The sequence below is a fragment of the Populus trichocarpa genome, chromosome 2 (assembly GCF_000002775.5).
Source record: "Populus trichocarpa isolate Nisqually-1 chromosome 2, P.trichocarpa_v4.1, whole genome shotgun sequence".
Lineage (NCBI taxonomy): Eukaryota > Viridiplantae > Streptophyta > Magnoliopsida > Malpighiales > Salicaceae > Populus > Populus trichocarpa.
The window spans coordinates 23,760,881-23,814,766 of record NC_037286.2 but is presented as its reverse complement, the minus strand read 5'-3'; the positions used below and the strand labels follow the sequence as shown (position 1 = coordinate 23,814,766).

Genomic DNA, 53,886 nt, shown 5'->3' with positions numbered 1-53,886 from the left:
AGAACAGCAATTAATCCAAAACCAACACCGGACTTAGCAAATCATAAACACCAAAAAATAATGAGAACAGAAAAAAATTATTTCAAATCTTCATAAATTTTGAAATCAAATCAATTTTTAGATTTTTTTAATATACTAATATAAAAAATAAATTTAAGTATGATTTCAATAAAAATCTTAATAATGATAAATTGATTTTTTTTGTTTTTAATTAATATTTTTTTTATTTTTAGATTGTTTTAATATACTAATATAAAAAATAATTTTTAAAAAAATATTATATTGATAAATTTTCAAATAAAAAATACTTTAAAAACAACTATTATAACAATATAGGTTATTAACTCTTAATTTCCCAACTTCATCATCAAATAAAGTTTATTTAAGCTTGGAAACATAGTTGATTTTCAACTAAATAAATTGTGTGATTTACAAATCTTGGAGCCTATAAACTGTAAACACAGGTATTGATTTTTAAATTTGAAAATAAAATAATTTATGTAAAACAAGAAATTTTCGAATCTTTTTATTTGATTTATAAATACAAGTCAGAACAAATATACAAGAATACTGGATGAATATGCTAGCAGAAAATGTAGCAAATTGTATAAAAACTAGCTAGAGGTTCATGGTCCTTGGGAGATATTTTATTGATGTGGGCGAGATGACCCTATTTTATCATTATTAAAAATTAACATTAATAGTTAACAAAAAAAAAAAAAACTAAAACTAAAAGAGAATAGAATTTTATTATACCCTTCCTTATAAAATATTATTCATTTCAATAATGTTTTTTTCTCTAAATTATATTTGTTTTGTTTTTTCAATTTCAATTACATCTTTCAATATTAAATTTATTGAGAATTAGACTTTATAATTTTTTTATTCACTTTTTATAAGGTTATTCCAATCTCACAACTTAGATTACGAGTTTAACTAATTACCATGATTGCCTCAAGTTTTTTTTCTCATTTTTTTATTGATTTTTTTCTCGAATTCATCATTTAACATTAAGTTGATTAGAAATTAGATTTTATGATTTATTTTGGTTTACTTTCTATTAGGTTATCCACATCTTATAACTCGGATCGCGAGTTTTTTTGTATCATTTTTTAATCGATTTTTCAATTACAAATTAAACTACATACTCTAACATTAGGTTTATCGGGAATTGAACTTCATAATTTATTTTAATTTTCTTTCTATTGAGTTATCTAGTATCACAACGCAGGTCACAAGTTTGACAGGTTAACCCGAGTTGATTCAAATTCAAAAAATTATCCTTCTTAAATTGATTTTTTTTTCAATTTCATTCTTCAACATTGAGTTTTTGGATATTAGAATTCATAATTTCTTCTTATTTACTTTCTACATGATTAACATGGTCTCACGACCCGACAAGTAGATTAGCAAGTTAACTTGAGTTGACCCGAATCGATTCAATATGTTGTCGTTTTGACATTTATAAAAAAAATCGTAATGATTATTTATTTTGAGTCAAACTAGGTTTTTACCAATTATCCTCTTTTAAATATGTCAAGTTAACTGGGTTACATCAAATCAACCTGCATATGTTTTTTTTTCTAATAGAAGAAATATTAACAAAAACTATACATTTTTTTTATGTTAGAAAATTAATTTGATCCGTCATGGAGCACGAGCCAATGATCTAGTATTAATTTCACTGTAACTCAACAGCAGCACGATTAAACCTTGCCTCTTTTTTTTGGCCCTTTCGATGAAAGTTGAATATCTTTTGGCCTTTTTTCCAGTGCTTGCAACGCTAGTTGTAAAAATCAAATCAGCCTGATAAGATAACCCAGTACCTAAACCTGCTAGGGTTAGAGAAAAAAAAAACGAAGGAATTGTCTTGGCCTGACCTGATCAAAAACCCGAATTGACCTGTCACCCTATAAAACTCGGTCATTGATTTTTTTTTAATTAGAATGATGTTTTATTTTTTATTTTTATAAAAATTTTTTTTGAGTTAATATAGATTGATTATCCTTACCTGTAACTCGAGTCTTATTCTAGGTTGATCTATGTCAAGTTTAAAACTATGCTTGCAATCATTTTAATCATGTTCTAAAAAAAACTAATGGATCACTGATGTATTTAATCCCTTCACTCTTAATTTAATCATATCCTATCCTTTTTACAATATTAACATAAACTAATAGAGGAGGGCAATTAACTACTCCCCTTCTCGCAAAACATTATTAACTTGAATAATGTTTTTTTAATTAAGATTTAGTTTTTTTAATTATTTAATATTAGATTTGCGTATCTCGGTCGTATAACTTAAATTACGAATTTGGAGAGTTAACTCAGGTTTTTTATGTCATTTTTATAGTTGATATTTTTCTTAATTTTATCTCTCAACATTTAGTTGATTTGAAATTAGACTCCATAATTTTTTTTTTCATTTTGCTTTCTATAAGGGTTTTTGGTCTCATTACTTTAGTCATGAGTTTGGCTGGTTAACACAGATTGACTTGGGTGGTTTTTTTTATCTTTTTTTAATTTCATCGTTCAATATTGAATTTGTTTATCCTGGACTCATAAGCCGAGCTGTGATTTTGGCTTCTTTTTTTAGTTGATTTGTTTTTTCAATCTCATCCTTTAATATTTGATTGATTTGAAATTAGACTTTATAATTTTCTTGGTTTACTTTCTACAAGGTTATCTCAATCTCATTACTTGAGTCAATGGTTAACCTAGGTTGACTATGATCATTTTTAAAATTGATTTTTTTTTTAATTTTATCATTCCATGTTAAATTGATTGAGAATCAGACTTCATAATTTGTTTTGATTTGCTTTTTACGAGGTTATTTCAATCACATGACACAAGTTGCGGTTTTGACAGATTAACTCAGGTTGACTCATTTTTTTTTGTCTTCTTTTTATTGATTTTTTTTTCAATCTTGTCCTTCAATATTGGATTGATTGAAAATTGATTTTCATAGTTTATTTTGGTTTGTTTTCTATAAGGTTATCTCAATCTCATAATTCGGGTCATGAATTTGACACGTTAATTTGAGTTGATCCATTATATTTTCATTTCAATATTTTTAAAAAGATATCATTTTTATTTTTTTAATCAAACTATATTTTTAATAGTTACTCGGGTTATCTTTGGATCTGTCAAGTTGACCAGGTCAACCCCTATATAAGTTAGATACATTTTTTTATTAGAAAACATAATATTTTTTACATTAAAAAATTAATCAGATTCTTAAGGAAAATGATGTTTTTTTATTCTATATCATTTACAACTCATTGTTATTATGCTTCTCTCCGATCACACGATTTTTCATGAAAAGGTCAAATAGAAGGATGGTATTAATAGAAAAAAATGGGTTTCGTTCTTTAATTTGGAATAAATATTATACGATCACATTCTCATTAATATTTTATAATGACAATTCTTTTCATAGTCTTGAGAGAGCAAGGCGATGACATTAGCATAAAAATAATAAAGGAATCAATGCCATACAAAATTTAGAGTAGATAATCCAATTAATGGATACTCTCTTTAGGTTTGAAAACTAATTAACTAGTCAATAACGGATAGAGAGGAAGACTTTTTATCGCTTTAATATTTTATATGAAATAAAATGAAAAAGATGGGCGCTTGTAGATAAAAATATTGAATTAATCATCTTTTCAATAACTATGATTTTAAAGTTATTAAGTAGTTTAAGTGTGTAAAAATTATTTATATAATTCTTCAAATTAAAGGTATTGATTATTTTATTTTTTTGATTAAGACTCGCTTATAGGGTGAGTTATTCTTACACTCAAGATTTATTTTTAAATATAAAAAAGTTATTTAGATAGCATATAATCATGTGGTATTGTTGTTAAACTTACTCTAATTAGAGTTTGAAATTAAATTATATGAGTGTTATCTGATATAATTTAGTTGACTTGACAAGTCTTAAAATAATTAATAAAAAAACATAATTTGACTTTAAAAAAAATTCAAGATAATTTTTTTTATATGTGTATATACATATTAAAACGATGACACATTTGATAGACCCGAGCTTGACGGTCTAACCCGTCAAACCCAGAATCCGAGTAATGGACTCTACTTAGTTTATAAACTTTATTTTTTAAAATTAATTTTTTACTTAATTATACAATAATAAAAATAGACAAATACAAATCTTGTCAAGTATTATACAGTTTGTTTGAAATTAAAATAATCTAATAAAAATCAATCTGGAATAATTTACGAAAATAAATTCAGAATCAAGCAGACATGAAGGATGGATTTGTAAAAAAAAAACAGAGAGAAAAAGTAAAAAATAAAAAAATAAAAAAAACCGGTTACGTATAAACAGTGAGGAAAGTACGCTACACTCCAAGTTTTTTTTAGCATGGAAAGTACAATCAAGGTAATATCCTTCCCTGTCGCCGTCGCCGTCGCCGTCGCCGTCGCTCCTCGAGCTGGCCTATATAATTATTTTTTAAAACTACAGCACTCACTTACAATTTACTCATTAAACGACAAGTAAAGTTGAGTATTGACTAAAAGTATTGATACCTTATCCCCTCACCTAAAGCTTTTGTTATTTAGTGCTCGGATCTTATCCTTTCTCTCCACTTGGCTATTAAGAATTTGGCTGCCATCATCGCTTCCATGATTTTCCTAAGCCCAATAATAGACCGCCACCCAATCACAAACCGCCTCTCGAGAAAAGACTCGACCCTTTATCTACTAACACTTATCAAAAACCTCAAGCCCTCGCTGCCTTATCTATTTACCGTCACTTTCTTTTTTTAATTCTCTCTCTCTCTCTCTAGGGTTTTTTTACGCTCTGTGAATGGACTATAGCCTCTACACCACCAGCAACAAGACCCTCTCTCTACGATTTTTACCGTCAGCGGTAAAATCCCGAAAGTTACCCTCAATTTCGTCCCCCAGTTGGACGTTCAAGTCATCGACTGCTTTCCTTAACCGGAAAGTAGAGCGAAAACCGACAAGGGGTGTTGCGGTTATTGTGGTTGCAAGAGCGGGGTCGTCGAGCCACTGCGAGCCGAGCAGTAGTAGCAGCAGCAGCTTGAACACCCCGCTGGAACTGAGGTCTGCGGCTGGGAAGTTTTTGAGCGGCGTGTTTCAGAATCAGAAACAGCTTTTTCATGTTGCTGTGGCTGATGAGTTGAAGTTGTTGGCGGATGACAGAGATAGTGCTTTGAGTCGCATGGTTCGTAGCTCTGGCTCCGATGAAGCTTCTCTTCACAGGTCAGTCATTCATTCCTTGATGCTCAATCTTCCCTTTTTCTCAATAAATAAATAAATAGAACAGTGTTTAGTTGTCATATTCGATGACACGTTGTGTCTTCGATCAGCTCAGACGTCAATCGAAACCTAGATGTTTTTCAAGGTTATACGGCATGTTAGAATTTATTTTTTTAAGGTAGTAATAACTGGAGTTTGTGTTCGGTAGTGACAACACAGTAACATCACAAAACTTTCCCCATCAATAATCCCCAAGCTATTTACTCTCCACATAGGACGAAGGGTTCACTTACAAAATTATTCCATTATTTGTTGACCATTGCAATGATAGCTAGAACATCTCATTGTGTTTTAAACATTAGCTTGATTTGATGATTTCAGTTTTTTAATTTTACTTATTAAATTTCATATATAAGGAATCGGTGGGCTTTCAAATTCATTGAGTTGACAAGTCAGGATTTTTATAAAATAAATAAATGGTATAAGAATAAAATAATTAAATTACAAATTAAATGGATTGAGGGTTGTTTTTTTGCATGAAATTTAAATGGGGCCAGGCTATTAATGTCCGGAGATTTATGATGTGATGTTACTAGTCTGAACAACAGTACCTGTCCTATGAAGATTTTGATTTGTTGCTTTTGGTAAAGGCTTATTTTTCTTCCTATAACAGGGAACAAGGCTGGCTTCTGTCCTAAATTTGTTAAAGGTTTCACATTGAGAATCTGAATTGTGAATTTTTTTACCCTCATGTCAATCAGCAGATTCACGGGTACTTCACTTGTATAAGTCGAAAGAATTTCTTTTTGCCATATGGGATTCATGCATTTAGGCAATCATTGCTGTAAAATTACAAACCAACTAGTCTAGTGGTATTGTTGCATCACTTTTGCTACCTTAAAGATCACGAAACAGATGCATGACTGTCGAATGATCCAGTTGCCTGATAGTCCTGCATCTGGACATTTTGATCGCCATAGTAATAAATGTTCTATATTACCTGATTGAATCAAATGGAGTTACCCAGCTGCCTAATAGTGCTTCCTTACTTTCGAGTGCCAGGAGGATTGCTGAGCTGAAGGAGCATGAGTGTCAAGTTGCCGTTGAAGATGTCATGTATATGTTAGTTCTTTACAAATTTTCTGAGATCAGAGTCCCTTTGGTTCCAAAGCTCTCTAGGTGCATCTACAATGGCAGGCTAGAGATACGACCTTCAAAGGACTGGGAGCTAGAGTCCATCCACAGCTTTGAGGTCTTAGAGATGGTTAGGGAACACGTCTCTACAGTTATTGGCTTGAAAGCAAATTCTAGTGTGGCAGACAGTTGGGCAACAACTGAGGTCCAAAGGTGCCGGCTTGGTAGAGTGTATGCAGCCTCGATTTTATACGGTTATTTCCTCAAGTCTGCCTCCTTAAGGCATCATTTGGAATGGTGTCTGGTTCTGCCCCACCAAGATATTCATCTTGGTCATAGGAGCACCCTTCAGTTTCCAGAATCACTGCCTTCTTATGGATTAACAAATCTTGTTTTTGGTCACATAAGCAACAAGCAATCGACGTCACAGGGAACAAGGTTAAACAGGCCAAAATCAGAACATGAAAAATTGAAGTGCTACATGATGGGGTTTGATTCCGAGACACTGCAGAGATGTGCAAAACTGAAATCTAAGGAGGCTGTGAATTTGATTGAGAAGCACAGCTGTGCACTGTTTGGAGATGAGAAGACCGGCGTGCTTGAGAATGATGAGGTGATCTTGACCTCGTTTTCTAGCTTGAAGAGATTGGTTTTGGAGGCAGTTGCTTTTGGTTGTTTTCTTTGGGACACAGAAGAAGATGTCAACTCTGTATATAAGCTTAAAGACAACTAAAGGAGAGGGAGCAAGTTTCAAGAGAGGATTGGCTACTGGGCGAAACTCTTCTTGTACATACGAGCTTGATTGCTGCATTTGACTCTTGTTTCCAAGTTCCCGCAGTTTATTGTATAGACTACATAGAAATAGAGTTATATAGTATAGAGCTGTTTTGGCTTCTCGTACGCAGTTCCGCTAAGCTAGGTTGACTGGTTTTTTAACTAGCGAGTCAAAGTTTTGACTTCTTGTTGCATGTTCTGTAAGTAGCAGTTGCAGAGATTTGATGCTTGCATGCCATTTCTTTTCTTCTTTGCTTTCTGGTGCAGTGGATATGGATAACTCTTGCTGCAAAATCCTTTTCTGAAATGGAATCGGTTGTAGGATGTTAGCTGCTTAAACATCTAATGATCTCTGCAGTGCGAGTTCTTGGTTGTTACTCTGTTTTGTGTTGAGGTTAAAGCTTTGCTTGTAGTGTGTACTTGTTGCACATGGGAGTGGATTACATAACTGGAAGCTGCGCTCAGACAGAATCCAAAATCCAATGAAGAATCCGGCGCGTTGTCTGCTCCAAAATTTTTATGCTGCTAATGGTTGCAACCTCAGAATTTCATGCTCTGATGAACTCGTGAGCGTGGATTGGAGATTCAGCTCTGCAAGTAACAATGATTATTAACAAATTCTAGATCTCTTTATTATGATTTATTTTACCTAATAGCGCCATAGTTATTAAAACCTGGTCATGCCCCGGCAGCTCCGCTCCATTCAAGAACCCATGGACCTATAGCCTAGTCTAGGGTTTCATTTCGAATCATTTTGAAGATTAATCTAATTAAACTAGGCTAGTTAGCACAGATGCGACATGATCAAATCAACTTTAAGAATTTTTTTTTAATTTTTTTTTAAAATAATATCATTTTAGTTTATCTTTGATACTATGGTTATAATTTGAAAAAAATTGTTTTATAAAAAATACTTTTAGTTGAGGTTAATTTGGTATTTATATATGTTTTGTTAAAACTGTAATTGAAATTGAGATTGAACAAAAAGTAATTTAATGTGTTTGGTTAAGAATGCTTTTTAAATTGAGGTTATAAAATAATTTTACAAAATAAATATTAATATTGATGGTTGTTAATTTAAATATTGTAGATTTAACTAATGTTATTACATCATGAAATAAATAAATAAAAATATATTAATATGTTTTATTGTTCCATTAAACTATCTACAATTTCATCACGTATAAAATATATCCGACAAGAACTACAGTTTTCTTACAACATCAGATATAATATCATCAGGAACAAAATTAGGATTGCGATCAAATTTTGCAAATGATACGTCATCAAGCGATCTCCGTCTAATTTATGTAGTGTCATTGAATAATATTAAACACTAGTTTTTTAAATAAAACACAACTAAAAATAAATAATTTAATTTAATTTTTTTTAATTTACTGGATCGGATCCGGTTTAATATATTTAATTTTAGACTAGACCCGATCCGGCCGGACCAGTGAAGAGTGATTCATTCTCCACGCAAGAGGAGAAGCAGTCTTTTTCTGCTTTCAGCAACACAGCGTTTCAAACGCAAATCATGGTAGCATCCATGAATAATAAATAGTGTTTTTTACTTTACCAAACAATTGTCTTAGTTTTAGATTGACTCGATGAATATATAACCTGATTCTTAGACTGAATGTTGTAAGATCCTAGTACAGGTCAGGTCTATAAAATATTAGCATTAGCATTAATTTCCCAGAATCATCCATTAGAATTGATCCTTGGACTGAATGTCGTAAAATCCCAGGCCAGGCTAGCCTTAGAACGATGAGTATTACTATCAATTGCTTAGAATCATCCATTATCAGTTGCTTAGAATCATCCATTGAGTTTCCAAGAAGTCATTCAGAGTAAAGACAACGACGACTACCCCTTAAAATTAATAACACCACACGTAAAACAAATTATCTACATGGGATTCTGTGGTTTCAACTATATAAACTAATTAATCCCATAGCCAACGTCACCTCAGTTTTGAAAAGTTCCACAGTTTGATTCAATCAAAGATTATTCTACACCATAAATATACCTCTGCAGCATAATACACTTCATAGATGTGTCTTTGCCAACTTCCTTCCCAAGTCTTCTCCCCTGTCTCTCAAAAATAAATAAGACATGGTTTTTTTTCTTGTCAGGTTCATTTTCTTGGCCATCACTGCATTATCAAGCCTCGTTTCTCGCTTAATCTTCTCCGCCACTGCTTACCTTCTTGTGTTGATTATCCAAGGATGCAGATTACCTGGCCAAGCTGTCCAAGGAGGATTACAACTGATCGCCGATGCTATCAGGGCATGCTTTGAGTATGTCTTGCAGTTTATTGTGGGAGAGATAAGTTCTGCAGCCACTGCTGCTCTTGATCTTCTGATAAAAGGCATTTCAGGTTCTGCTGCTCTCACAGGGTCAGCTCTTGGAGGTCTGGTGGAAAAGACAAGAGCTTCTCTTGATGGGGTATTAGAAAATTCATTATCTCAGCTTGCTGAGGATTTCAGACAGATGATTTCAACTATAATGACAGATTTATGGAGCAATTACAAGGATGCAGTGGGATATTTCACAAAAAATGCTTAATTATAACATATAATTTCAAGTTTCTCGCGCTTGTAAAATATTTTTGTATCATATGTGATTGATGATTTTCGATGAGTTAATGTTCTTCCCACTTAATTATTTGCTTATATAATTTTTTTTCCTGCATATTATCCGTTAAAAATCGCATGATTTTTTTTCTTTCTGAATTCTCTTTGCATGCATAGGGTTGAAGCTGATTTTGCTCCACCTTCTTCCAATGCAGAAAACCTAAATTCATCATCCATCTCTATATTTCAATTACTGGATCAAATCGGATCGAGTGAGAAATTTCGAAATTTCTCCATCCTGCCATAGGATACATGATCCAATCCATTTTTGTTTTTTTAAAATCAATTTAAAATAAAATAAAATTTGAGCTTTAAAAATACTTCTTCAATCATGAATTATAAAACTATCAAATAGAAATTAAATTTTAAATATATACATGAAATTATAAAAAAAATCGGAGATAATAGAATAAAAAACCATGTATCATATTGGAAAAAAAAAAATTACTACGTTATAAAAAATATATAAAATAAGTTTGAAAACCGGATCGGATAAAACCCTTATCCACCTTTACATTCTGCTACGATCAAATCGGGATAAAAATATAATCCAATCGAATCGGCTTCCATCGGAGACCTAAAGGATGGAATATTGCATCCCTGCACCTACGATCACCGTCGAAAACATTAGAATTTAGGAGACGATTACACTTTTTTTTGGCTCCCAACGGACGCAGCTCTGATAATTCCAAGAAGGTCACGTCTTAATCTAAAAGCAAAATATACAAGTCATGTATACGCCATTTGCCGAAAGATTGCGCCTTGATCAAGGTTGATCTTGGAGGGGGCTCGTTAATTCCTAAAGCTCGAAAAAGTCAAGTGTGAAGGTTCCTAAGAAAGGAGACACACAGAGGAAACAAGAGAACCGAAGCGTAAAAAATACTTTTCATGGATGACTTCTTACGCGGACAACCCAGTCTTCAATTTATAAATTGGTATTTTCTTTTTCTTTAATTCTTTTTTTATTTTTTAATGGTCAAGGTTACCTTCTAGAAAAGGACCTTTTCTGGTTTTAAAACCTAGTCCGGCTTCCCAAGTCATCCAAAAACTAATTGACCTAGGTCTTGGAGGCCATGCAGTTAACTCAAGGAAATCCAATCGATCCTATTTGGAGTGTGCTAAATATATCATTTAATATATATATCATTTAAAAAAAAATTATCCAAAATGTAATTGTTTGCTACACCCAAGTATTATTTGATATTAAGTAGCTATTTGGGAGTGTGCTAAATATCACTTTTATTTTTATTTAAAAATATATTAAAATAATAATTTTTTTATTTGTAAAAATTTATTTTTTACATAAATACATCAAAATAATTCAAAAATATATTAAATTTTTTTATTTAAACTAAAAAAATATTAAAAAAAAAACATGGTACAACTGTAATCTCAAACACCCCAGATAAGGAGAGAAAAAAAAAGGTATTGTCTTGCACTGACGAGAACAAATTAAAAAACAAAAAAAAAAAGCAAGTTTTGCGGCAAAAGCGTGTGATGTGGCTGCATAATTGTCGTCTTTGAGAGGAGAGCTACGGCAGCAGCACAATAGTGCATGAAGTTTCCAAGAAGTTGTAAAGAAGTCCTTGAAGTATTTGTGGGGATTATTTTGTAGTGATATTTGTGAGTATCTATCTTCGGTGTATTGGGGTTTTGGACTGTGAGGTAATTTATTGAGAGGTTATTTTCTTGGAAGAATTTATTATAGTATTAATATTATATTTGTTGAATCACATTAAATTTTATATGTATTTATTTTGTTTTATTGTTTTGTTTATGTGAGTTTTGCACGATATTTTTTATAGCCAAGTTTTGAAAAAGATTGACTGTATATTTGTACAAAATAATTATGGGTTTTGAGATTGATAAATGTAATCATACTCATAGCTTATAGCAAGTGAAGATTCATGTTATACTTACGCATCAAGGGCTGCAAAAAGGAGTCAGCACTCGTTTAAAAGGTTCAGTTTAGACAAAAAAAAATCCAATTGAATCAATTTTTAAAAAAAGATTTGAACCGAATAGAACTGAATAACCGAACTAAACATTTTATATTTTTAAAAACCAAATAAACCCAATTTAATCCATGAATCTTTTAATTAAGTTATTTTTCATGAGCTTTTAATTTTGTGTGGGTTTTTTCAGTTTAGTTCAGTTCTATTATTTTTTTGGTTTTTAAAATAAAAAAAATCAAAATTATCCAGAAAATTCAAAAACTATCAGGTCCGGTCTTATTTTTTATTATTATTAATAGTACAGTTAAAATGAAGGTGGAGCTCATGTTATATATATATCATGAAAGAATAATTTGAATGGAGAAAACTCTGACTTGAATTTAAGACTAATAATAAATCATAGGAATAAGGAATATTATTATTGTCGCGAGAAGAACGTATCTAATACTGTAGAAAAGTCATGAAAGAGATGCAGATTTTATTGAGATTGGCTCATGAAGATAAGAATTCTTTACAGAATTCATGGATTTTAGACTCTTGCTTATCATTTTCATGGGTGACCATATAAATTGATTTGAAAATTATGAGGCTTACGAAGAAAAATCCACAGCAAAGAAGAATTAGATTCAAAACATTAAAGTTATCATGCTGGTAATGAAGGGAAAATAATAAGTCGAAAATAGCAGAAATGTTTGTGGTGGAGAGAATAGCAGGGCGAAGTGTTTAGAAGCACCCACATGGAAGGTTAATTTTGCCTTAATGGCTTGTAACAAGGAAGATAGCAATGTGGATAATCAGTGTTTATGGTAAGGACTAAAAGAATAATTTACTCTTAACAAAAAGAAAGAAAAATAATCCTCAGTCTTGTTAGCATACGGTAGGAATCAAACAAAAACTCGAGCCAAAAGACTGAAATGGAAAGGTAATTTAACACCTGAAGAGTCTAGATAACACAATAGTATAAAAATATTTTTTATTATTATTCAAATACTTTTAAAAAATATTTTTCTCTTGAAAACACCATAAATTTTTTTATTTTTTTTTTATTTTTAACATTAACATATTAAAATACATTAACACACTTTTAAAACATATTAAAAAACAAACCCTTTAGAACCAGTGGTTTGTGGCCATTTTTTAAAGCTGTTTCGAAAGCTACTTCGAAGCCAAAAACAATAAGCATTTCATCATAAGCTTGTATCACCCAAATTTTTTATAATAACCACCGCAATTAAAAGCTACAGCCTTCCAAAATGATTATTAGTTTACATTTAGTAGGTGTTCCATAAAATATATATATATATATATATATATATATATATATATATATATAAAAGATAAAAATAAATGTGTTTGTTTTTGAGGTAGTTTTTATGATTGTAATTTTAAAAAAAAAATAAGTTTTAAAAAAATATAGTTAGATGTGATTAGTTGAATTTAGATATTTATTTGGTAAAAATTGTAATTGAGGTTTATGTACAGCAAAAATATACATAAAATATTTAGTTGTGATTGCTTTTCGAAAGTGTTTTTTACTTGGAAATGCATCAAAATAATTTTTTTATATTTTTTAAAAATTATTTTTGATATCAACTCATTAAAATATTAAAAATACAAAAAAAAAATTCAAGTAAAGAAAAAAAAATTAAATTAAAAAAAAAAACTTTTAAAACGCAAAAACAAACAAAATTTTACAAAACTCAATTAAAAAAACATATAAAAACTGTTTTACAAAAACTACATTTCAAACTTAATTTTTTAATGGGTCTCATAATATAAAACGCAATTTGATGTATTACCAAACAACTAACTGCATTTTTTACACCGCAAACACAAAAACTTAAGCTAAACAAAGAATTTATTTGCTCGACAGTTTTAAAATGAATTCATTAATCTTCAAAATATTTTTTCCATTTTTATTTTTTTTCCCAGACCAGTAACTAAATGCTATCTTAATCTCTCTCTCACCCAACAAGAGGGGAAAAAAAAAACTTTAATGCTAATGGTTTTGCATCATTGATACTTTCAAAGAGATCGATCGTGTAGGGCAGAATTAGAATTTCAGTAGTGGGGATTTAAAAAAGAAAGAAAAGACACCATCACCATGAAAATGAATAAAAAGTCATGAGAGAATAAGATATTTTTGGAAGGGCCAAATACTTAAATATTAAAATTTTCAATTGTCTGCCCCATTGTGTAAATGTACATTAAAGTGAACTATGAGTCAATTTTGGTCCGGGGAGATTTGATTTTCCCAGGGCCTGTATTTTCTGCCAATGAAATGCTGCAGTTGCTTTGCATCGAGCAAGAATGAAACCTATGTAGTGCTAAATAAACTTTACAAAATCAAATAAAATAAATTACCAGTTATTTGTACGCCCTTCTTATTTGATCCAACCAATCAAGTCAGTCACAGGTAATGACTTTGTTGAAGTGGGGAGGACATGGCCATTAACGGACAATCTAAGAAGTTAGGCTGTAGTGATGTAATTGTGAACCCAGATGATTGTGGAACTCCAACCGATGGATGCTGAATCGAACTACCAAGGAATCACACCGAAAGAAAAAATAGATCAGAAGATCGTGTTATCATGAATATAATCGACCAGTCTAGGCATGAAGATGGCCAACAAAAGACTAGCAATACAGACAACCGAGCAGAACAAACACTAGATAATAGTATCAAAGCAATGCAGACAGATGAGAGTTGGTGGACATCGTTAGATACTTCTCTTTTCAGTGTCACCACAGAAAGGAACTCACCTAAATGATAATGATAGCGATGATTCAACTGGAGGGTGGATTCCATTTTGATCAGGAGATAGCAGCGACCAAAAAACTGGAACACAAATTAAACCGGAACAGATTAGTTGAAAAATTGGAAGGTTAGAGGCAAATATCTCATATAACCAAGCAGCAACATAAAAAACCAATGACTACAGTTCCTAAACATTTGATGGAACTTGCACTTGGCATTGGACAAAATATATATACTTCAACCAGCACGTACTGAGAATATTATCAACATAAATCTAGGGAACCCTGCAGCCTCCAAGCACCATTAAGGTGCTTGATGTAAGTTTCAATCTTCCACCAAGCAGTGTTCGTTTACAGTTTCCACAAAATAGGTTTCCAGGGCAGAAGTTTCAGTGAACTCATTAAACAGACAGAAGATCTCTCCAAGTATGACAGTAATATATCCACCAAGATATTAAACACTTCGGAAATTACCAATATAAGTTTTTCAGGAATTATTTTCCACTAAATAAAAGAGTGCTAAATGATACCTGCAAGGTCCAACCAAACAATTACCTGACTGTTCTTGGCGACCTTTTAAATCAGAGCAAAACACAAAATCCTGCATTACATGTTATACAAAATTTCAGCTGGCAAAGCAACTAGTTCCATGTCATTTATATAATTATACATATGCTAAATAGCCATCTTAAGTTCGTTGTACTAACTCACCTCCCGCATGCCTTGAGGAACATTCCGGACTGCCTCTGCATGAAATAAGTCTCCTAGTTAAACATATACATTAGTTTGTCCCCTACAAAGATACAAAATAACTAAACAATATAATGGTTTGGTCCTCTGGAGAGCTAAGAATTGAATAATTGGGAGGGAGAGGGGGGGTTGAGAAAGAGAAGAGAGAAACACAGAGAAACAAGAATTTCATTAACATTCGAGGCACTGTTTATATTGTTTCTTTATTACATGTATAATACTAGCAACAATATTCCTGTGACATTACACTTGACAACAGCTAAATGGGTCAACTACACCAGTGAAAGGTATACCTTGACTTGTTATATTCACTTTGACCATTTAATACTATGCATAGCAATACCCTTCCCATTAAAGACCCTTGTCTCAGATTTATCTCCAACATTAACCATATTGGAAGACCATGAAAACCATGGACATCATATTAGTAAAGCACTGCACACATGATACCTAAATTATTACTTCCACATGATTTGAGAGGGGAATTTATTCCTGAAACCAAGAAACTGGGGCGAGTGTTTTGCATGAGCCTTGCTAAGCACTTAAAATGACAGCACTAAAGATGTCCATGCTGAATATCTATGTTAACCACACAAGTCAGGTCTGGTAAGTGGCAGTGAATAGCAGACTGATAATTTTGGGGTGCCCTATCAGGCCATCACTAAGCTTATCAATCTCCGGAATCAGATGTCAGTTAGTAAAATGATAAGAGAGCCGAGGTATATTGATTTTTACCCAAGTTTGAAACACTGGGCTTTACAGCGAGTGTCAATCCAAGAAAACAGTCATCAGGTTCAGCACCAAAATCCCATAGATTTAACTCAAGATTTGGCTTTGGTCCTGTTGAATTGCATGAAAAGAAAATGATACATGACATCCTATAAACAACATAAACAAACTGGTTTGTTTAAATTTAAAATCGAGAGGTGAGAGAGAATATTAACCCTTGTTATTTAGCTTCAGCTCAAGAGGATCTCGAAGTGGATAAGGAACCCACATACCCACCTATCCAAGAGGGACCAGGACATGTTAGTAAAAATGATTCTCATGCAAAAGAAGAAAGCACACTTGAGAGAGCTCATATTACATGGAAAAATGGATGTTGCAGTGACTGATCAGCAGTTGGCCTCTTTAGTGGATCCCACGAACACAATTGCTATAGAAAGTCAACATGAAGCATTAAAATAATTAAAATGCAGCAAAACGAGAGTTTAGTTCAGGATTAACCAAAAATAATTGGTAATGAAAACATCATGATGTCATATCAACATCAATACTCACCATAATCAAATCAATAGCTTCCAAGCTAGCATTGGGAATGATATCAGATAGGTTGGCAGGTAACATCTGTCCACAAACAATAATTAAAAAAAATTGAACAATAACAATAACCGTAAGCACAAAGTCAAACCATAAAAGACGGGGGAATGGAAAACATAAATAGCTTAGCTTACATCTGCACAACTAAGGTTCATCAGTTGAGAGACATTTGTAGCTTTAGGGAATGCAGTCAACTCTGGGGTACCAAGAACACAGCATATCTTGTACAACTGATCTATTTCACTGTGCAAGGGAAATTCAATTAATAAAGAAAATTCAATTAGTTTGTCAGGTTTTTCTTTAATTCAGAACAAATCAAATCAAATGAAAATAAATGTTCATGTAAAATTGCTAAAGAATAGGAGTAACTTCTAATCCTCCCTATCAGGACTCCACTTCAGCCAGACCACGACCAGTGGTCCAGATAATGGCCTCGTGTAAAAAGTGTCCAAAACATAAGCCTGCATTCTACAATATATTACTTCATAAGATTATAGTCCACCAAACCTTTTCTTATATTATAAATCCATCTGTCTAAACAGAAGAGTAATTATCAGCTTACAATGCATGAGAAGGAGAGAACAAGCAGATGAATATTAGTACTAATTTATCTTCAAGTTAATCAGTATCCTCACTCCAGTTTAATTGGGAGATCTAAGTTATTTTAGGGGTCTAACACATGAAGAAAAAAATATTAATGAACCATCTTGCTATAGACTGATAGCACTTGCTTAATTCAGCTTGAGTGGGCGTGTAGAGTCAGGAGTGGCTAGTAGAACAATAAACACAACCAGAAACAGAATTATATGAAACCACATCTTTCTTACTAAAGGCGTGAAACTAAAGAGCATAGAATCACCTTTCACCAGGGAAAATTGGGGACAGAGTGAAAAGCTCAGCTATTATTGCACCAACTGCCCACATATCTGTATATACTTTCAGGGGTTAGTTATCAATGGATGAGGGGAAAATGCTACAATAAATCAGTCTAGAAAACCAATGCATAAAATGGAATGGAGTTGCAGGTTAAGCATCATCAATTTATTCACAGGACTCATGCATCAACTTATTCGTGTATTATAGATAATGTTGAAAACTTTCAACACATTGAACTGTTCCTGCTGGAGCTGACATTCAGGACCAGAAATGGTCATCCTACTTAGCCTTCCTTGGTGAAATTAGCCATAAAGTATACAGTCTTGATGATATGATTGCAAATGACTAAACACCTTCGCTCGGCAAGTGACAATTGGAACTATTATTGATAGTTCTAGTTAAAATATTTCTGACAGCAAAAGAAAACTTCTCTAAAGCTGATTTTGATATAAATATCAACATCTGTAATTCTCAAGTTAGATTCAAATAGGCAAAAAAGGAAAAGAGGGATCGGTTGACCAATATAATCCATCCCAACCTTTTTTTCTGCGGGTAAAACAGCTCAAACTTAAAAAATAAAGGTGAAAAGAGTTTCAGAATGGATGAGGAGAGAGAAAAGGCGTACCAATTGCAGGAGTATATGTTGAGGACTGCAACAAAACCTCTGGAGCTCGGTACCTGGCAGCCAGACCAAAAAGAAATGAGAAATGTACTATTTTTTAGTGAAAAAAAAGTTTTCTAGAAATGTCACAGATATGCACACAGAGACGCTAACATGTAATAGATAGGAAGAAATCCTTACCACCGTGTGGAAACATATTCAGTGTAAGGGGGTGCTGACGAAACTTCTCTAGCCAGTCCAAAGTCGGCAATTTTAAGAACATCCTTTGTCACAAGCACATTCTCTGAAAATGAAATGATTGTTAATTATTAATATTCCATGTCAAAATCTCTAACCACCAAGAAAAATTGATCTTAAACCATGAATTTATCAACATCACTCGTAATAGAAAAACAACTTGTCTTACCAGGTTTCAAATCCCGATGAAAATATCCGTTTCTATGCATGTGAGCAAGTCCTTGAAGCACCTGAGACATAAAGTTCCGTATCTCTTCCTCTGAAAACGATCTCTGCTTCTCTCTCATTAATTGGTACAGATTGTATTCCTTGTAGGAAAAATTCCAGAAACAAGCAATTATTAGTTGATGAAGTCATTATTTGATTTATTCAAGTTTCAGTTTCAAAGCATAAAATCCCCACCCTAGCAAAAACAACGAGTAATAATGTCTACAGCGTGGAAAATGATGATCAGAACTAGAAGATTTGCATCTCAAGAAAAATATGGCCTTAAACAAGGTAAATTGGAAGAAAATGATTCACGTAGCCGATGATACTGGATTAGGATTAAGAATTAGTAGAGTATTACTGGGGTTTTCAAACAAGAGAGACATAAGTCATGCGTAAAAAGTAGCATGGACCCAGAACACAAGATTCCTTACCATGTATTCAAAAATGAAAAATAGTTCACTGTTTTCCCTGACAACTTCTTTCAACTTTACAATATTGGGATGATTCAATTTATGGAGGGCCTGCAGAAGACAATGTTAAACTTGATTGTTTACTGAGCAAACTTATCATGTGAAACAATTTGATGATACAAACATTACCAAGGAACATACCTTTACTTCTCGTAAATTCATGCAGTCTTCCCAGAAATAGAACTTTCTCTTCATTTTCTTCACAGCAACCTGAGATCAGAAATAGAACTGTGACAATAATTTTAACAATCAAACAGGAAACACAAGGAACTCCTTTCTTACAAAAACAATATAACAGCGATGCTTTTATTTTTCTTTTGCCTCACAGGTGTGGCTACAAATTTAAACACAACAATTTGCCAAATAAACCCACTTAGGGCATTATAAATGCAGTATGCAACTCAAATTGTGAGAAAGGAGTTCCCAACACCTGAAATTTCCAGCTTCATGTCATCTCAGATTGTTTAACCATAGTTGTTATTTCATGCGTCTTTAGCTAGCTTTGTGACTTCTAATACTCAAGATTTCAATGTCAGGTGAAGAACAGGCCTCTCAGCTATAGATTTATATTATACATGAGTTTAATGCACTCCTCATTTCTCTGACTCTCAGCCATAGTAAAATAAAACTTAATAGGTAGCTTTTATAAAGTGCAACAGATTGGATAAAAACAATTTTACTACCATTGAATCCACTGAGAATTATAATAACAGCTAAAATAAACGTGCTTATGTGAAGAGTTCCTTACAATTTCATATGTTTCAATATTGACGGCCTTAAATACACAACCACAAGTACCATCACCAATCTCTTCCAAAATTTTATACCTGAGAAGAAAATAATAAAACGTTATCCAAGAAAAACCCTGCGTCACTCAAGAATAATAAAAATCTTACACAAACATACAGGATATATACCTTTCCATTGTTAGAATTGTAGCAGATGACAATCAAAAATTTGTCAAAGGACTTCCAAGAACCTCCCGGTAGAGGCCTCTACACTTTCCACATAGTGTTGGTTACTAGCGTGAATGCAAGGTTTACTGCTAAACTGTAACTTGTTATATACAACATCGACAGGAAGACAGATGTCATGGTAGGGGTGATTAAATATCAGCCAAGTTATCATCAACATGCTTAAGGGCAGCTTCTACAAGCTGCGATCAGCTTGTATCATCTAAGATTAACCAATCTCTCCTCCACTAAAACCTTTACTAGCGAAGCATTCTCAAGTTTGGATTTCAAGCCATTTATTGTAATTTACTAGCTAACCATGCTCCTTCGTCAAAAAATAGGGCTCAGCTGCAAATAAATAAATAAATAAATTGATTAAAAATAAAAACAGAACTAAGAAGAATTTCATATAAAAATATGAGATAAAAATAAAAGAAAAATAAAAATGGAGACGTTATCGATCTAAAGCTTTTAAGCATTCATTTGTTGCGTAGGGTTTATATTCTAAAATGACGAAATCAACCTAAATCACCCTAATTAGGCAACAAATACCAAAAAAAAAAATCATTAAAACACAGAGTATAAATTTCGAAAAGGAAATTAATATTTCCAATAATTCAAAATTTGAATTTCTAACAATTAAAAAAAAAGAAGTAATTGATCATCTTGAAACAATAAAAAAACACACTAGAAAATTCAAAATTACAAAAACCCAACTTATACACACTAATTGATTATCTACAGACGGCAAGATCAGTGAAATCTCTTCAAATCTTTATTTAACAAGAAATGCAAAAAAAAAATCCATAAAAATAACAAAAATTAAGTGAAAAAAACACAGAGAAGCGTAGTAATAATCTACTGCTTAGCACCTTAAAAGAATGAATCTCCGTTTGATCGCTGGTAACAGAAAAGAAGATAAGAAAGAGAGAGAATCTTGTAGCATACGCCACACAAAAAGAAATAAATTTAAAAAATCATGAAAACCAAGCCGAATTCAACTATATAGCGCTCTAATTTAAGCTCTTATTTTTCAAGCCTGGATTATTTATAAAAAAAAACACTTATTAAAGTTTTTTTAATCCACTCTCTGCTCTTTCTTAAAAGAAACTTAAACGACGACTTCTTTCCTTTCACAGAAGTTACAGCTCAATAAAACTGAAAGCAGAAAGGAAAAAATTCTAAATTCACAAAATAATAGAAAAATCACCATGGATGCTCAAAGAGTTAAACACCAGAGGCAGCGGAGATCTAAAATGAAGGGGAAAAGGGTTATGGATCGCTAATGCAAGAGCAGGAACAAGGAGCGAGATTGTTTTTAGAGAGAGGGAGATGGATTTGGATTCTGGAGAAGCGATGGAAGAGGATATTTCGAAGGAGAAACCAAGAAAAATAGGGAGTTTTTGAAATAATAAAATAGAATAGAATAATTATTTTAAATGTTTGTTTTATGATTGGTATTATTTTATTTGTGAATAATTGAGAAAACTGAAAAGAAGAAATTGCTTGGTTGTGGTGGGGAAGGTGTGGTCCCCAAATTGATGTGGTCGTTTTATTTCTTTGTTTGTTGATTTACTAAAAGGCCCCTCAAACGACTTGTGTGCTTACGGGAGTAGATTATAACTTAGTCCCTCTAGTTTTTCAAAATGAATTGAATAGTTCTTCTTAACTTAGAAATTAATTATCCAGTCCATATGTGTCCATTTTTAGTAAATGACTAGACTTTTTTGCCCGCGATGTGCTACGGGGTAGGTCAATTTTTTTCTAACATAAAAAAAATATCTAAACGGTGATAACTTGAGTGAACCCGGGTTAACTTGACTAGCTCGCTATCCGGGATAACCCCAGATGAAAGAAAGGGAAAGAAATAGAAGGCTCAAGATCCAATAACCTAATATTAAGTGATGAAGTTAAAAAAATTAAAAAAAAAAAACAAAGTTAAATCTAACTAATCTTTTAAACCAGCAACTTTGGTCATGAGAGCAAGATGACTATACAAATTATCAAAAGCATATCATAAATAAAATTCTTAACCATCAAAAAATAAAATAAATAATAATCAAAATAACAAGAACCAAATTTGATATAAAAAATAATAAAAGAAAATAATGAGGGACTTGATCGAAAAATAGAATAAAAAAATAGCAATTAAAAAAATGATAATCAAAATTTGATAAAAAAAACAAATAAAATAAAATACCAATGGACAAAATTGAAAGATAAAACAATCAAAAAAAGATAAGAAAAATAAAAATTAAAAAACCAATAACTAAATATGAAAAAAAATTAAAAAAAATATTGAAAGGTAAAATTGATATAAAAAATAAAAAAAGGATAAAAGAGCAACAATCAAAAGAATAAATATCATATTTAATATAAAAACAAAACAAGAATCAAATGGAAATGGATGAAACATAAAAAGAAATCTAAAAAAAGATCCAAAATAAATAAAGACCATTAAAAAAATAGGATCATAATTGAATTCTTTCTCCATTATTTTTTTATCAAAATAATACCAAATTTACCTCTTAGCTAAATAAAAAATCAAGGGATTAGTTAGGAAAAAAATCATGTCAACATCTATTGATTTTTTTTATCATTATTTTTTTTCAAAATAATATCTTTTTTACTTATTGCACGATAAAAGATCCAACTGGCCCCGGTAACCTCGGTTATTTGACCCAAACTGTGACCTAGAACATGATTGAGGTTGACTCACGGATCGGGTTCTAAAAGTATGATAAAAAAAATAGACTCCAAATATGATATGAGAATTCAATGAAATTAAACAATAAGGGATGAAATTGCAAAAACAAAATAAATAATCTAGAAGGTAACTCAAAATAAAAGGAATTGCAATCATAAGAATGAGAATCAAATTCAACAAAAAAAAAGAATTAAAATCAAATGATTAGGGATTAAATCAAAAAATAAAATCCAATAAAAAAAGATTAAAAGCAAGATAAACAATAATCAAAAGAATACGGGTCAAATTTAATAAAAAGACATAAAAAAGCAAATGTCAATTAATGAAATTGAAAAACAAATAAATCAAATTTGATATAATTAAATAATCGAGGACCACTTTGCAAAGCTAGCACACCTTTTGAGGTGAAGGAGATATAAAAAAGTGGGAGGAGAAAAATAGTCATTGGATCCCATCCATGCCATGAAGGTCAGCATGTATCAACTCACTGTGAAGAGGGTGACACGATGCTTTGGATGTCACCCCGAAAGCTATCAAAAGGTGTCACACACGTCTTTCAAATGGCGTAGGCGGCTCCCATTTGCTGACGCTTGCTTTACACACACTAAATATATTTTTTAATTATAGAAAGACTAGAACACCCCTAACCCCATTGGATAATTCCAAGAAAACTGAGGTTAAAAACCTACAATACCCCTTGATTTTAGGCAAAAAAAATTTGACCCTAGGGGTTGTACGATAACTACACCATATAAAAAATGTGAAAACGCCCTTCAAACATTAGCCGTGTTGTTTTTTTTTCAAGAGCATAGGAGTCATTACACTGTGCAATAAATATGTTTAAATACAATTCTATCTAAAAGTGTGTATTTTATTTGTCTTTAAAGGATTCATAATCGTTTTACCGTGGATTGCATTATGCATAATCTACAGTAAAATAATAATAAATTTTTATATATATATAATGATGACAAAACCTTTATTCCAAGGGTTGCGTCTAGCTTCATATGCAATGGAAGAGCTTTGTCTATTTTCTATTAAATAATATTTTTTATTTTAAAAAAAGTAAATAATATAAAAGGAATAACGAGAAAAAAAATTCAAGAACAGAGAAATATCAAAATAGGCATAGTCGACATTTATCAAATGACCAATTAATTAATTTTTAAAACTAAAAAGACTATTTTATTTATTTTATAAACATAAATGGACTAAAATATAATTTACTCGTCGGGATGGATTTGGCGTTTCTAGAATGGGGTGACGTGGGTTATTTTGGTCATTCAAGATATTTGATGCGCCCTCGGTTTTATGGCGTTAAGGTGGGGTACGACGCGAGTCTGGACCGGAAGCCGGTTCGTTTGGGGAGTTGTCTTGGCTACCAAGGGAGATGGAAATATTTTGGTAATTTCAGGTACAAGAGTGAAACGTGTTTTTGAAGCATACTAACAACTGTTTAAAACTTGGAATATAAAGTATTTTTAACTTAAAAATATATTAAAATAATATTTTTTTATTTTTTAAAAATTATTTTTAATATTATCATATTAAAATAATTTAAAAATATTAAAAAAAAATTAAAATTTTAAAAAATATAATTTGCATTGTATTTCAAATATGCTCTAAAAAGTTGGATGATCTCTCATTTATCTTCTCTTTTTCTTTTTTTTTTTAAATTGGAAAGGATGAATTTTGCAGAAGGTATTTTACCATGTTAATTTATTTATTTGATCATTTAAAAGTATAAAATTAATATTTTTTATTTTTTTAATAATAAAAAGCAAGGACTATAAGGCTTTATTGTGTACATGGATTTTAGTTAGTGTTTAATATTGTAATATTAATTATTTTTTAAAGTAATTTTTACTTAGAAATATATTAAAATAATATATATTTTTTATTTTTAAAAAATTTATTTTTAATAGTAACTCATCAAAATAATTTAAAAACAACAAAAATAATTTTAAATAAAAACAATCATTTAAAAAAAACATACAGTCATTCACGTTGCTAAATACTCTCTTAATTATAATTAAAAACCTAGATTGACTTAACAAGTCGAGTTGAGACCTAAACTGATATAAGTTAGAGAAAAAAAAGAGAGAGAATTTACCTAGTAAAAAAATTGGGTTGATCAATGACCTAATCGACCCATTTAAAACCAAATAAAAAATTTATTAATGATTTGATCGACCCATTTAAAATCAAATAAAAAACTTATTGACTTGTTTTTTTGAGAAAAAAAATTGGTTAAAACAATATTGTTTTGATTCATTTTTTTAATAATTTTTTTATAGGTTAACATTCTTAACCCGTGACTCAAGTCTTATTTCAAGTTGATTATTGGATTAGATTTATAAATTATAATTTTAACTTTTAAACAATTAATTTTAGTGTTATAAAACAGGTTAGACTTGGTGATTTAATTTAATGACCTATCAATTTAAAACCTAGGCTAGGAGGTTTTATTTTGAACTGGTTTTTGTACTTAAACAATTTCATTTTTTTTTTTTTAATGTACAACGATATCAGTTTCATTAATTTTTAAAAACAATCATAACGTGAGTTGACTCGTGAATTTACATATCTACTTGTTAATTCGTGACTCAAATCTCGAATTGTGTCTTGTAACCATGCTTCGTTTACTTTCTTGGTAACTGGAGATCCGATTTATTGTGCATCAATCCACTGTGATCTTTTTTTATATATAATTAATATGCTTAATTAATACCTCCACAACCACTGATTTCATAATTAATTTCGACTGCATCCAATTAAAATTATTGTACACAAAATTTCATAAAACTTCACATGGGACAAAACTATCAGTTTTTCTTGCTCGTATCGAAGTCATGTTTAAAGGCTAAAAAGTTTTGCCTATATTTCTAAATAACATAAGAAAAATAAAAAACATAAAGTGATCTATTCAAATAAAACGAACGAAAAAAAAACTCCAAAAACACCATCTGAGCCAAGCTCAGATGTACAGTGGGGGGGGGGGGGAGAGAGTGGTGTTCAACAGTGTAAAACACGATGCACTTACAGTGCATTGTGAACTCAGGTAGTGCTTTTCTTTTTTCTTTTTTCTTTTCATTTTGGTCCCCAGATATTTTTTCTATCTATTGAGTTCTAATTGCAAAATTGATACCTAATTGCTTCATTGAAAAAAGGCACTGCAAAAGATATTGAAAACAAGTGGTGTGCATGAAATTAGGAAGAGCGTGATTGACAGTGTGGTTGTAGGTGCTTTTCAAATAAATTTTCGTGCCAAAATACATGTTAATGATATTTTTTTATTTTTTAAAAATCATTTTTGACATTAGCACATCAAAACGATCCAAAACGTACAAAACATATTAAATTTTAGCAAAACAAAAATTTCAAATTTTTTGGGAACGCGGGTTGAACCGCGTTCCCAAACGCTTTCGAAGAGCTTTGGTTTCAGATTGACTTGGATTTTTTGATTTTCTTGAGTTCATTAATGAGTTTATCAAGGTGTTCAATATGTTTTGGGTTAAAATGTGTTGAAAATTAAATTTTTTAACAAGAAATGCCCAAAGCCTAATTTTTCAGCAACCCTTAGACATAAGGGTTAACAAACGACTAATTGTCTGTAGTTGTTTTAAAAAAATAAATAAAGGGTGAATGATGCATTATTCGTTCTCTGATGATGCTGGGAAAAAAATAATGGTTCTTGGGCCATGTCTTTTTCTTGAGCCTAACGCACAAGTCATTTTTTTTTACAAGTTAAACACACGGTAGGCTCACACACTTTGTCTGTATTTTTTTAAAAAATTAATGTATTTTTAACCCTTTTAAAAAATACCATTTCATTGTTTTTTGTTTGTTTTAAAATGGTCTTTTTTATTCATTTTGAGAAAAAAAAAACCGCCTTTTGTTATCAAATTTTAAAAAATTAAGGTTATTTTTTATTTTAGTTTTGGGTGCATCTCTTTTTTTTTTTTAAAAGAAAGGTTTTTTCCACCTGATTGACGTATAATACAACGATAAGCCAATAATTAATTATGAAAATAAAATAAATATTAAATTCAATGGGAGTGTATGATCCAAATCATGTCTTTGACATGTCAGGTTTTTTAATTTTTTAAATTAAGTATTTTTATTTTTATTTTTATTTTTTTCATTTGATATGAAAAGAAAAATACTTTGAAAAGGCTAGCATATTTTTTTAATTTATGAAAACAATTATATCATCCACAATAAAGTGCAGAGCAAATGGCTTTTATATAATGTTTTCGGCTTGGGGTGACAAAGGCCCCCCTCCACCCGCTATTTGTTAGCTGGTAGTAGCCAACACTATAAAACAATTCCTTACACAGCGTTTGGTTATTCTCTTCGTAAAAGAAGAGACAAAAACAATAGAGATAAAATAAAATAAATAGATAAAGATATAATGGTGTTTAGTAATGATGTATGATAAAATAATTATTTTTGTATTATATTTGGTTATAGTACATAAGGTGTAATAAAATATTAAAAAAAATATTTTACCGTAAATATATATTATTGTTAAACTTATATATTTTAAAAAATAAATATTTTTTTATTTTAGTTTATATCAAGTATTAAAATTAATAATATTATAACAACCCTAGTTATAAAATTAGAATTGTCTTTATAGGTTTACTCGAAGCTTGGATTGGTCAGAGTCCAAGAAAAAATAAATGAAGGATTGAGTCGACCTAACTTAAAAAAAAACCTTGTTCAACTCAGGATAAAACATTGATCAAAAACCCGTTGACTTTTCTGAAAAAATTATCTGGTTAAGACAGTGTTGTTTTTATTGTTATTATTTTTTGGTCATTCATGTTGATTCTCCTGACCTGTGACCTGAATCTTGCCTCGGATTGACTCTCGAGTCGGGTTTTAAAATCATGATAATAATAATTTTTATTCATACATTGACCTAGGTTAAACCGTGACCCGAGCTTTGACATTGTCATTCCCGGGTCAGGTTTTAAAACTTTGAGAATTACAACATTTATTCTTACATTAACCTAGGTTAACCATGACTCACTCTTTTAATCCATGACTCGGGCCTTCTTCCTTGTTGATTCCATAATCAAGTTTTTAAACCATGATAATAATTATTTTTTTTTTACATAAACTCGGGTCAACTTGGGCTTACCCTCCTGACTACATCTGAGTCGGGTTTTAAAACTATGATAATAATCACTTTTGTCCTTATATTGACCCGAGTCAAAGATTAACCTCACTCGTGACCAAGGCCTTGCCCCGGAACGACATCTGAATCAAAATTTAAAAACCATGATAATAACTATTTTTATTCTTATGATGACTCAGGTCAGCTTGACCCGTGATCTAGATCTCGACCGTTGACTCAAGTTTTGTCACAGATCGACTTTCAAGTTGAGTTTTAAAATCATGATAATAACTATTTTTATTGTGAATAATTTTGAAAATAAAAGTTTTTTATAAGGATATTATAAAAAATATAAACAAGATATATCTTACATGTACCTCATGTCTTATAAGTTTAAAAAATTATTCTAAAAATAAATTTATTATCATGTCTCTATCTCAGTTTTTTTTAAGCAAACACAATTCTATTTTTATTATTTTTATTTTTATTTTATTTGAAAACAGTAAGTAAACGCAACCTTATTATAAGGATGTTGAACCGTGACGGACTCTCGATTTGCACAAAACTTTTGTGAGCACCTCCACCGTGATCAAATTCATAATAATACCCCATACCGAATAGAATATGTCGTAAAAAGTCATTCATGTGGGCATCATAGACTCTCTAGTTGAAGTTGGGTTATGGCGTATAGAACTAGATACCAAGTTGAATAGGATCCAACTCCCACCATCCATGCCGAACTAGAAACGAGTGTTTGCCAATACGCCTAGCCTCTCTTAAAAAACTGGCTATCTTATTCAGACAGCACTGCCAAACGGTCGTGTAGCATCTTGCCATGTATGCCTTTCAATTTAACTTTTTTTTTTTTACCCGGGGTGTCCGGACCAGTTTACGCGCACCACAACTAATTCCGGATCCATTGAACATCCTGCAAGCCAAGTGAGCATATAAGACACCGGGGGGTGACAGACGTGCACAGTGAGGCTTGAACTCTGGTGCAGAGGAAGGAAACAAGTCCTTTCCACCGCTGGGCCACAACCTCAAGTACACCTTTCAATTTAACTTTATATTGACGGGATGGTGTTTTGAAACTAAAAATAAAATTAATAAGGTTTTTAAGATTTTGTTTTGTTTCCCAGCAGTGGAATTTATAATGTGGTAACAATTATGTTTTAAAGTGTTATTTGTTAAAAAATATATTAAAATAATATTTTTTTATTTTTTAAAAATTATTTTTGATAAAGTACATCAAAATGATATAAAAATATAAAAAAATAATTTGAAATAAAAAAATAATATAAATTTTATTTTATTTTTAAATATTTTTAAAATATAAAAATAAATAAACCCTCAATTAAAAACTATATTTTTAAGATTCAAAATACTTGGAATATGGGTGTGAAATCGACTGGCAACGTCTCCGTCTTATTAAAAAATGCTTTTGATGGACAATGCCCATTAAAAAAAGTCATGTGCGAGAGAGCGTGGCCTTGTAAACCCAAGCGTGCTTAAGCTTTTCTTCTGGGCTAGGCGCGGGGGCCTTCCTTCTAGGCCTACGTGTCTGTTCTTTTTAAATAGCCTCTAGTTTTTTGTTAACTTTTTTTTTTTAATTTATAATAAAATTAATCTTAAATAAAATTATTAAGATGATATTTATAAATTATCCAATTGTATTATATAATTTTCAACAAGATTATAATTTTTATAGTAATATTAACAATTAATATATAAATTATTTTCTATGACCTAATATGCAAAACATTTTTAAAAAATATATTCATGAATTTTCAATAAGAAATAAAATATTTATTTTATTGTAAATTTTATACATAATTTATCAGATAAATCATTCTTTTATTTTATTTTATAACTGCATTAAAATTATAGTGTTATATTTTTTTATCGAAACATGTTTTTTCAAATCACAAAGATTTTTATTTATAAAACATAATTCTTGATAATTTTTTTTTAAAATAAATAAATAACAAAATATTGATTTTAATTAAAAATATATGTTTTTCCTCACTAATTTAAATTATCGAGTTTCTTATAAATATTTATTTTTATTATTTTTATTTTTTTATTAAAAAACATGCTACTAAAAAAAAGGCTTGTTTTTCTGGAAAAAAAATGAATTAAAAAAATAACCTAATATATATATATATATATACATATATTTTTAAATTTAAATCATTACCTTTTTAACTAATATCTGTTTTAATAATCATAAAATCTGATTCATAATTAGATATTGATAAAAGAAAAAAGAAAAGAAATAACGCCCAAGCCATGAAAGGATGGATAAAATTGCCATCAAGAAGAGAAAAGACGAACACGTGGCATGATGCAACCATATTATCATTCATTGACTTGTGGCTGTCTCCATTAACCTCTCATGCCAGGTCAGAAGCCAAAACTCTAAGTAAATTTTAAAGAGTGGTTAGGAGTTTTAAAAGTTGTTTGTTTTTTAAATATTTTTATTTAAAAATATATTAAAATATTTTATTTATATTTATTTATGATATTAATAAAAGATGATATAAAAATATTAAATAAAATTTAATTTTAAAAAACTGTAAGTTTTTGAAAACTTTATCCTAAACATTCTAGGATTGTTATTTTTTTTTTATTAAAAAAGTGATATTATTTTTTTTATTTTTTTGTTTTGAATTACTTTTTTTTATAATTTTGAATCATTTTAATATATTGATGGTAAAAATAAATTTTAAAAATTAAAAAAAATTATTTTAATTAATTAATTTGTTTTTTTTAAAAAAACAGCAATTACCATTATCACTAACAATACCTTAACCGACAAGAAAAACCTGCTTGAAAAAAGGTCTCTCTTGCTCTTCCTCCCCGCACACAGAAACCAACTGCAACTAGCAAGCAAGCAAACATGGGCGGCGGCGGCGGCGAAGATATGCCTCTCGGTTTCACCCCCGGTATCCCGTTTCTCTTTCTGTCTATTACTTTTTCGGCTCTGTGTTTTGGAGTGAATGAGAGAATTGTAAACGGTGGTAAGTGGTGATTGATATACACCTTTTAATTTGCTTATGCAGCGGAAGAATCCTCGGTGGAACAAAATTCTTTGCAATCATCATCATCTCCTCCCGGGTCCTTCTCTTTTCAAAGGTATCTCTACTCACTATACTAATCTTTTGATAAATAGTTCCTTAATCTCTGTCTGGTTCCTTTTTGCTTGCCTAGAAAGTAACCACTAGAACAGAAAAATTGAAGCTTAAGCTTGACATCTACGTTTATTGCTACTGTTGAGTTTCCAAAATTAAGCATAAATGAGTGGTAGAAAAGAACTATCTTGATTGACCCTCATGATTGTTTCTGCCTAATTTTTAGCAATAGCTTGAAAAGGGTCAGTCTTTCTTTGAAACATAGAGAAAGGCCCGCTCTTTCTGTTTCTGTTATTTTCGCTCAGTAACCAATTGGGATTTTGCATTTATTTGAAAATGTAGGTAAATTGTTAAATCTGAGTCTGTTTGTGCATAGATTTCAAGAGAAAAATGAGGGTGGAACCATGGATGGAGAGTGTGGGTCGGTGTATGAAGGATCTAGAATTCCTTCAAGTTTTTTGGAACTTCAAGCCAACCAAAAGAAGGCGAGTACTGCTTACAGGGAAGTCTTGCAGAGTTATGATCAGTTGAAGGATAGAAGCAAGAGCTTGGAGGAAGGAAAGAGCAAAATCTTGAGGTATTCACAGTTAGTTTTCATTTTGACTTATTGTATTTCGTAGTTTTAGATATTGGAGGAAAAGAAAGGGATGAATTTTGAAGTATCAGTTTGCTTTCCTGTGTATGGTAAGTGAGGAACTACTTATTCAACTTGGGTGTTCTCTAGGATTTTGCTCTTGAGAGGCAAGGTCCACTGGAGAAATATCTTTGTATGTTAATTTCTGTTGGTTGTACTGATGGTGCATTTCAGCTTATGCCATCTTATGACGATGGTTGCCTTTAATCGGGCTCCTTTTTAAAATTTTTGGATTTACTGCATGTTGGCTTTATGAAATTGACTTGGCAAATCAGGACCTTGGCTGTTTCAAGAAATAAATCTTCTTTTCATTATTATAATCATCATATTTGAATATGTGATGTCTAATGTAAGTACACATTGTATATGATTTTCACAGTTATACTCCTGGAGGATGGATGGAGAATGTGATTGGCATGAAATTGAGTGACTTTGATGTGCCAAACACAACAGTCCTCCTCGTAATCGGTCCAAAGGGATCTGGGAAAAGCAGCCTTATAAATAGAATTTCTAAGGTGTTTGAAGATGACAAGTTTGCATCTGAAAGAGCTCAAGTATCATGTACATGCTACTTTTTTGTCACTTAAATGCCATTTGAAATCAAGATGTTGTGGATCTTTTTGATGGATGCAATCTTCACTTTTATTTCGGACAATTATTTAAGAAAGTAAATTTACTCATTTCATTTCAGTGATACTTGAAGTTATTTCTTGCTGCAGATAACTCATCTGCTGCAGATGGAACCTACTTCCTTCAGGAATATATGATCCCAAGAAGTTCATCTTCTTTCTGTCTTTATGATACCCGTGGTTTGTCCTATGACTCATATGATAGCGCTAACATGCTCAAGAATTGGATCACAAAAGGTGTTCATCATCGGGAGCTCATTATTAGGTTTGAATTTCTAGCTTCTCAGTATTAGGTTTGGCAAGCTTAGGTTTGTTTTACATTAAATAATTTCACTGCTATGATTTCCTATCAGGCCATCAGATAATTCACATTTGAGGAACCAAATGAAGTGCAAAGCTCGTGGGAATGGTTGTCAGTCCAAGGAAACCAGGATGGTTACCTTTGTCATATTTGTTGTTGATGGGCTTGCAGTTCTGAAATCCATGGATAATCTTGTAGACGAAGGGAAAAAGTATACACAGATGATTGCTAAAACTTTTGACTGCCCATATATATCGTTTAATGGTACAAGGAAATTCTGCTTTCTTTTCTTAAATTGTAACGCGTTTATGGTCAAGCACATGCATATCCTCAGAGGTTCATAGCTCCTCTTTTATATCATCTTTATATAATTTCCAAGTCAATTTGTTTTTCCAAGAGGAGCTGCTTCTTTCACTGTACAGTTATGCCTCCGGGCAGTGGTGGCCATCAGCCAAGCTTGAGAGGGTTGTGGCCTCCTAAAAATTTCAGAAAATCACTCTAGTCCCTGAATTTTAGGTTTGTTTCAAAATTATTCTAGCCCTCCATAAAAATCTAATCCACTCTCCGGTCACTGCTTCGAGGCTCTCCACAAACTAAAGTTTCATGTCAGAAGCCCTTAAGGTTCTTTGATGTTTAATTTTGTGAAACCTCTAAATTTATTTCTGACAATAACAATGCTAGACTGGTTAGTGTTCATCGCAACTTCATAAGAAATTAGAACATAATCTGCATGTCTTTCTTATAAAGTAGTTTGTCCTCTAGTTATGGCCTTAGCTCATCTTATTTTCAATCAATGTTTTCTTATGTTCATATTTACATTAATTGCCTAATGTTTCCTGATTCTTATCATTGCAGATGATAAACCTGTGGTTGTTGTTACGCATGGTGATTTACTTTCACTCAATGATCGTGCCCGAGTGCGTGTTCATTTGGGGGAGCTGCTAGGTATTCCCCCTGCGAAACAAATTTTTGACATTCCAGGTGATCCCATCTGGTTCTTTGATTCTTTTCTTCTTTGTCATAATTGACCTTTTCTGTGAAATAATTGTATATATTTTTATTTGTCAGTAGGACTTAGTAACAAAGATCTATGAAGATTTAATCATAACCATTTCCTGCTTGCAGAAAGCCATGATCCAGTAACTGAATTGACAATAGTTAACATGCTGCATTATTCCCTGGAGCATGCTGATAAAAATCTTCCTCACAAACGCCAGATAGCTAAAAAGGTTTGGTTTATATCAATCATCTCTGCACTTTTATTTTTCCTGATTGGTAGCTTTCACAAACATTCGACTGTAGAAACTTCTATCTTTTCTTTTGAGTGGCAATGATTTGTTATTCGCGTGTCCCTGCCTGAGATGTCAACATGGAAAGTCTGTGGCATGGTATCAAGACCACTTTAACAAGATTCTTTTCAGCTGTAGGAAAAACTTTCGATGTTTTTATGGCTCCCAAATTTATCTATCACAATATTACAGATATCATGAATGTTTGTCTAAAGTATTTGTGGAAGAACCACATTCCAGGACTGATCCCACTGCATTTCACCTTATTTCATTTGGGCGGTTCTTGCTCTGCTATTTTTTATACCTACTATCCTGCAATGCACTTGTATCCTTACGGCTTGATGTAAAATACATTCATATTGAACTAAATTAGATTTGAGAAGGCTTGCACTGCTTGGAAGATCAGAACTTTCCTTCTCCTTGAAAATGACTTTCTATGTGGTGTTTTAGATGAAAATTTATTTTTTCATGCAATTGAATACTAGGGAGACTGACTTTTATAGCATCATCGTGAACAATCTGTATGTCATACGTATATTTGGATAGTGTCCAACTTGTTTTATCAAACTGAAACTGTGACATGGTACATCACTATACGTTTCTGCTACTGAATAATACTTGTCATGGCTTGTCTTTCGGCAACATAAAGTGTGCTGACTCTGATAATTTGCTTGCAGGTTCGTAGTTTAAGCCTCTCCTTGTATATCTCTCTCTTCTTCATTCTTGCAATCGCCATCATATCAATCTACATACCGCCCTTGCTTATTCAACACCCCCCCATACCAAAAGCTCATGCTGATCTCCCTCAATCAGACGCTCTGGTAGATCCCCCCTTGTCAGAAGCTCCTGTTAACGTGGATCCCCGTAACTCAGAAGCTCTTTTAGATCCCCCCAAATCAAACGTTCAAGTGGATCCCCCTAAATCAGAAGCTCTTGCAGAATCCCCCAGATCAAAAGTTCATGCCGATCCCCCTATGTCAGAAGTTCCTGTTAATGTGGATCCCCCTAAATCAGAAGCTCGTCGTTTAGATACCCCCAAAGCAGAAGCTCTTCGTTTAGATACCCCCAAATCAAAAGCTCGCGTGGATCCCCCTAAATCAAAAGCTCGCGTGGATCCCCCTAAATCAAAAGGTCTTGCCAATTCCCATCAATCAGACGATCAAATTGTAGATTGGCCTTCTGTCAGGCACTTGTGGTTAGACGAGAATTAAATGTTGGCTGCTGCTCTGCTTGTTTGATGTGTATTGGTCATACTTTGGGGACGTCTTTGTACATATATAAGTGGTTTTGCAGACTAAGAAAGAAGCAAGCCAGCTTCGAATTGGATAACTTGTGTCACAGTGAGTTTTTGTTGTATTTGTGTAAATTATATCAGAACTGATGATTAAGGGGTCGCAGCCCTAGCTCATTGAAATGTTGTTCTCATATTTCAGGAAGGCATTTCTAATTTTCATTTTGCATCTCTCAGTTTTTCTATTGTTTTCTCTTTTTTGAGCAGTAGGAAAATTCTATGATATTAGCTCTCTCTCACTTCTATAAATACAGCTTGCTGAAGGAAGAAATTTTGATTAATCTTGTGGCCTGACTCGAATTAAGAAGTTGAGCAATGGAGCAGCATCCCAGTTCTGTCCTTGTTGCTAGTTGCTGCTACTAAGTCTTCAGCTCCAGCTGAAAACAACACAAACTAGATTTCCAATGAATATCTAGCTTGGATGTGCCACACATTGAACCAGCTTCATCTTTCCTCTGACAGAGACGTTAATTTCTTGGTTCCAAGTGCCTGTCAGTTGCCTGTTACATTGCGGAAAGGCCTTGCAAGCCTCTGAAAATTGACAACAGCTGAGGGATCTGTAGTATTTTCATTTCTGCAAATGCAACGCGGATTTTGCTTCCCTTTTCAACTCCTACGCACCACATACCTTATTTCATTAAAATTTCCCAGACTGCTTTTCATCAATCCTAACCTTTTTCTAATGCTAAACGTGAAATACCGGGGTGGCATAAGATTTCCATACCCAAGCATCATTCTAAAATGGCTCCATCAAGATGTCAACTGGCAGTCTCAAGGATCTACATGCAGCAGAAGCACTGAATCAAATGAAAAGAATACCTCCGGAAAAGAAAAAAAACTAAAGGCAAGTGTGGTGCGAAAATTTTAGAGACTATTCAGACAAAAAAAAATGGAAAACTAGTTTTTTAGGTTTCTAAACTAGTAAAACACATTTTAGAGATTCTCTACCGTTTACCTTTACTGGTTTTCCATTATTCTCCAAACAAAGAAAAAACATTAATAATTTATGTCAGGAAGTGTTATAAATATAAAATATCAGATATATAGCGACAAGATAAATACACACCTCCAGTACTTTTTGTTTAATATGACCTTATATTGGCCTTTTAATACGTGGGGGTTGAATGTTCAAGATAAATAAGGTCCGAAGGCTCAGTTTCCATGTGATGATGGGATTTCTAATTGTTTTGTTCCATTGACAGAAACTGAATAAATGAACCTGCATGCGAGTCTTGGTTAAAACGAGACTGCCGCACCAGTCACCAGTGTGCCTTTCAATGCCGTGATACAGGACGAAGAAAAGGTTTTAGATAAACGAAAACTTTATCAGGGAACAAAGTTATTAACCCTTTGTGATTTCCAGTGCGTTCATCAAAACTTGCCAAGAAGTTTGACTGTCAATCTTCTGGCACGCAAGTTCCAGAGAGAGAATTAAATACAAAATGAATCCTCAAGTTCCCAGAGTGCACTATATAAGCACCACCCCTCTCTTATTTTTTGAAACAGAAGAGTGATACTTGACACAAAATCTTTCACTTTCACTGTTAAAAAGCTATACAACGAAGCCAAGATGTCTGGATCCAACAAGTCTTCGGGTATACCAGGTGGTGGTGATGCAAGCAAAGCTCCTGCAATTGGAGCTACTGTCACTGGTTCTGTCACTGGCTCAGGAAAAGATGGGACCATGAAAGCTCCTGGTCAAGACGTTCGCATATATAGGGATGCTTTTGAGAAAAACCCTTCTGGATATTTTCATGACTTGCACAAGAAGTAGAAGATGCGGAGTCTGTCTTTAAGTCAAAAGAATAAATAAAATGTTGCTATGGTTGTTCTTTCTTTCAATGCTAATGAAATTTAAAATGCTGCACTAGCAGCACTTATTTCTACTGCTTTATCTTCTCTTTTATCTGTTCTTTATGAGCATTTAAAGTATGATTTCAGAAATCATCTTGTTCACATAGCTTTTCTTAAGTCAACATGCATATATTTATGATATCTCCTTAATTCTGCTTAAAAGAAAAATAATTCTTCAGAGCTTGTACTGAAACAAGTAAGCAGAACATATATTAGTGTTTCATGGTGTGCTATTTCTCTGTGCTCGTCTGCTGGCGGAATTGTTCATGTGGCCACTTGGTTTCAAGGTCATTGATCATCCTTTCTTTGCCAAACCTGCCTTCCTTTATTAGTGTTCTTATTTCTTACCAAGAATTCATCATTAAAAGAACTAGCAGTAAAAGAATCACCGGCATGGCAATGAAATTCGTGTGAAAACCAGAAACACGACAAGGCAGATATTTATATTTCATGCTGTCAGGGCTAAATGTAATTCTGCCAAGAACATGTAGCACGCCTTAAATTTAACAAGTGAAAACTAGGTGGTATCATAGAGTATCATGCTAGCATGTAAGGAATCCTGACAAATGAGGTATAATATGTTGAAAACCAGGTGGTATCATATAGATTGATCATGAAATTAAAATTTCATTACAGAGATTAAAGGAAGCACATTCAAAATATGATCCAGATGCATGGATTCCAGTTTATCCAGATGAGAAAAAATCCAGAGTCAAAATACTGGGATAGCGTAGGATTTTCATACCCAAGCATCATTCTAAAATATCTTCACCAAAGATGTCACCTGGGAGTCAAGCATCTTCACGCAGCAGAAGCACCGAATCAAATGTAAAGAATAGCCCCGGAAAAGAAAAGAAAAAAGCAACTGTGGAATGAAAATTTTAGAAACTGTTCAGAGATTGAGTAATTAACGCTCTAATTTCTTAGAAAACTAAAGTAAGATTTATATTGAGTTGGAAAAACAATTTAAAAGTTCTTCACCGTTTTTCTTTATAAGTTTTCTACTATTTTTCAAATAAAGAAAATATATGAACAATACAGTTTTTTCTTCTTCTTTTATATATAAGAACCTTTTAATAATATAAGAGATTAAAATTATATTTTTTATATTTCATATTTAATTAGTGCCGGGAATTCAATTATATTATAAATGTGATATAAAGATATTGACAACTGTGAATAAAACTATAAATTCAGATATTGACATTTTAGAAAAACTGAAGTCAGAAAATGAAAGACTAAAACATGATGTTCAGAATATAATATTTATTAATCTAAAAAACTTTTTTCTTTATAAGTTTTCTACTGTTACAATAATACACACACACACGTACCTTTTCTTTAAAAAATTAAAATTATTTTTTTATATTTCATATTTAATTGGTGTCGGGAATTTAATTATATTATAAATTATAAATGTAATATAAAGATTATTTTTTTTGAGTTAACAATGGGAGTTCTGGTTTTTTTTTTTTTCCATTAACTTAAACTGAAATAAATGAACCTGCATGCAAATCTTGGTTAAAACGAGACGGCCGCACCAGTCACCAGCGTGCCTCTCAATGCCGTGATACAAGACGAAGAAAAGGTTCTAGATAAACGAAAACTTTATCAGGGAACAAATTTATTGCCCCTTTGTGATTTCCAGTGCATTCATCATCATAACTTGCCAAGAAATTTGACTTGCCAAGAAATTTGACTGTCAATCTTCTGGCACACAAGTTCCAGAGAGAATTAAATACAAAATGAATCCTCAAGTTCCCAGAGTGCACTATATAAGCACCAGTACCCTTCTCTTATGGTGGAACAGGGAAGCGATACTTGACACAAAATCTTTCACTTTCACTGTTAAAAAGCTATACAACGAGGCCAAGATGTCTGGATCCAACAAGTCTTCGGGTATACCTGGTGGTGGTGATGCAAGCAAAGCTCCTGCAATTGGAGCTACTGTCACTGGTTCTGTCACTGGCTCAGGAAAGGATGGGACCATGAAAGCTCCTGGTCAAGACGTTCGCATATCTAGGGATGCTTTTGAGAAAAACCCTTCTGGATATTTTCATGACTTGCACAAGAAGTAGAAGATGTGGAGTCTGTCTTTAAGTCTAAAGAATAAATAATATGCTGCTATGGTTGTTCTTTCTTTCAATGCTAATGAAATTTAAAATGCTGCACTAGCAGCACTTATTTCTACTGCTTTATCTTCTCCTTTATCCCTTCTTTATGAACATTATAATTTCTGCAATCATCATGTTTACATAGCTTTTCTTAAGAATCTGTTGGATGTTCATGGGCTGTTATTTCTCTGTGCTCGCATGCTGGCTCATGTGGGCAAAAAGAAATTAGAGATCTTATCCCATGCTAAGAATCTATGTAGTTTCTATGTCAATGATCATTTCTTTAGCCAACCCTGCCTTCCTTGATCTATGTTTTTCTACCAAGCATTCATTATAGAAAAAAAAAAAAAAAACTAGCAGTTAACGAATATATATACCAGTTTGGCTATGAAAATTGAGTGAATCAAAACTAGAAATATATAAATTTACATTTCGTACTCTCAGGTCTAATGATTCTGCAACACGGTACAGCAGAATTGAAACATCTCTCCTGGCGTACGTAAATTGTTGGGTTATCCGATATCTGTTGTGTAATGCAGTAATGAAATAATTGGTTTTGGTTGTGATAAATTTTGTTAAAGTAATTTTTGTTTAGGAATATATTAAAATAATATATTTTTTAAAAAATTATTTTTAATATTAATATATTAAAATTATTCAAAAACCCACAAAAAAAAACTTAATTAAAAACTAAAATAAATTTAAGAAAGAATTATACCACATTGTCAAACAACACCAAGAACATGTGAGGAAAATAATTTGGGAATTTTAAGGTTGTATGATCCTACTTAGGTTTTAAGTATTATTTGGCAATATGAATATTTAATTCTCACCTTGACCATCCACTCTTGAAAATCCAATTATTTATCAAAGACATCATTTATTATTTGAAGTATCTGGATTTATTGATATTTATATTGTATTTATTATTTATTGAATAAAAAATTTAGATATTTTACAATATTCGCTATTTATTATTATTTATTAATCAATAAAAAATAAAATAAATAATATATATCTTTAAAGTATGTATTGTATTAAAAAAATCTAAATATTCAATAAATATATTTATATAATATAAATATATATTTCGGTTTAGATTCAAGCGGATTTCATGTCGGATTAATAATATTCTTGTCCAAAAAATACTTATTCATTTGGGTTGAGTCAAATTAATATCTATTAAATTCAAATTAAATTTTCATCCAACATAGATTACATTTTAGTTTTGAGAAATGTAAAAATCTGTAAATTGAAGAATTGTGGATGGTGCAAGTGGATGGCAGGAGCATTTAGCATTTAAAATTGGAATAAGGAAATTAAAATAAACTACTCTCTTATTTTCACTTCTATTTGTGGGTAATCAGAAAAATCTTCCCACTTCATTGTTGTTACATGAAACTCAGTTCCTCTCTGCTAGATTAATCAATCTATGACTGCTATATATATGAAAGAAACAAGAGATAATAAAAGTAAACATTCAGAATTTCTATTTCTTTTTTATTTTCTTTTTCATGTGATGAACTTATTCAGTCACATGTCTAACAGGAAAATTGTGCCAAAAAAAGTAATCATGAAAGATGAAAGGCCTTAAATTTCATTCTAGGGGTTGTGCAAAAGAAATATGCAACCAGGAAAAGGCGTAGGAATTAGATCAAATCACTTGCTAAGACACACTAGCTAAGTTTGAATTAGAATCCTGATCCTCCTGAAGCAGGATTTGGAATGTTCTGCAAAAACTTGGCCCTTGCAGCGGGGTCGGTTGAAAATAGACCAAGCACAGCAATTGTAGCTGTACTACTTCCAAATTTCTCAATACCTCTAGAAATCATACAAGTATGGTTAGCCTCCACAACGACCACCACATCTCCACCTAATAAGGATGAAGCAGTCTCGGCAATCTGCCTGGTAAGTCTTTCCTGTACTTGGAGCTTGAAACCATAAAAACGTACTATCGACTGTAAACGAGATTTAATGACAGGGGTGATTTCTTCAGCATAGTACCCAATATGCACAACACCATAAAAGGGAAGTAAATGATGCTCACACTGGGAACAAAATGACAGATTCAGCTCGGTATACATCCGTTTATCATGGCTGACTTCCCCATTTTGTTTAAGAGGATCCATCCTGCCACAAGCAAAGCCATTCAGTTTCGTTTCTAGATTTGCGTTTTGGAAATTCATCAACCACTTGACAAAATGACTAGGAGTTCCAGCAAGCTCTTTCCGTAATGGGTTTTCACCCAAAGAGATGAGGATTGAAGTAACTGCTGTAACCATTCCTGTGTTGGGTTGTCCGGTAACTTCAGCACTCGAGGAATATTGGGACGGACACCAACACTGCTGCTTTGAGTCTTTCATCAGAGTTTTATCCACATTTATTCCTCTGAACTTCAGTAGACTAAAAAAATCATCCCAAACATCAGCAAAATCATTTTCAAAAACACCTGAACCTGAATGGACCAATGCCTTAACCCAACCTTGGAGATTGGAGTCAAGGAAAGGTGGCTCTATATTTGGGAAATGAATATGTGAACATTGGAGTATGACGGCAACACCGGCTGGCTTGATACCAAGATGCAGAGCTGAGCAGATTTCATCTGCCAAACGCTGTGGGTCTTGGAGTCTTTTGGCAAACACATCAGCAACTCTTGAGAGCTTGCTTAATCCTACAACCCTCTGACCAGATGGGACATAACCTATTTGACACTTAACCTGGAAAGGAAGCAAGCAAGATTCACAGTATGAAAACAGGTCAAGATCCCGAACAATCACAAGCCCGCCTGCTCCGCCTGCATGACCAACTGCATCATCCAAACCAACTTCTGGAAACAATGCACTTTGAACAATGTCCTTTGCCTTTTGTTTATAGCCTGAAAAATGCGATAAAGAACTTGCCACAATGAGTACTTAGCAAAGTCAAACTTCCATCTCCAAATTAATCCTATTTAAGAAGCAATCACAATAAATAATACATCCACATACAATTTTTTGAACCAAAAACTCATTTCTTTCTCTTCATTCTGCATCAGAATCATCACACAATTTCAGATGATATTTTACACTACACAAGGAGCCATTTAGAGCTTATAAGTCAGTGCATCTAAGCCGCGCATAGAACAAAACCATTTTCTTATTGAGGAAGTGTGTCGATGCATCCGTGTATTTGTTACTTATTATCAATTTATGAACAAAGGATCGACTTCAGACCGCGATCAATCCTACCACCAGAGCCTGCCTAGTTCCAGGGTGCTACTGTGGAGTTGGTTGTGAGAACTTGAGACCAATCATAGAATTTAGAGGTCATACACATTTGTTTTTGCTTAAACCAAGAAAAAAAGGACAATAAATGCGACATTAAAATGGAATGATATATGAACAAGACAACTTAGGTAACTCAAACTGAACCTCATCAAAGAATGCCTCAAAAGAGAATCCTTAAACTCCATGAGAGAAAAATAAATCAGTCATCACACAGGCTAACAGGGTTAAAAAAGAGAGCCAAGGAACCAACCAAAGACAAGTTCTTACACGCCAAAAGCAAAATACAACCATGTAGTGGCAACTATTGTTTAGGGCTGGAATGCAAGCATGAATATTTCCTCGCCAAGTGTGTTTAATTCAGATGAGAGTTAATGATTAAATTAATAGCAGGTGTGGAAACAAAATTAGAATTTGTTGGGATAATAACCTTTGGTTCCTTCTCGAAGCGCCTTGGCAACGCGAAGCGGGGTCTTTTTAAGGCCTTCTCTATTAATGTCCTCGCCAAGACCTTGCAAAAGAACTTTCACAGCATCCTCGATAGCTACAGTCTCCAGTTGGTCCTCAAATCCCAGATCAAGGCAATCAAGTTCCACTCCATTCTCAATCTCTTTATTAAAATGTTCCTCATCCAAAGCGCCCATTGACAAACCACAAATACCACCAACTACACCAACCCCAGATCCCAAAAGATCAAAACAAAACCAAAAAAAGAGTTTACTGAATCAAATAGTCACCAATAAGCCTAAGAAATCCAATAACAAAACAGAATGAATGTTAAAAACCAAATTTTTATGAGAAACTATGATAAATTTGAAACTTTTAAGCACCCGGATGCCAAAACAATCAAAGGGATAAGGGAAACAATCTTTTCAGGCACCCAGAAATGAATCAACAAGAAAATTCAGAATCTGAGCTACCTGCTGAAGAAGAAGAGCAAAAGAATGATGGACAGCAAAGAAGGTATGGTTTAGGGGAGGTGCTGAAAGCAGATGTGATAATAAGTATATATGGCTTACAGGGAGGTAGGGAAAAGACAGTGAGGGGGGAGGGAAGGAGGCGACGCAAAGGAAAGCAGTGGCCGGTGGTGGTGGTGGTGGTGGTGCGGAGAGAAACGTAGGGTAGCCGTTGATCTTAGAAATTTGTGGATCCTTTAGGCTCTCATCCGAATGATAAATTTTTAGTTGCTCTCTATTTATTTATTTGATAAACGTAGGGTGGCTGCTGCACTATCGCTATCTTTTACTTCTTCTTTGTACCTTTTCTCTACTTCCTTTATGTCACAGAAAATTATAGAATCAAATTATAAATTAGTCATTTTAGTTATGAAAAGTTAATTAAATAGTTTTTTAATTCCAGGAATTTCCTTGATTAGTGTTAATCAAGCTTAATTTAGTAATGTTTTTATTCAAAAAAAAGGTATTATCTTCTCATCAACAGTCATATTTTTTATTTTAAAAAATGTTTTCCATCCTATCTATATCTTCATTAACCTTTTCTATCTCTTAAGAATATTAACATAAATTAGAAAATAACTCATGTGTGAATTAAATATTTTATATATATATATAATATTTTTAAGACTATGAAGACTAACCAATTATTTTTTATAAATTACAGGGACTAACTTTTTAGGAGAGTGATTTTGCGAATCTATGACCATCTGACGCCAGCTGGGGTGATGCCAAATGCCTGGGTAGTGATGGCAGTTGGTGATGGTGGTGGGACCAGAAGATGGGTATGGGAGAATAGGACAGCCACCAACCCACGTACCAGACTTTCATGGATTAAGATTTTCCGTGTGATCCGGATCTAAGATGCCCGATACCTAGAAAAAGCTGTGAGGGATGCGGTTTGAAAAAAAAAAATCATCGAGTTAATCGTGGATTACTGATAATTTGAATAGATTATTTTTATTTAAATAATATTATTTTATTTATTTTCTTAAAAAAATAATGGAATTGACTGAGATCATTTTTTTACTATTTTTTACTTGGACAGTTTGATTAACAATGGTTTTATCGATTTTGTTGAGCTTAAAATTTACTTAGGCTCGAATTGAGTTGTGAATTTTTTGAATTATCTTGATGAGTTGAGATGAGTTGAATAACTATGAATGATGATATATTTTTTATTAGGATAGTTTGATTAACAGTGGTTTTATTGAATTAATTGTTTTTTTGTTGAGTTCAGGTTACATTTTGAGTTGTAGATTTTTTGAATTTTTTATTTTTATTATTAACGTGAGTGTTCAGATCAGTTTGCGTGTACCTCAACTAATCTCACAGATCCTAAAATTAACAATTATATAAACCTCAAGTGGTTGAATTTTCTTATTGGATCAAGTTGGACATCTATAGATGATTCCATATTTTCAGTTGTGTATTTGTGTTAAATGCTCAGCTTGGTCCTTATAAAAAGATTGGTATTCTATCAAGTCCTATATTTTTTATTTTAAGGGTCTGTTTGCGAATGTGATTGTGGTTGCTTTTCAAAGTGATTTTTACTTGAAAATTTATCAAAATAATATATTTTTTTATTTTTTAAAAGTTATTTTTGATATCAGCGTATCAAAATGATTTGAAAAAACTAAAAAATATTAATTTAAAATAAAAAAAATAAAAATAATAATTTTTATAAAAAAACTTTTAAAAAACAAAAATAAACAGAACAATTTAGATGAATTGTTTTTAAAGAAGCCGTACAGTAAAAGAGCTCAAAGATTTTGAAAAAATATTATAGCTTCACAATAAAAAGATATTGTTCATTAAAACAGTATAATAATAATTTTTCTTTTCCATTTAAAAAATTTAACAAGGACATTAAAGTTTTTTTTTACATGAAATAATGGAAGATAATCTGTGACTAGATATTGTCCTAAATGAATTAACCTCAGATCGTGTTTTACAATTACGTATAAAATTGATTGACGTGTAAGATGATAACAAGTCTTAGGTTTCACCTTCCACAGTGTGTAAGAACCCCCCCTCCTGTTTTTCTTTGACCATAAATTCCACATTTATTAAACTTAATTTTATTCGATGAATTAATCTGAAACTTAATTGATTGAACTCATAGTTTTAAAAAAATTAATTTGAAGTTGAATTAATTAACAGTCAATCTAGTTTTATTTTAAAAAAATCAAAATAATATAGCTATTTTAATAAACATTGGGTCAATAACACAGGCCCGAACTTGGACTGCCTGATCTGGCGAATCAAAGGAATTTGGAACCTTTTTGGAATGAGAAAGGACAAACAGAATAGTGAGGTAAAGGCCCTCTGCTTGATGAAGACATCACATTGCTTGAGAAGAGCGTGGAAGACATTGGCTGCAACTTGTAACAACCAAGTTGGTGGGAGTGAATCGTTGAATAAAAGACATTGGAGGTCAATGCACGTTAAGTGTATCTTTGCAATTGTGGTTGTGTTTTGAGAAACGTAATTTTTAAAATATTATTTTTTGTGTGGTTGTTTTATTTAAATTCGCGCTTGAATTGACTTTTTCATTAAAAGCATGTTGATATTGTTTGGTTGAAATTACAATTGAATATGAAATGATGAAATATAATATTAATTTTTTTAATACATGATATTAAACAATTAATACATATTTAAGATTAACAACTTGTAAAATTAAAAATTCTACAATTCTCCCTTCAAACTTGAAGCAATTCTATCTCGAATACAATCCATATGTGAAATCATGTTCCCTCTATATATTTGTGATCGTGAAACAACATTACATGAAAAATCCTGAGGCATGAAATTAGGATGACGTTCAAATTCATTACAAGCAATATCTTGTTCGAACTTTCTTCTTATATAATTATAAAAAGCCATTTACGCAACAACAATGTACACGTGTCTTATACGGAAACACTAACATGTTTTGCAAAATTCTTCTTTTTTTTCCACACCCCAACAATTCGCTTAATTACACATCGAATTGAGGAATGAACCTGGTTGAATAACTCCTCCCGACTTCTTGGCTGGCCTCGAGGATGAAATTCTGAATTATGATATGTTTCACCTCTATATGGACCCAGAAATTCATATTCACTTGGATAACCAGAGTCAATAACATAATACTTTCCTGCATTCACCCAAGACATTTAAAATAAAAATATTTTCAACCATAAGACCAAAAATTAATTAAATGAGAATTTTTTAGAAGCTTTATTGTTCAATCCAAAATACCTTTTGGCGGTTTTGGAAATTTGATATTTATAGATAGCCTCATGCAAAATTCTTATGACATGTGCACTACCTTCTTATCCAGCCCAAATAAAAGTAAATTGCATGTCGAAGCTACATGTTGTCGTAATGTTCTGCGTTGGTGCTCATTTCCTTCCAATAAATAGTATTTGATTCTCCTGAGACACACAAGCACATACATGTGTGCCATCAATTACTCCTATATAATTCTTAAAAAAAAATTAAAAACATTAATTGTAAATGAATTACCAAATGGATTATATAATGAAACTGAAAAGACAAATATATTCAATCACTGATAATCTTAGATGTTACCTTAAAATATAGCATACATCCCAGGTTCATAGTGATTTCTCGTGGTGTAGTTGAAAATTCTGGATCAACTGGTTTTATTATTTCAACTAGTAACAAACACACAACATTTAGAACCTTGTTGAATTACTTACTCACTGTTTCACCAGAATATTGAAATCTCTTCTAGACCTCCCTATTAGAAGTACTCAATGCTAAACTATAAAGAAACATGTCAACTTTTTCTATAACACTCATCTTCCTTGATAGTTTCATTCCATACTGTGTTTCTAAAAAAAAAAGACTTTGAAACGTCGTTACATCCATCCTAAATATATTTACACAACTATCCAATATCTATTTAAAATTTCATTCAACCGCTACATTCATGTGTACAATACTAGTTTACAACGATCAAAATCTCTATGCCAAAATGAATCGTCAGCAGCGTCGTCGTCATCTTCATTATTGTCGTCATTGTCGTCTACATTAGTATCATTAGTATCACCACTACTAAAACTGATATGACTACCACTATTCCTACCAATGTAGAAATGTGAAACATATTAAACAACATTGTTCATAACATTTTCATACTCCCTTTCAAAAAGATCATTAAACCAATTTGCATCCATATCAATAATTTTAATTAAATAAAACAACATATTATTTGTTTTTGTTAATGTACATGTGTTATAAGCTTTACATTCAAACCTCAATAAATCACATTACTTTTATAGCAATTATATTTTTTTTATAATTTTGTTAATCCCCTTTAATTTTACAATAAAAAACACTTTATACACTATTCCTTTCAATTTCATTGATTTATCTTACTATTTTGTTTACAATAAAATCCACCCCTTCCTAAAATCTTAAACAATTAATATGTCTCACAAGCAATCTGTAATTAGTCAATTATTACTATTTTGTTTGTACAAAAAGTAACAATAATGTCATTAAGAAATTGGGTATAACATAAAGCATGAATATACAATAAAAGAAAGACAATTTACTACAATAAAAGATGCAGGTTGATATAATTTAATGAAAATTCTTTGAGAGAGTCAAAGAAGATGAGTTATACCATAAATGTATTTGAAAGAGATGTGTTCAACTTTATTGAAATGGTGAATTATATAGGCTGAAAAAGAAACACCCGTGAACATACAATACAGGCACACTCCATCAGGCATTCAAACCTAAATTTTTCACCTAAAAGTCTCGTGTTCAATAGGTTACAATAAATAACAACACAAAAGCATACTCGACACTTACTGGAAAAGTCAAGAAAATATTGGTTATAGAGTACACAACTACAAGTCTTTGCTAACAACACAACAAACACATAGTACACATGAAAAAAATATGGTATGTCCTCTTGAAGACAACAAATAAAAACTAGCAGCAAGCAGCACATCAAAGCTCCACAATAATAACATCTTAATCATGCAATGACAACAACAACATAAAAGACAGCAACACAAACAGTTTCACATCTACAAAAACATTTATGTGTTAATCTGTCTCTCACAAAAATTCAACAAAAACACAAAGAAACCATATTGCAAAAAAAAGTTCACGCACTGAAAATCAATTTCATAGAAAGCAAAAGTGAACAAAATGTTAGGTCTAGATATACAATGCAACTGAAATTAATATTATGTATATACATCATGTAGCAATTAAATAAACAAATCAAGGCAATATATGCCAAAAATATGCATGATTCTCAACATTTAATTTAAAATTTCTAGTGATCTTAACAAATAAAAAAAAGTTTTGAATTCTAAGAATCAATTGCAATGTTAGTTATCTAAAATGTGTATGCTATATTTTGAGTTTCATGTCAATATCAAGTAATCTATAATTGAAGTTCCCTTCAAAGATTGAAATGTACCTCATGGTTTGAGGTTTGATCTCCTCTGAAACGTTAGTTTTAACCATTGAAGTTTTCTTTTCATAGTTCCAAGTGTTCAACATTTAATTTAAAATTTCTAGTGATCTTAACAAATAAAAAAAAGTTTTGAAATCTAAGAATCAATTGCAATGTTAGTTATCTAAAATGTGTATGCTATATTTTGAGTTTCATGTCAATATCAAGTAATCTATAATTGAAGTTCCCTTCAAAGATTGAAATGTACCTCATGGTTTGAGGTTTGATCTCCTCTGAAACGTTAGTTTTAACCATTGAAGTTTTCTTTTCATAGTTCCAAGTGTTCAACATTTAATTTAAAATTTCTAGTGATCTTAACAAATAAAAAAAAGTTTTGAAATCTAAGAATCAATTGCAATGTTAGTTATCTAAAATGTGTATGCTATATTTTGAGTTTCATGTCAATATCAAGTAATCTATAATTGAAGTTCCCTTCAAAGATTGAAATGTACCTCATGGTTTGAGGTTTGATCTCCTCTGAAACGTTAGTTTTAACCATTGAAGTTTTCTTTTCATAGTTCCAAGTGTTGCTCACATTTCTCTTCTACTTCTACCCATGAAATATTCAGTAGTGAATCAATAAAATTCACTCCCTAAAACAACTTCATTTATGGAATGAAACTCCGCCATCACTTCTTGAATGTTGCACCATTTCCTATCCATAAAACCAACTGTGCAGTCACTTCTTGTAGAGACACTGTCAACCAATTTATCTAAGTGCGAAAAAAGTTGTGCTCCCATCCCAAAGCCTCTCTTTTTTTTAACACTCTTACTGGAACAATTTTGAGTGGCTTTTCTCTTACCACCACTACTAAGGTTACTAGTATTAACACTAACATTGACACCAGCAAGCATATTGCTCATGTCGTCAACAAAGTTTGGTATACTATTTTTCTTGGAATCTCCACTGCCCTCTTCTGGGTTAACATCTTCATTAAATGTATTTTTGGTCTTATCACCCACTCCAACATCACCTAAAAACATTCATTGAGAAGGTGCCTAAGCAAACTTACCGATAGCCACAATGTTTGTAAACATGATATCATATTCACCACAAAGAGCTGGCTCGATACCAGAATGCCTGAATTTCTTAGCTCCACATATTTCCTATAAATAAAAGAAACATTAATTTAAATGAATATGAAGGATTTAAAAAGAAAAATTAGAGGATTGTAGTTAACTTTAAAGATTATTGCAATAAAATCAGACCTGAATCTTAGATTTTTACCACTTATCAGTGGCATAAATAGTTCTCAACTCTAAACTTTGACCAGTTTGCTCTTTAAAGGTAGTAGTTATATATTTCTAACCAGCCTTGTCAGAATGAATGTTGGGTCTCTATTATCTTTATACAAATGTCATAAAATACATGTAGCATCTCTATAGTCCAACATGTCTTATCTTGAGATTGAGACTCTTCCATGTTCTAAGCTGAAATGAATTTTCTAACATAGAATTAAACAATTAATTTTATTAATTCTATATATTAAAAATGAATTTGTAGTGTTAATAAATTATTGTTAATGTTGTCTATGAAAATCTGGGTAGTTTTCAATGCTACTGTTTTAAGCATTATTGAAGTTTTGTAAATAAGTTTAGTGATTGAGGTCTACTGTTACAAACTTATATGTTGATATAATAAACAGTTAAATTACCATATTTTAGTGCAACAAATAATATAATAATAGTCAAAAGCTTAAAACAGTAGCCAAAGTACGAAAAATATGTTGCCATGAAGATGTAATGTTAATAAATTAAAGTTCATGTTGTTTATGACAGCTACTAAAGCTCAAAATTAGTTATAGTACGTAAAAAAGAACTTTATAATGAAGTTTTGTATTTTATGAGTGGTATTACAATCTTTATTTCTAATGTAATATACATTATGATTAACAAAGCATATTGATGAAAATAAAATAATGGCAGGGAAAGGTTAAGTACAATAGAGTATAACTATGTTTAATGAAATTGCAATTAACTAGTAGTTGTAATACATCATTGTTCTACTTCATACAAACATTAATTAATTATTGTAATGGATCAAATGATTGTTTAAGTGTTATGTTTGCAGCTTCATCATCTATTTTTAAGTTAATTAAATCTCTACATCATAGAAAAGACTACATTAACATATTTAAACTATATATCATAAATCAAAAGACAATAATGCATCACAATTAGAGCATGAGTTAAAAATCATAAGAACCATCTAGGTGGTGGTCCAGTGGTAAAAGCTTGGGATCAAGAGGTTTGCTCCCTCTGTGGTCTCAGGTTCGAGCCCTGTGGTTGCTCATATGATGGCCACTGGAGGCTTACATGGTCGTTAACTTCAGGGCCCGTGGGATTAGTCGAGGTGCGCGCAAGCTGGCCCGGACACCCACGTTAAACTAAAAAAAAAAATCGTAAGTGTAAATTTTCTAAGGATACAATGTCATTCAACATACAACAATTTATAACCTAGTATAAAAAGAATCAAAATTTTCCTAACATGTTATGTAATGAGTTTCACAGTCCAAACAACAATACTTAATATGTAATGTAAATGAATTTTGAAATACCGTGACAAACAAATATGTGTTTAATAAGTAAAACAATATTGTATGTTGCTTTTTTTGGCTTAACAGTTAAATTATCTAACTTTGAACTTTTATGTTTTCTCTTCCTTGTATGAATTTTTCTATCAATTTATTTCTTTTCATTAGGCTTTTGAGAATCATTTTATAGGTTTTGAATTATTTTTGTATAAAAGTTGAAGAAACTAAAGAATATATGCCTACTGGGGAATCAATATAACAATAGCATTTTTTCATATCTAATTGGATTTTCATCTCTCAAGTTTCCGGGTCTATCATAGAATCAATTGTCAGGATTAGATTATTTTTATAGTATCAATTAAATCGTCTAGCTTTGGATATTTTTCTTTTTTCATGCTTCTTTGATTTTTCCTATGTTACCATTTATTTCCTTCCAGTAGTCTTTTGACATATAGGAGATTGATTATCTAGAACTTTGATTTTTTTTTAATAATCATGCTTACAACCAAAAACAATTTAGTGAATGTAGGATCAAAACCAATATTAGTCTTTATTGAATTTGTGTTGCATCGATACTGACTAATATATTTAAGCAAATACTCCTTTTCTCTCCAATTCAGTTTGATTCCTATGTTATAGTATCTAGTACTTGATTTTAGTTTCTTGCACCATATTAATCCCACTAATAATTTTTATGAGTAATTTGTTTTTGGTTTATGTTATGTCCTTTCTACATCATTTACAAAATCTCAGCTTTCTACATCCTTTCATCCATTCATATGTTTTTTTGAACTCAAAATAATCGAAGCTACACTTTAAACCTTTGTTCATTTACTTTATGAAATCAAAATCAGTAAAGTTATCGATCTTCTAAGTAATGCAATTGAGAAAGAAAAAGATTAGAACCATTTATGGCTTACCAGAATTATCAAGAGCTGATCAACAGTTCATGCAACAATAAATAGGCATACAATTTCAATAATGAACAAGATTTAGCTAGATTTGATATTTTTAAGAACATGTACAGTTGAAATTAAAGAAATATTGAAATCGAAATTTACCTAGATTTTTTTATGCACAAAACACTTGCATGTTCATGAAAAGGGGATTACAGGACTAGTGGTGGTTTTGTAGATCTTGGTAATGGTTGGTGGTTTGTGTAGATATGGTGTTGGTTTGTGGGTTTTATAATCATCCATGGAAGAGAAAAAGAAGAGAAGGGGTCGGTGAAAAGGTTGAAAAACATGGTCGCTGAGAATAATCATTTCACTAGGCTATCAGGAGAGCAGGGAGGAGAAGAAAGGATAGAGGGATAGTTTGGTTAATAAAAAATTAAATGGTCTTATGGCTTTAATTAGTTTTTACACAGGAATCTTAAAGGCAGGTCAATCTTACTTTTGATTAACTTGTGGTTGGACCAGACTTTTGACATGGGTCTTGCTTTTTTAAACCTGTGCTTTAATGTTTACCAAAAACTCATTCATTGTGGTTAAACCGCACCACATTTTCTACCACAAAAACAAACACTTTTAGACTTGGTTTGATGCTGGATTGCAGCATACATGAAAAGCACGTCTTAACAAGGTCAATCTTAGTGCATGTTTGTTTTTGTGGCAGAAATAGCATTTTTAAAATTTTTGATTTTTTTTCTTGAAATTATTATTTTTATATGTTTTTTAATTGTTTTGACATATTGATTTCAAAAATAAATTTTAAAAATAATAATAATATATTATTTTGATGCATTTCTTAATTAAAAACACTTTGAAAAACAACCGTTACCACAATACCAATCATCGACTATTAAAAGAGATTTAAAAATTTTAACTTGAAGATTGTTTTCTATGTTTCAAAAATTTTATGATTATCAAGATATAATTATTAATAATTATTCAATAGAAAAGATAGATATAAAAAAATATAGAATAAATAAAAAGCTGTGAGAGCCACGGAGCTTATAGTTTTCACACTATTAAGCCAAAATATACTGTGAGGTCTTCCAAAGATTCCTAAATTTGGCCGTAGGCTTTTCAAAACGCAAAAGTTGAGAAAGCCTTCCTTATGGTTTTTGCGCAAACTCTCAATAGTTAAAATAAACACAAATTTTTTTTTAAAAAAATAAATATGTAAAAATATTCTTATTAATTTTTATGAAATTGGATATGATTTTTTATTTTTTTCATCTATCTCTCTTTCATTAAATAATTCTTGATAATTACATTTCTAGCCTCGTGAAATTTATCAAACGTATAAACACAATCTTAAAGTCAAAATTTTAAATTCTGTCAAGACCTGCTTTTCACGTATATGCTGGATTGAAAATAACACGGTGCTGGTGAGCACCAAGCCAAGCCACCAACCCTTTTCATATGCTTAAAAAGTATAACTTAATATATTTAAATATTTCTCTCTATTTAATGGGTCAAAACTATTAATGTCTAATAATTTGGATTTCACAAATATTTTTTAATTAAATATCTTTAATTTTACTTTTTTAATTCAAGTGTCTATATCTTTTATGTTTTTTTAATCAATTTTCTGTATTTTATTTTTCTCCTTGAATGCAAACACCTCTATTTTTTTAATGGATATGTGTAATTCTTATCAAAATTAGAAAAAAAAA

At 31.7% G+C, this 53,886-nt stretch overlaps 4 protein-coding genes across 8 annotated transcripts; 2 read left to right on the top strand and 2 right to left on the bottom strand.

The window, feature by feature from the left end:
- Positions 1 to 4,669: 4,669 nt before the first annotated feature.
- LOC7471170 (UV-B-induced protein At3g17800, chloroplastic) lies at positions 4,670 to 7,396 on the top strand. The gene is made up of 2 exons (XM_002303032.4): positions 4,670 to 5,253; positions 6,313 to 7,396. The coding sequence occupies exons 1-2, from the start codon at positions 4,835 to 4,837 to the stop codon at positions 7,115 to 7,117; spliced, it is 1,224 nt and encodes a 407-aa protein (XP_002303068.2). The 5' UTR covers positions 4,670 to 4,834; the 3' UTR covers positions 7,118 to 7,396.
- Positions 7,397 to 13,892: 6,496 nt separating this feature from the next.
- LOC7471169 (serine/threonine-protein kinase MHK) lies at positions 13,893 to 21,392 on the bottom strand. 3 transcript variants are annotated; one of them, XM_024595643.2, is made up of 18 exons: positions 21,158 to 21,392; positions 19,912 to 20,295; positions 19,743 to 19,821; positions 19,136 to 19,204; positions 18,956 to 19,045; positions 18,484 to 18,622; positions 18,258 to 18,360; positions 18,081 to 18,133; positions 17,439 to 17,505; positions 16,714 to 16,822; positions 16,541 to 16,606; positions 16,347 to 16,415; positions 16,204 to 16,264; positions 15,995 to 16,099; positions 15,221 to 15,255; positions 15,065 to 15,110; positions 14,516 to 14,591; positions 13,893 to 14,292 (listed from the first exon to the last, which is right to left on the bottom strand). In XM_024595643.2, exons 2-18 carry the CDS (start codon positions 19,917 to 19,919, stop codon positions 14,163 to 14,165), a joined length of 1,305 nt encoding a protein of 434 aa, XP_024451411.1. In that variant the 5' UTR covers positions 19,920 to 20,295; positions 21,158 to 21,392; the 3' UTR covers positions 13,893 to 14,162. The 3 variants fall into 3 exon arrangements, with proteins under 3 accessions (XP_024451411.1, XP_024451410.1, XP_024451412.1); XM_024595642.2 differs by having other exon boundaries at positions 15,221 to 15,273; positions 21,158 to 21,387; XM_024595644.2 differs by lacking the exon at positions 15,995 to 16,099 and having other exon boundaries at positions 21,158 to 21,387.
- A 9,187-nt stretch (positions 21,393 to 30,579) lies between these two features.
- LOC7471168 (uncharacterized) lies at positions 30,580 to 35,223 on the top strand. Of its 3 annotated transcripts, none has more exons than XM_024594570.2 (9): positions 30,580 to 30,724; positions 30,842 to 30,914; positions 31,287 to 31,487; positions 31,924 to 32,105; positions 32,264 to 32,438; positions 32,527 to 32,738; positions 33,330 to 33,455; positions 33,600 to 33,703; positions 34,441 to 35,223. In XM_024594570.2, exons 1-9 carry the CDS (start codon positions 30,679 to 30,681, stop codon positions 34,972 to 34,974), a joined length of 1,653 nt encoding a protein of 550 aa, XP_024450338.2. In that variant the 5' UTR covers positions 30,580 to 30,678; the 3' UTR covers positions 34,975 to 35,223. The 3 variants fall into 3 exon arrangements, with proteins under 3 accessions (XP_024450338.2, XP_024450339.2, XP_024450341.2); XM_024594573.2 differs by having other exon boundaries at positions 30,670 to 30,724; positions 31,253 to 31,487; XM_024594571.2 differs by having other exon boundaries at positions 30,614 to 30,914; positions 31,253 to 31,487.
- Positions 35,224 to 40,486: 5,263 nt separating this feature from the next.
- On the bottom strand, positions 40,487 to 43,476 carry LOC7471167 (GTP cyclohydrolase 1). Its single transcript, XM_002301769.4, has 3 exons — positions 43,206 to 43,476; positions 42,716 to 42,952; positions 40,487 to 41,897 (listed from the first exon to the last, which is right to left on the bottom strand). The coding sequence occupies exons 2-3, from the start codon at positions 42,927 to 42,929 to the stop codon at positions 40,714 to 40,716; spliced, it is 1,398 nt and encodes a 465-aa protein (XP_002301805.1). The 5' UTR covers positions 42,930 to 42,952; positions 43,206 to 43,476; the 3' UTR covers positions 40,487 to 40,713.
- Between the last annotated feature and the right edge of the window lie 10,410 nt (positions 43,477 to 53,886).

What these genes read in the sequence shown, in the direction of transcription:
- LOC7471170 (XM_002303032.4), top strand. Translation starts at nt 4,835, where the DNA reads ATGGACTATAGCCTCTACACCACCAGCAACAAGACCCTCTCTCTACGA. An exon ending in GATGAAGCTTCTCTTCACAG is followed by an intron (nt 5,254 to 6,312) that starts GTCAGTCATTCA and finishes TTCGAGTGCCAG; the next exon opens with GAGGATTGCTGAGCTGAAGG.
- LOC7471169 (XM_024595642.2), bottom strand. An exon ending in TTTTCATTTTTGAATACATG is followed by an intron (nt 18,623 to 18,955) that starts GTAAGGAATCTT and finishes TTTTCCTACAAG; the next exon opens with GAATACAATCTGTACCAATT. An exon ending in GAATATGTTTCCACACGGTG is followed by an intron (nt 18,134 to 18,257) that starts GTAAGGATTTCT and finishes TCTGGCTGCCAG; the next exon opens with GTACCGAGCTCCAGAGGTTT.
- LOC7471168 (XM_024594570.2), top strand. Translation starts at nt 30,679, where the DNA reads ATGGGCGGCGGCGGCGGCGAAGATATGCCTCTCGGTTTCACCCCCG. An exon ending in GCCTCTCGGTTTCACCCCCG is followed by an intron (nt 30,725 to 30,841) that starts GTATCCCGTTTC and finishes TTGCTTATGCAG; the next exon opens with CGGAAGAATCCTCGGTGGAA. An exon ending in CATCGGGAGCTCATTATTAG is followed by an intron (nt 32,439 to 32,526) that starts GTTTGAATTTCT and finishes ATTTCCTATCAG; the next exon opens with GCCATCAGATAATTCACATT.
- LOC7471167 (XM_002301769.4), bottom strand. Translation starts at nt 42,929, where the DNA reads ATGGGCGCTTTGGATGAGGAACATTTTAATAAAGAGATTGAGAATGGA. An exon ending in GCTTCGAGAAGGAACCAAAG is followed by an intron (nt 41,898 to 42,715) that starts GTTATTATCCCA and finishes CGCATTTTTCAG; the next exon opens with GCTATAAACAAAAGGCAAAG.